The sequence below is a fragment of the Megascapheus bottae genome, chromosome 11 (assembly GCF_031878675.1).
Source record: "Megascapheus bottae isolate mThoBot1 chromosome 11, mThoBot2.hap1, whole genome shotgun sequence".
NCBI classification, from domain to species: Eukaryota; Metazoa; Chordata; class Mammalia; order Rodentia; family Geomyidae; genus Megascapheus; species Megascapheus bottae.
The window spans coordinates 21,473,654-21,545,742 of NC_143519.1; the positions used below are offsets into that span (position 1 = coordinate 21,473,654).

The following is a 72,089-nucleotide window of genomic DNA, read 5'->3' on the forward strand; positions in this document are numbered from 1 at the left end:
AACAAGAACCCGTCAAGCGGTTGGCTCACACCTGAAATCTTAGCCACTCAGGAGGCTGAGATCTGAATATCAAGGTTCAAAGCCAGCTGGGACATAAAAGTCAAGTCCATGAAATTCTTATCTCCAATTAACCACCTGAGTTCAAGCCCCACAATCGACAATAAACTAACAAAGAACAACAAAAACTTGTCATATGAACTGTGCTCCTGATGCTCTCTCCTGCCTCTCTTCTCTCCACCTGCAGAGGGGAAGACATTTTATCCCTGATAAATGAGTCCCTTCCTGCCCTGCTTCAGGCTAGTTCTTCATCAGCATGCTGATTCTACTGTAGTTTCCACGGCTGGAGAGCCAAGACAGCTTTCTGAGGGAACAGCAGCCAGTGGAGGAGCAGAGGCAGCCATGTGCAAAAGCTTATCTGTCTGGGGGAACGACTATTTATTGTCATTGAATCAGGAGTGAAGCACAACAACCATCGGTGGTGGCAATGTTCATCATATAATATTTAATAAGTTTATGTAATTGGACCAAGTTTCATTAGTACTTGTTGCAATAAAGCCACAGACATTTCTCAAAAGACAGGGTATCCAGCTGGAGGATGTAGACTGTTTATTTAACATTGGTGAATACACAGCCACAGGCATCCAGACGCCAGGATGAAAATAAGCATGAGTGGTAAAAAATGTTCAGCAGCCAAAACATGGGGGAGGGGGGGCCGAGTGGGCACCAGCAGGAAGGAAAATTGGAAACGTGCTGAAATTCCTCTTGCATTCTGCCCTTAAGTCCTCAGAGGTCCACGCATAACTGCCATGCTGGCCCCTTTATTGTTTTTTTAATTAATAGCATGTGTCTTCGAGTTGACTACTCTGGTTTTCAGAAAAAAATGTAATAAAATTTGAATGGAAAAAGAATATAGCATCCCACTCTGTGTTCTACTTATCAATATATTTTAGGCTCCTTACTAAATAACAGAATGTAATATGATGATACATTGCCAGTATAGATTATGCCTTCAGCAAAAAAAAATAAAATAAAATGGGTGTGAATCCTAGTTTTCTGCTTCATTTTATAATTTGGGAAAGATGTCTAATCACTTCAATGCAAGAATAAACATGGAAACATAATATCTGCTAAAACTCTTTTGTTAACAAAATAGTTAACAACTAAAGATACTATAGAAAAAAATATAAAATTGTAAAATAATGGTTAGATACTAAGATATAATCCAATTCAAAAACTTTAACATCAGTACTGATAAAAATGAAAAAAAAAATATGAAGGTAGCTGGATGCCAGTAGCTCAAGTCTGTAATGGTAAGCTACTCAGGAGCCTGACATCTGAGAATCATGGTTCAAAGCCAGCCTGAGGAAGGAAAGTCCATGACAGTCTTATCTCAAATTAACTACCATAAAACTGGAAGTAGTGCTGTGGCTGAATGTGGTAGAGCACTAGCCTTGAGCAAAAAAGCTCAAGGACAGTATCTTGGCCCTGAGTTCAAAATCCATGATTGATTATAAAAGAAAACAAAACAAAACAACAAAAAACCTATGCCACTGCTGTACCACTGAGCCAACCCTCAGCCCAGAAACATCTTTTAATCATAATCTTGGCAAAAGGGCAAGAAAATACATTTTCCTATACTGTTTGTGAATACATTAATTAATACACCTTGCTCGGAGGAATTTATTAGCTCCAAGAGCTTTATGCCTTGGCTCCATAGTGATGACTTATTCTAGCAATCCAACTTTTTAAAAAGGGACAGAAATGTATTCAAATATTTATATACAAATATTTTCATAGCAAACATTGTCCAAATGTCTAATGAAATTACTGGCCAGATGCTTAATGTAAAACTAAGCATTGTTTTGAAATCCAAGGGCTAAGGATGTGACACTGTAGTCGAGCACTTGACTAGCACGCACAAGGCCGTTGTTTTCATCCCTAGCACTGCAAAAAAAAATGAAAGTCACACATGTCCATCTTCTGGCAAAGAAAGTCAAGCCTCAACATTTTGTTTAGTAAAAGTATGTGTAGAAATGAAAATACAATATGTTCTCAGCCATACAGAGATAAAGAAAAAATAATCGCATCAAAAATAAACTAAGTGCCAGTGATTGTATATAGAGATTCCCTTCTTTTTTAAAAATAATTTTTATTGTAATTAATAGAAGGGGTACATTATATTCACCAGATAGAAGGTGCATAACTTCACAAACATTGATACCCTTTCTCATGACATGGTCCCCATTTCCCTCCCACCCTCCCCCCGCTTATCTTGATTTCTCCCCTTCCCTATCCAATTTCAAATAACTAATTAAGCACATATAAAATATATCAGATAACAAGGTGAAATATTGTAACAATATGAGATAACCAAGGTACAGTAAAAGAGATGAGAAATAACATAGTACATTAAGGACAACAGTCACTCATTATATGGCTTTTGTTTCCTTATCCTGGAGGTCCTTACATTTAGTGTACTATTTGGCCTACTGTCTCTAGATTCTGTTCTATTGTAAATCTCTGCTAGGAGAGCCCAAGGTTTCTACTGATTAGGACAAATGAGGGAGACTATTGGGCCTATGTTCCTTTGAGTCTGGCTTACTTCACTTAATATGATTTTTTCTAAGTTTTTCCATTTCCTTACAAATGGGGAGATTTCATTCTTTCTGACAGCAGCATAGAATTGCATTGTGTATAAATACCACATCTTGTTGATCCACTCATCAACTGAGGGACATCTGGGTTGGTTCCATATGTTTGCTATGGTAAGTAGTGCTGCAATGAACATCATTGTGCTAGTGGATTTAGTGTGTCCTTGTTTCTGGACGATTGGGTAAATGCCAAGTAGAGGAATTGCTGGGTATAGAGATAAAGAAAAATAGAGATAGAAATAAAGAAAAAATATAGAGATAAAGAAAAAATAATAGCATCAAAAATAAACTAAGTGCCAGTGATTGTACATAGTGATTCCCTTCTTGAACACTTGTTTGTTAAACATGTCATTTGAAATACGATGTAAAAAGCAATGTTAATAAATTCTTTAATAAAAAAATAATTAAACCTTTAAAAAATATCAATAAAAATAAAATAAATATCAAGGGCTGGGAGTTTGGCCTAGTGGTAGAGTGCTTGCCTAGCATGCATGAAGACCTGGGTTGGATTCCTCAGTACCACATACATAGGAAAAAACCAGGAGTGGTGCTGTGGCTCAAGTGGTAGAGCGCTAGCCTTGAGGAAAAAGCCCAAGGACAGTACTCAGGCCCTGAGTTCAAGGTCCAGTACTGGCAAAAGTAAAAAGTAAATAAATAAATAAATAAATATATCAATAGCCTTTATTTCTTGGTTGGCAAGGTTTATAGGTTTAGACCAAGATTCAACTCTACTGAAGCAATTCAAAGTGAATATATGCAGATTTTGGATAATGTCTTGTCAGTCCATGTCCTTTGATGCTTGCTATTATTCTCATGGAGAAAGATGTATATGAGAAGATTTATATAGGCATGAAATGAGAAACTAATGGGAAATTATTAAGAAAATTAAATATAGTTAGTCACATGCATAGCATAGCATAGAAAAGACTAGATTTGAAAAGGAGTATTGTTGAATAACAAAAGCCGCTATTAATGAAAAAATATGAGGCTACTGTTCTCAGTGGTTTTAGAAGGGTAGATGTGTAATCTATCCTTTGGAAACAGAAATCTATCCTCCAGATACAGTTGTTCTGAAAACTATCCATACTCCATTCTTTGGTGAGCATTTGCACTGAACATGGCTCAGGGTCTTAATGGCTTGCTTTGATGATTAGACAATAACTGGATCATTAAATGAAATCAGATTTCCCTGTTCTTGGTAGTGGCCTGGCTCCAAAGAAATAACCTTTGTTCTTAAGTAATGTGCATCTGTATTTAAAAATACTTATAAGGAAATTTGATGGAACTAGATGGAGGACACAGCTCAGTGGTAGGACAAAGTTTGGGGGTTCCCTTCCCAGCATCAGGGAGGAAATGAATGTATCTTTGGGGCTGAGTAAGTAGCTCAAGAGGGGGACCACTGACCTAGCGAGTTGGAGGTATCTAAAACAAAAACAATTACCAGTATCTGAAACAAAACAAAAATAGTTCTCTTTGGTTATTTCACAGATCACCTTGTACTAACAGCAGCTTAACTAGCCCTTTCCCTTTTACCACCTCGAACTAGCTAGTATCCCTTCTAAATAATATATGCTTAAATTTTTGTACCTTATTTCTTATTCAACTCAAAGATCATTTGATATTGAATTTCTAAAATAACTCTCTGCTCCTAGGATACATGCCTTGAATTCAAAAAGGACAAATCAGCATGTTATTTTTCAGAGAAAACAAAATTAGAAGCTTATGTTTTAATATGTAAAGTACAATAAAGCCATTCTTAGATCTTAATATCACAATTGATTTATGGATTAGTTGTTGTAGATAATCAGCCAAAGAGCTTAGAGACCTTCAAATCATTCTACAGGAGGCAAACTGTTGGTTTCGTCAGAATCCACTCGTCCCTGCCCAGCAGGAGACCATGCCCTAAATAGGGACAGAAAGCTGGCTTAATAAACTCAATATTTCAAAGAAGCCAAAGATGGGATTATTTAATTTAACAGGAAATAAATATTACAAGAATACAGGAAAGTAGCACAGCTTCCACAGTGATGGTATCACTACTCACATTACCAAACAGAATTCTGGTCCGCAGCAGTGACAGCCTAAAATACCACAAGTATCATTTTAAAGCTGACTTGCAATCCTAACTACGCAGGAGGCTGAGATCTGAGGATCAAAGTTCAAAGGCAGCCCAGGAACAAAAATGTGAGAGACATGTATATCTAATCAATCAACTTAGAAAACAACAACAATGCTAGAAGTGGATGGTTTAGAGTGACAGCCTTGAGCAAATAAGTTCAGCCCTAGTGCTCAGACCCTGAGGTCAAACTCGCAGGGGGTTTCACTCACACACACGCATACATACACACACACACACACACACACACACACACACACACACACACAAGTAAATAATTCAGTGAAAGAATAATAGTCAAAAAGCTTATGTGAAAGCAAATTTGAATTGATCTAGATAAAAAATATCTTTGAGCTGGTTTCATAATTTCGAATTCTCCTTCTTCCTTCTATTTCTAAGTTAAATAATGTTAATTAATGCCCAAACATACAAGCATAGTTAGCCTAACAATAGATTTCGATATTGACTTGTCAAGAGAACATAAAAAGCAAATCTTAGAGAGCTTTAATAGTTTGTCTAATTATATCATTTGAAATACAATCTTTTTATTATAAAATAAATGTAAAAATCAATATTCTCTCACTGCATTAATATTTGTACACTTCCACTGTAAGATGTGCTCATATTCTTGTAACTACAGCTCCAATCAAAAGTGCACCAAAGAGAGCCTCCTATATTAACTTCATTTAAACCTTCCCTAATATTATTGTTATGTGAACCACATTTGCATATATTAGAATACAGCAGAAAGAATAGCTGCTATGCATGCTAAATAGTTGTTTTTCCTAAACTTAAATATCTCAGGTGTCTCCCTTTTATTCCCCAAACCTCTTAGGAACCATTTTTCTCCGTGAATGATTGTCTCTATCTAGGCAATTACTTGCAAAAACTTGAATCAACAATGGCTTTGCTTATTTATGATACTGTCTCTATTATTTTTCTGGTTTCACGTTGCAAAGCTTCCACGGGAACCAATCCTTACAAGTTCCTATTCTCCTGCTGTTTCTCCCCTCCAGTCGGACTCCCCTGTGGCAAAGGGCATGTGCTAATGTTCTAAGGCATAAGTGAGTATATAAAAGCAAAAAATGAAAAGGCTATAATCCCATTAATGAAATGAACAAGGAAAGTAGTAGGCAGAAAGTCTACAAAGCTTTACCAGGAAAACTTCCATCATTAAAAGTACCTGTTCTATTACCTGACCTATGCCAGTCTGTAGCCTCGTCGATCCAGTACATAAACTTGGAGATACTGCTAAAACTAGATACACAACACACCACAGGCAGACATGGTTATGCATTAAATACACAGTTCTATTTTAAACTATACCTCTGTGTGCAGGCCAGGGTTTGCCTGAAGGTACGTCATTGAGAGTCAATGCAAATGAAAGAATCTCTCTAGTGGTTAAACTTTTTGTTATAGGTCTTCCTCAAAATAGTAACACTGATGTTCCTGGGATGTGGCCTCAATATGGAGAGACTCAGCCAAGCCTTCCAGACTAATTGATTACTAGAGTGGCTTGTCCCAGTGGAAAGGTATTTCTTTCAACTGGCCCTTGGCTGCCATCCCTACCAAAAATGAAAAGAAAAAGTTGATAGTGAAGGACATCAGATATACTCTACAATATACTAACACACAGCTAGTGCGTTGGTAGTGGTCCTCTACCTTGTGTAACGTTCACCAAACTATCAAGTCCAAATCACAGTAAAGGGGAAATAACCCTGTTCTCCTTGAAGTCAGGTAAGTACCTGAGCCTCTGGGAAATCTGGTATCCTCCACATCTAACTTCCTTCCTGTGGAAACATGGTCTCATAGACTTTGCCACCTTGATTGGCCTAGCACCAGGATCCTCTCAATGTCAACCTCCCATGCAGTTTAGAATGACAGGTATCTACAACCTAGCCCAGGTAGGGTTGTAAAAGACTCTGGGAAACTTAATCACCAAACCATGACTTTCCCATTCTCAGCCTCCTAAGAAGCTAGGATTGTACGTATGCGCCACCCATGAGATAGTAAGCTTTGTTTCACCATATTAGTCACAGACAGTATTTGAAAAATATACACTCAATTATTTGGAAAGTATCTATGGGTTTGCATTGGCTCTAGACTGTTTTCAGTATAAATGGAACATTGTAGAACAATGAGGAAAATTTCAGGGTTGGATCATCAATCGGGGAATCCTGGGTCAGCCATGAGCAGCCTGCTTGGTGTACATGGGAGACTTATTCATTAAATACCTCCAAAATAGGCTGGGAGTGCATATTTTGGGTAGCTTTTTTCCTTTACTCTTATTAAAAAGATACTTTTAGAAATGAGCTAATTGTTCCCATGTCATTTGTGGATGATTTTGGTGTTCTCTGTAGCTATTTAAAGTATTAAATAAATGATTTTTTTAAATGTTTGAATCCTGGGCTCAAATACATCTTTCAGGACTCAGATCTCTTTACTTTGGCCCTTTGTGTCAAAATATCTCTTTAAAAAGAGAGAAAACCTCTTTGGGGGCCGGGAGTTTAGCCTAGTGGTTAAGGTGCTTGCCTAGCATGCATGAAGACCGAGGTTCGATTCCTCGGCACCACATACATAGAAAAAAGCCGGAAGTGGTGTTGAGGCTCAAGTGGTAGAGCTCTATCCTTGAGAATGTCCAAGGACAGTGCTCAGGCCCTGAGCTCAAGCCCAGGACTGGTAAAAAAAAAAAAAAGAGAGAGAGAGAGAGAGAAAACTCCTTTGTCTAGAGAAAAATTAGAAGGCATTCTGATCATTCCTCAACACTCTACTTCTTTTGCAGTGAATCTATTCTGTAAATTCCAGAATTCCAGTGGCTCATGCTTTTAGGTTCACGTAGCAATTTTGGACATAATCAAATGGCTTATCTGCAGCCTCACCTATAATCTTCTAATTCCTTTAGGAAACTTCAATTCCAAGTAAAGAGGAATTTACTTGCCCACGGGACTTGTAAAAACAACAGGTGCCAGCCGACCAAGTGGGAGGGATTAGACCAGGTGGGAGGGGTTAGGCCAGGTGGGAGGGGTTAGACAAGAAGGGAGGTGGATGCTGGGGAACTAAAAAACAAGAGGCCATAATGATTGTGAGGATTCCAGATTCCAGGGGAAATCCCTGGAAGTTCTGTCCACACATGGCAAAGAGAAGACGCCTCTGATGATTGGAGATGGTTTTCTCTGGAGTTTGGTGAATGATGCTTTTAGAAAAATATAGATTCTCTAATAACAACAGATGCTGACAGGGATATGGCCAGGAGGGATCACTACTACACTGTTGGTGGGAGTGCAAACTCATTCAACCACTCTGGAAAGCAGTATGGTGATTCCTCAAAAGACTAAACATAGATGTTTCCTATGACCCAGCAATTCCACTACTTGGCATTTACCCAATCGTCCAGAAACAAGGACATACTAAAGCCACTAGCACAATGTTCATTGCAGCACAATTCACCATAGTGAAGATATGGAACCAACCCAGATGCCCCTCAGTTGGCCAGTGGATCAACAAGATGTGGTATTTATACACAATGGAATTCTATGCTGCCATCAGAAAGAACAACATTGCCCCATTTGTAAGGAAATGAAAAGACTTAGAAAAAATCATATTAAGTGAAGTAAGCCAGACTCAAAGGAACATAGGCTCAATGGTTTCCCTCATTTGTCCTAATCAGTAGAAACCTTGGGCTCTCCTAGCAGAGATTTACAATAGGGCAAAACCTAGATACATAAGGCCATATAGGATGAGGCTAAATGAAAGGACCTCCAAGACATAGAAACAAGAGCCATATAATGTGTGACTGTCATTCTTAATGTACTATGTTATTGCTCATCTCTTTTGTTGTGCCTTGGCTATCTCATATTGTTACAGTATCTTACCTTGTTATCTGATATATTGTATAGATGTTTATTTGCTTATTCAAAATAGGATAGGGAAGAGGGAAAACAAGATGAGGGGTGGGGGTGGAGGGAGAGAAATGGGGGTGAAAACATGAGAAGGGATAGCAATGTTTGTTAAATAATAACCTTCTATCTGGTGAATATAATGTAACCCTTCTATTAATTACAATAAAAATATATTTTAAAAAAGAAAAATGTAGATTCTGCAGTTGCTAAAGTCTGGATTGATTTTTGTGATCTTGAGATAACTGCTGAAAAGACAAAAATACCAGAAAAAGACTCCAGGTTAGTGATTGTTGACTGAAAGCATCCTAAGACTTTGGAAGACTCAACTAAATGATTTGATGTTACTTCCCAGCATCTAGGTGTTTAGAATAATCAAGTCAGGAATCAGGGGTAATTTCAATAAGTGATCTGCACATATATATGCATATATGTGTACATATACACATTCATATATATTATATCTACATAATGTATACATTATATATACAGTGTATATTTGCATATATGTATGTAGTTATGTGTAAATTTACATGTTACACATGTACACACTTACATGTAAACATTCTCAAAGTATAAAATTATGAACTAATGATGAAGATCATTCAAAATGATAAAGTACTGAGTCCTTCATAATTAAAGACAATACAAGGCAAAACTAAGAGTTAACTTGTATATATATATCTGTATTGCAAATGAAAGAAATAGGAATGGAGAAAACTGTTCTTTTTTGAAGATGAGAAGATTATCAGAAGAATCTTTTTTTAAAAATCAGTAGAAAAGCAATGAAAACAACAGAGATATCAGTGAACTAATGTTCGATATTTAGATAAATAAATTTAAGATTATACTCTAAATTATAAAATTAAATTACATATTAAGGAAAAACAATAAATAAAGTAAAATCCTCATATCTTAATACATAAAAAGGTTTAGCAGTAACAATTGACCATCTGCAGATCGCTAGTGCTCCAATAAAGACTCCAAAATTTAGCCTCTCAAAAATAAACTTAAGTCGGGTGCAGTGGCTCATACCTAAAATCCTAGATATTAAGGAGACTGAGAATTGAGGTTCTGAGCCAACCTGGGCATATAAGGACCAGAAACTCTTATCTCCAATTAATCTCTAGAAAACAGGAAGTGGGGCTTGGCTCAACGGTAGGGCAGTAGCCTTGAGCTGAAGAGCTCAGGGCAAGCTCCCAGGGACAGCACCCCATGACCCCCCACAAAAAAAGTTTTTGCAACCCAGTAACATAAACACAAATAGCTTTGTAGCATGAACAATATACATAAACATCTATAACACAGTGAGAATTTTCTCCAGGTGTGAGGAGCATTCCTGTAATCTTATCCCAGCACTGAGCAGGGGTCCCCAAAACTGAGGCCATCTTGGGCTATAGAGTGAGATATATCTCAATGAATGAGTGAGCATTTCCTGAATAGAAATGGTATTAAGATGTAAGTTTAAACATAATGTGTATACATTATATATATATACCATGTGCAGTGGAATGTCAATAGTGCTAAAAGGCTCTTCTGAAAAATGAAAGTTATCACCCATCCTAAGTGACTCACACCTGTATTCCTCCAATTGGAAGAATTTGAGTTTGAAATCAGCAGGGACAGAAAAGTACACAAGATTCTAGCAAACAAAATCAGGGCTAGTGGAACAAAGTCAGCTGAGCAAGCTGAATGAGTTTGAAGCCTTGAGTTCAAACCCTAGTACGACTAAAAATGATAAGATAAAAACTGAATGTCAAGGGGGCTGGGAGTTTGGCCTAGTGGTAGAGTGCTTGCCTGGCATGCACAAAGACCCGGGTTCAATTCCTTGGTATCATATACATAGAAAAAAAAGCTGGAAGTGATGCTGTGGCTCAGGGTAGAGCTCTAGCCTTAAGGAAAGCCCAAGGACAGTACTCAGGCCCTGAGCTCAAGCCCTGGACTGGCAAAAAATAAATAAATAAATAAAGTTTAAAAAAAAATTAAATGTCAAGCCGGGCATGGTGGTTCATGCCTGTAATCCTAGCTACTCAGGAGTCTGAGGTCTGAGGATCTCAGTGCCAAAATAAATAAATGTGTTAACACAATAGATTATTGCTATTTAAAATTAATTTGGCACTAAAAATTTTAAAGATACTGATAATTTTCCCTAGCAATAAGTACTAAATAATTTGCAAAATATGTAGTAACAATGTATATCTAAAGATCCTTAGTACTGCTTCATAATAGAAAAAATATATAAACAACAAACAGAACAACATGAAACTTATCTACAAACAGTCCAGACAAAAAGAAATAGAAAAGTGCTGAAGCAAAACATCCCTGGAGTATTAAGTAATTTAAAATGTTTAAGAAAAAAATATTACATAAATAGAATGAAGATGTATATTGCATGTATGTGCTGTTTTCATCCTAAGTACTTCATTGTCTTTGAAATCCATCAACCCCATAACAATATCACTGAATGGCAAGATTTGGGATGATTTTGTATTATCCCTATACTGTGAATGCTCTACAAAAAGCATATATCATGTAAGAATTTATATATAAAATAAGTACAGTTTTTTGTTTGTTTGTTTGTTTGGTGGGACTATTTGTTATATTTTGTGGGTAATGGGACTTGAACTCTGGGGCTGGGCACTGTCCCTGAGCTCTTCGGCTCATGGATACTGCTCTACCCTGGAGTCACAGCACCACTTCCAGTTTTCTGGTGGTTAATTGGAGATAAAGAGTTTCACAGACTTTGGTGTCCAGGCTAGCTTTGAACAGAGATCCTCATATCTCAGTCTCCTGATTACAGGCGTGAGCCACTGGCACCCGGCTCAAAATAAGTACTGTTTTTTTAAGATGATTATTGAAGGTGATCTCAATATTTCAAAAATCAAGTAATTATCATATTAGTATCTTTAAAAGATTTGTTTATATCAGTTAATGAAGAAAAAGTGACAAAATTCCACATTCTGTAGAGTAAAAATTCCCAACAAAGGATGAATAGAACTTCTGGAACTTAATTCAGGAAGGTGGAAATTTAAAACGTTCACCATTGTTAACAAGAGACAATGACCTTGCTACTCAAAATATAGCCCAGGCCAAATCCATAGCTGGCCTTGGAATTATGTGAGAAGTACAAGATTTCAGGCCCTATCCTATGTGGCAATTTTACAACATCCTTAAGTAGGCATATGCATAGTTGAATTGGAGAAGCTCCTACAGATCAAAATAGGATTTGGAATCATATGGCTTTGTGAGTCAAGCTCATCTTCTTAGAATCTCGCTTCCAGCAAGTCATCTAACTTTTCTGGTGCTCATATCCCTCATTTATAATATGGAGAAAATTTTATCTCCCTTACCATTTAGCAAAATATTCAGAAGGTACTAGTATTTGGGAGGTTATCATTCAAGAAGCTTAAGTCATTCATGTTCTCATTCCACGATAAAATTACTATTGGATAACAAGTTAAGTGTAATACAGACAGAAGCCTTGCATTCCAGAATATGACAGATACAGAAAGAAAGTAATAATAGGAACTCGATCTCCTGAGTGCTGCCACACTATCACAGCTGTATTTGACTTTGCTGAGTCCTAATCATAAAGCTCACACACCCTCCCCCCAAGCCATTGCCAGAACTGCTGAGTTACACATTCCTTGATAGGATATGATAGCCATAAAGTAGTATCCCTCTATCTGGCTAAAATGTATGGCATTACTCTCACTTCTGAAGCTCAAATTGAGAACTAAGCAAGGCATCTCACTTTCCAAGATTCCCTATTTGTCTTGCCCAACTTTTACAAAGAATGTTTATCATTTCAATCATGTAGATAGCTTTCCCAAAAGATTTTTTGGTTGGTGGTGGGATTTAAATTCTGGGCCTGGGCGCTATCCCTGAGCTCTTTAATTCTAGGCTACTGTTCCACCCCTTGAGCCACAGTGCCGCTTCAGGTTTTCTGGTGGTTAATTGGAGATGAGTCTCGCAGACTTGAGTGTTCAAGATGGCTTTAAACCTCAGTTCTCAGATCTCAGCCTCTTGGAGAGCTAGGATTACAGGCGCCCGGTCAAAAAAAAAATTTTTTTTAAGTAATTAATCAAAAGACCTGCCCTAGAACTCTGCTTCAGCTCGAAATAGCAATGAGAGGATCAGGGGGAAAAAGAAGAATTCCGGCCATCATTCATATTGGTCAACAGCAAAGAATTAATGAAGCTAAGAAGTCAGAACAGGACATCTTACTCTTAATTCCAATATTTCAAGAGCCTTATACTCATCATGTGCACTTTATGCCTGATTTATTGCCTTCCAGCTGCTATTTTAGCCTGTGTCCCTTTTTTGTCCTTAATGAGGCTGTGGAACATTTTCATGTTCTCATGTCCTTATTTGATCATCCCTCACCTTTTCCCTCATCAGTTTTGCTAAATTTTATCATATGAGCAAATCATTTTTCTTGTTGCCTTTCACTCAAACAAGATAACAAATCCATCCTCTTCATATTTTCCCTAAATCCCTTCCATCCTTTGGTGAGGCTTTTTTTTTTCCTACTCATCTGAAAAGGCTATTTCTAGAAATAGGAGTATAACTCTCATCTGCCATTCCAACCTCATGTCTTCAGGATACAGGAGAATAAGGATCTGTAGGGTCTGATACCAAATCCTAACTCATGCCAACAGATAGTAGGGGCCATCACTCAAGACTGCTGTGTAGTCTGGCTCCAAACTTAGATCCACACTCATGGAACACCACCACAGTAGAAGGTGAAAAATCAGAGATCAGTGTGACAAATTCTCATCAAATTGCATTTAGTTCCAAGCAACACAAGTAGCTACAAGTGCCTTGCTTTCGGACATCAAACCTTTCTTTTTCTTCTTTATTTTTTTTCTGTTTTTAAATTTTCTTTAGTTTTGTTGGGGCAATATGTCAATCTTTCCCCATTTCAAATGGGTTTTTTTATAAATGTAAAAGTATCTGCAGCCCTCATTCCAATCTCTGTCATCGCTTCTGTTCTTTCTGTTCTATTTTTACTGCTCTATTTAAAGAAAACAAATCTCGAAGTCTGGTAGAGAAGATTAGAAAATATACCTGTTAATTTCAAAAACAAAGTTTTGCTTTTTCCTGTTCCACTGATAATCCTAGAAAGAGTCTTGACCAAAATAAAAGTTCCTTGAAATCACCTAAGAAATCACTTACTCTCCCTAGTCCTATCCTCTTTTCTTAGCCATTGAGGATAGCAAAATGGAGCACAGAATTTTAGGGGCTCTGAATTCCTTACGTTTTGATTCATTCTAGACATTGACCAGGGTAACCTGCTGGGAGACCCCAATAAAAAGACTGCCTTTACAAACACTTTGCTTTTCCCTTCATTTATAATTGAGGTTGAGCTTGTCAATAAAGCTTTCCAAAGGCCATTCACCACAATACTCTTAGACAAGTATTTACATTCTTTCCTCCTCCCCTATCAAAAGCAAGACTGTTTTTGTTACCTTAAGGGGAAAAAAAAGAAAAAGAAAAACACGAATAGTAGTGGCAGGGAATTGGAAGCAGACCTTAGCTTTTCTATCCTGAGATGGTTTTAAAAGGTACTCACTGCAACAAAATACAGTATGGACAATAGAACTTATCCCATTTCCTCCTGTTTGAGCTCTTGTCATGTTCTCTGAAGGAATTTCTAAAATAAGGTCCTGAAGTCTTTTTGCTCTCTGCTTCTCCTGCTGTGGCTATTCTGTTGTGTATTGTGTGACTTTTTTTCTTTTTTATTTTTTGTAGCAAATTATATGAGAAATTACTGGACTCCCGCTATTTTTTCCTTTTCTTTTATATTCTCCCTTGTTTTTATTGGTTTTCATGAAAACAATCTTTTGTGGACTGCTATTAAGAAATATAAAGTCCGACGGACACATTACCAGGCTTCTGCCTTTTCTTTGACCTTGCCAGTCATAACCACGCAAATGCAGAATCACCAAATGTTGAAAGTGGCTCTTTTCCTTATTTGTAATGTTAACTTGATTTTACCTCAAAACATATGCAAATATAGATTAATTGTGCCCAGACTACGTAGATCATTTTTTAATTAACAGAGTTCACTGTGCTTAGAGAAGATGATGATTAAATAGGACAGGAAAATGGCTAATCCATCATAAAATTTATACTTTCTTCACCTCAAAAAATTTCAACTTAAGATGCTTTTACTCATTTGAGCAATTTAGCATTGCAGTAAAAGACAGGAAGGCAACTAATGTGAGCTAAGGCTCCATATTTGCATTAGCATCAGTCAAATAAAAGAAAACAACACAACCCATTTTTAATTACATTCAAGGTGTTCATCCTATGAATCTGAAAATTAGCCATGCAAAGATGAATTCCATTGGTGAAATATGACATTCTATATACTAGAAAAAGAAATAAAGCTACCATAGATATAAAGCAATCTATGGTTATCCCTTTGTACAAACTCTTGCATGGTGGTTTCCCAGGAAACCAAAACTCTGCAGGTGTACAAACTAAAATACAGATGTGGGGTATTTCAAATCACTAAATTTAGTTTTCATTCCTAATTAGGCCAATTCATTCCCAGACAGTTATGTAGAATAGCGTGCTCCTTTGAAGTGAAATAAAAATCTATGCATCAGCATTGGTAATATCTGAATATGATCACTTATTCAATCCAATTTAACTTTTCCACTCCTATAATACATGATCTCCATAGACTGATAAGTAGCAAACCTCTGGGTAGCCTTGGTCTTTGGTATCTCCCAAGGGACTCGGCTGAATCACTGCCTTACAAGTTGTGTGCCAACTCTGGAACAAACACAAACATACATTTCCTCTCCAAATGCACCACTTCTGCCAGGAAACTAACAGATGCACCAACAAATGTTGCAAGTCTGCCTATTAAACGTGGAGCTCATTGAATTTCTATTGCATTTCTCCAGCACAAGTGCATTTGGAGCAAAGAAAGAAATTAAAATGAAGTCAGGTGTCATTCAAGAAAATTACAGTCCCACAGAGGATAGTTTTGAGTTGCAGCTTTGAGTTGCCATGCTGTGCCTTTCACAGCTGCCTACAGCTCTTGTCATTAATAATCAGTAAATAAGATCTGCAGGTGGGCTGCAAGGCGCCCGAGCCAAGAAGATGGTAGTTAGGGCTTCTGTCTCTAAGATGGGTGGCCAGACTCATTTGCACAACCCAGCTTATGTTTCCACACAAAAGTGCAACCCTACTTAACATAGCTTCGGGGAAGCTGCCACAATACAGGGAATGCTAATTACTGTAACCAACTGGCTACGATACATCCAAAATTAAATGGCCTGTGACTGAGCAGATGAACAATTTTTATGGCCCAAAGATCAGGGAACAGGGATAGTTTGTTAAATTAACTGACAGCCTCTTTGGTCTAAGTAGGTGAGTTGAAGTCATTTGAAAGCCGTGTTTGCAGGCAGTTACATACCAGAGTCTCTCCTGTGTAAGTACAGTTCCCCCTGCAGCTTTATGTGGGAGTATGGTTACATTGAGTCCATAAAATGCACGAAGTTCCCTGGTTCAATGCATAAATGACCAGGAGAGGCTATTCCAAATCCCTAGAGGATTGATCTTTCACATACGAAGAGCCACTCTGTAAATTCACCTAAAACTAATTCATAGTTGTATGGAAGGGTTTTCAGTAAACCTACACCACCCGGCATGAACAAAAGCTTTTAACTTCTAATTTCCAACATTGATCACACTTAGAAACCAAGCTGTTTCACCAGCAAATCAGAAGTTGCTGCAATAACAAGCTCATTTCCAACTTGCACAAATACCTAAACAACCTCTTGAAAAAAAATGGAACACAAAGATATGGCTTGCAACAAACAACATTTTCTCATACCCCAATTGATGACAGGTTTCTCAGCTGTAGCGCTATGATGTTTGGGGCTGTATGACTATTGCTTTCCCCATGGGTAGAGCAAAGGCTGTTGTGTGCAATGTAAGATGTTTGGCAAAATCCCTGTCCTCTGCCAGATGCCAGCGGTAGCCCAAGCCTCTTCCCATAAGTGACTACCGAAAGTATCTACAGAAATGGACTCTGAGGAATGAAACCACCTACCATGCTTCATTGAAGATCTATGATATTATACCATATAGAAGGTGAATAAGGATGAGATTTAGAGCTAACAGGTGGCCCATGGAACAATTCAGATCTGGGGAAACAGCATTTATTGAGGAAGACAGATTCATGGAGAGGATATTTCCGCATGTGTGACAAGGACTGAAACAGAGATGTATACAGAATACAATGATGCATAGAAAGGCAATATCATCTAAAGGTCCTGACATCTCATAAAGAAGTAACTGAGGTGGTCCCTAAAGAATGAGCTCAAATTAAACCCATAAAAATAAATGAGGGAAATATTACAGGTAGAGGGAACCACAGGGAGAAAAACTTAAGGTGTGTGAAATAGCAGCATACATACCAAGTATTGTATCCATTCATAAGTGCTTCTATCCCTCATATTACAGTTTTTTGAAAACACGGAATTGCTGGGTGCCGGGTGCTGATGCCCAAATTCTAGCTGCTTATAGGAGATCTGAGAACTTGATTCACAGCTAGACCAGGCAGACAAAATAAAGAGACTGTTTATCTCCAATTAGCTGGGAGTATAGTTTACATGACTGAGTAGCAATCATGTTAAAAAAAAAAAACAGCAAGAGTATGAGGCCCTTAGTTCAACCCCAATCAATACTGACACAAAAATTTAAAAATAAATTGATTGAAATATCTACACAAGAAAAGAATGCTATAATTTAGGAGTCAAGTATGTCATGCTTTTTGATGTTACATGAAAGCTCTTCCTGATAATTCATTTCATAAATATTTATAACTAGGAATATAAACAGATATGGGAGTCTTTGTCATCTTGATGGTCACCATTTTGTGAAATGTCAAAAGGACATCACAGATATCAGTATCATTTGTGTATTTGAATACAGAACTCTGTATTACTCTTTTATAGAAAATTTGAGAGCCTGTATTACTCTAGCCTCTACAGTCTTCTGTTTCTACCTTGGATTTTTACCAGGAAACGGACTCCTTAGACTTCTGATAGAAACTGAAATTTTATTTAGAAAGAAAAAAAATCTCATCAAATAGTATAAAGCATATAAATTATTTTTTAATGCCGTAGAAAGCCAGCGCTAGTGGCTCTGGCCTGTAATCCTAGCTACTCAGGAGGCTAAGATCTGAGGACTGCAGTTCAAAGCCAGCCCAGGGCACAAAGTTCCATGAGATTCTTACCTCCAATGAACTACCAGAAATCCAGAAGTGGTGCTGTTGCTCAAATGATAGAGCACTAGCCTTGAGCTGAAGAGTTCAAGAATAGCACCCAGGCCGAGTTTAAGCTTCACAACCGACAAAAAGAAAGAACAGTTACTCTTAGAGTAAGAAAGAGACAGAAATACTGGGGGCTTTCAGGTCAGACAAGAACTTGAGAAAGACATAGGACATATTCTGATCTTAAAATGTGAGTACTGGGGCCAGGAGTGTAGCCTAGTAGTAGCTAGCATGCACAAAGCCCTGGATTTGATTCCTTTGTACCACATATACACAAAAAGCTGAACCTGGTGCTATGGTTCAAGTGGTACATTGATAGCCTAAAGAAAGCTCAAGGACAGTGCCCAGGCCCTGAGTTTAAGCTTCAGGGCTAGCAAAAAAAAATGTGAGTAATGTATGTTGAAATAATAATATGCAGTTTCTTTTTTGTGGGTCATGGGGCTTGAACTCAGCCTGGGCTCAGTCCCTGAGCTCTTTAGCTCAAGACTACTGCCCTACCCTTGAGCCAAGCCCCACTTCTCTTTTTCTAGAGCTTAATGGGAGATAAGAATCTCAGTTCCTGGAACCTGGAGTTTGGCCTAGTGGTAGAGTCCTTGCCTAGCATGCATGAAGACCTGGGTTCGATTCCTCAGTACCACATACATAGAAAAACGCCGGAAGTGGTAGAGCTATAGCTTTGAGAAAATCCAAGGACAGTGCTCAGGCTCTGAGCACAAGCCCAGAACTGGCAAAAAATAATAAATAAGTAAATGAAAGCTCTCCCTTAAAAAAAAAAAAAAAAGAATCTCGGGTCCTTTGTGCCGGTGCTGGCTTTGAACCTTAATCCTCAGATCTCAGCTTCCTGAGTAGCTAGGATTACAGGTGTGAGCCACTGCATCTGGCTAATAATATGCTATTTCTATCATTGTAACAAATACCCGAGACTATTATCTTGGAGGAAAGGTTCATTTTTGATGCATAGTTTCAGAAGTTCTAGACAATGCTCATGGTTTTCAATCCTGTATCACATCAGTCTATCATATTACGAACTTGTGAGGGAATAAAACTGCCTACTTCTCGGCTAGGAAGTGAAGAACAAGGGACCAGAGTCCTACAATCCCACAATTTCGCAATCCCACAAAAGCAACTTCCTGTGGGATAAAAACCCAGCTAGTTCCACTTCTTAAGGTTTCCACAACTTCCCAATAATGCTTTTCTGGGGACAAAGACTCCCGAACCTTTGGTTAACATTTAAGATATCCATGGTAGGTTGGGTGCTTGTAATGTTTGTAATCCTTGATAAAGGATGATCACAACTCCAGGCCAGTGGCAAATCCCCATGTCAACAAAAATGTGCATCTGGTGACATGGGTCTCAGGCCAGCTATGATAGGAAACATGAAGAAGATGATCACTATCCAAGTCAGCTGAGTGAAAATAATAAACAAGGCAGGGCTGAAGGCATGTTTCAAGTGGTAGAAGCTTGGCAAGGGCAAAGCCATTAACTCAAATTCTACTACTACCTCAAAAAAAAAAAAAAGCCACGTAGCAAGCATAGATGGGAAAAGAAGCTTTTCAGACAATGGAAGAATGATAAGTGTAGCGAGATAACTGTTAAAACTATACATGGCTAGGGCCGGGAGTTTGGCCTAGTGGTTAAAGTGCTTGCCTAGCATGCATGAAGACCCAGGTTCGAATCCTAGGTACCACATATAGAAAAAAGCCGGAAGTGGTGCTGAGGCTCAAGTGGTAGAGCTCTAGCCTTGAAAAAGTCCAAGGACAGTGCTCAGGCTCTGAGCTCAAGCCCAGGACTGGCAAAAAAAAAAAAAGACTATACATGGCTGGCATTGGGTGAATAGCCAGGAGATCTACTTGGGCAAAGCTATGAGTTCTAAGAAAGAAAAGAGTAGCAAGAAGTTGAGAACACTTAAGCTAGAGGATGAGTGGAGAGTAGGATGCAATGTTTGCAAAGTCTGATATTTAAGTTAGTTTTGGCATTAAATAGAAAAGTCCTAAGAGTAAGGTGGGATTCATGGAGAATGGTAGAGAGGGGGAAAAGACTGTTAATCCAATATGACTGGAAAGTTCTGTTGACTGGATGGTATTACATTGTGGATGAACAATATATCCTACCTGCAGGTTTTCTTCTCATTATTTAATCATACACACTATTTCTGTTTTGCCATTGTGCATACATTCTAGTTAGTATTATGTTAGAAAAGGAAATTTACAACATTCTCTACTGCAGTGTTGTACTTCTTGCAACCAAATGTCAAACCTCTAAAGAAGAAAAAAAAAACTTCTGCCCTCCTCCTCCACTCCTAACTTCAATAAAGTGACATTCACTTTCCTCAGCCCCACAAAACAGGCAGAAAATAATGCCTCTGACCACAGATGTTTCTGCCCCGTGCCCCTTAGGGATTCTGTTGCCTGCAGCCAATAGACTTAGGTGCATTCCTGCCTGGAGCAGGTAATAATCTAACCCAGATCATTAACACCCTGCCTGTTAACTCCTTCTATCCCAGTGGCAAGCATAGGATCTCTTCAGAAGCATAATATTTTATTATAAAAAGGATGAGATGAAAACTAAACTGCCATTCTATGATTGGTTGGCTCTAGCACATAATGTCAGCATCCATAATACAAAATTGGGGGGGGGGGAACATACAAGGGAAAATATTTCTATCTATAGTGCTCAAAATTGAGTGTACATAAGAATGACATAGCAGGGAACCAGTAGCCCATGCCTGTAAACCTAGTTGCTTAGGAGACCGTCATCTGAGGATCACAGTTCAAAGCCAATCCTTGCAGAAAAGTCTGTGACACACTTATCTTCGATAAACTATCCAGAAAAAGCTGTAAGTGGTGGTATGACTCAAGTGGAGTGCTAGCCTTGAGCATAGAGAGGCTCAGGGACAGTGTCCAGGCCCTGAGTTCACGCCCCAGAACTGGCAAAGAAAAAAAGAAAAGAAGAAAGAAACAGAAAGAGAAAAACAAAAAGAAAACGAAAATAATTACAGAAAATTCTACAACCTAGTTAGAAATATAGTAAATATGTGGTTGGAAACATATTTGTTTTAGTTATTCGGTTCTGCAACCAGAATATACTTTAAGAAACAATTTTAGAGGAACATAAAATATCATATTTTAAGGGATATTTTTGACATCCTGTTAAAAATTAGGCTTGCCTTGTCTAACTTGACGAGGGGATAAGTTAAATCAGTGGCCTCTACCATGTTGGATAATGACTTAATTTGATTAAGAGCACGCAACACTTTAGAAGTCATTTGAGTCCTTTAGAGAAATCAAGTACAATTCACATGGTTCAAATTCAAACTATCTTGGCTCCTCCCACAACTCACATTTTTTTCAAAGGACACCAGGACTCTAAGAAGATACTCATTAAGAAATCTCCTTACATAGAATCATGGAAACTCAAAATCCATTGGTTTGGGTTAAATCCCATTCAAAGGCAACTTAAGACATGAAAATAATAGCCATCTTCCTTCAGTCTGTGCCTCCATCCTTGCTATAGAAACTAATACATAGAAAAGAAAATACCTGGATTAAACAAGGAAAGGACCTGATGTGATTTTTCTTCTAACACCAGCAAAGGTGAAGCAAACTAACATGCCCCTTCCTAGACTTCAAATATCAGAAAAAGAGGAAAGAAAACAAGGACAGAATCTCATTAGACATAATCATTTTTACTCTGAAATAAGTGCTAAGCAAACGAAAAGAAAAACCACGTAACAGGAGAAAATATTTGGAAAAACCATTTCTAAGGAATTACATGTAGAAAATATAACACTCTTAGAACTGATAAAGAAGATTGTCACGTTTCAAAATGGGCAAAAGATTTGAGAAGATCTTTCACAAAATATGATACATAGATGGCAAGTTTGCCATGTAAAGATCCTTTAGGGAAATGTAACTGAGATACCACTAGATACCTTTTGGCTAGACAGAAAAATCTGACTATATTTTGTGGAACAATTGGAATTTCTGCACATTGTTGGTGGAGATATAAACTGATAAATGGCTCTGGACGACACTTGGGCCCATTATTCAAACCCAAGAATATTATTAAGTCAGAGTCTACTAATTATAGGATAGCTGGCATAGCACTAACAGTGAGATATAAGACTCAGAATTGAGCCTCTTTAATCTCCTTTTGGAACTAAGGAAGATAATCTGCTGGTATTTTTCCCTTGTTGGAAGAGTGAATTACAACCAATTAATTAGTAGAAAGAGGCCTGCCGCCTTATGTCTAACTCAGACCCAGCCTGCAAGGCTCAAGTCTCCGTTGGTTAGCCTTGAACATTCCCCATCACTTCGCCAGGTACTGAGCTTGCCTGTGGCTAACAGCAGCATGCCAGCAGGGGCTGTCAGTTGCAGCTGTTCCCCAGCTGTTTACAGGAGAGCTATATTGCTTCAGGCTGAGCTTATGTGGTTTGTCCAGCCACCTGGTCTGATTTTTTTCCCTCTATCCTCTATAATCGATGGCAATAATTTAGGTCTCAGTGCTATTAGAAGTACCACAAAGTCTAGGCTGCTCTGTAGAACTGGGTTATCTTTTGGCAAACCCCAGAGTGGGGACAAGCATTCTCTTTGGCCTGAACTTGCTCTTGGATTCAGTTACCCAAGTAGGAAGTATGGCTGACCATTTTCTCTGCATCCTATGTTGATTTCAGAGTTTTCTGAAGCCTTAGATTCTCTTCTGCTGCTGCTGTCCTCTCTTGTGGCTGCTGCAAATGCATATGTCTTTTTAATTCAAAAAAAAAGAACCGGAACCCTGATGTGAATATGGGATCACTCATCTTTATCCTCATTCTCATCATCTAAGGCTTGTACCTGAGCAAGTCTAACCATTCATCTAATCATAAACCAAATCATTTCTGTTCCAGGTATTCTAGCCTACAAAACTCCATCCTTCTTTTTTTAATATATTTTTATTGTAATTAATAAAAGGGTTACATGATATTTGCCAGATAGAAGGTGCATTAATTCACATACATTGATACCCTTTCACATGTCTTGGTACCCATTACCCTGCCCTCCACCCCCCCCATCTTGGTTTTCCCCCCTTCCCTATCAAATTTCAAATAACCAAATACAAATAAATTCAATATATCAGATAACAAAGTGAGATACTGTAACAATATGAGATACCCAAGGGACAGCAAAGGAGATGAGAGATAACATAGTACATTAAGGACAACAATCATTTGTTATATGGCTTTTGTTTCAATATCCTGGAGGTCCTTTCAATTAGCTTCCAACTAAACTGAACTCTGGTCTGTTCCTCAGTGTTTTGTTATTCCTGTGATTTGGTGTAAGCTGTCACCTCCACCTAGAATATCATTCCCCCTCCTCCATAGGCCTATATAGAACCAGCTCAAATGATGGTTTTATGAAGCTGTCGTTAGGGGAAGGGGCTGTGCTAGAAGGAAGCTGGGAATCAAACTTAGAATTTTTCACATGCTAGGCAAACACTCTACCAAAACCACTTTCCACTTCCTACTTCCTATTGCCATGCATTTTAATCTCTCATGATTCTCAGCCTTCTATTTTAGGACTTACTTGTATATAACTTGCAAGTATCATAAGAGTATGGTGGAGTCCATGCTTGATTTATCTTTTTTCCTAGTGTCATAAACACACTAAAAGCTTAGTGAAGTTCTTTAAATATCAATACTATTCAGTAGAGATATCTGGGCAATTTTAGAGAAGGAAAAATTTGAATCCTTCTCTTGTGGTTTGTAAGTTTACACCCTAGGACAAGTTACTTGGAATGAGGGTTCAGTGTGTTAGAAGTGGTGAGCCTTATTTCCAAGAAAGGCCATTCTGCAACACTCCAGCCAGCTGCTAAATACCATAGCCAAAGGCAGAATGTCTTTGTAGAAGAGATGCCCTTCTACAGAATGCAAATATTCGTAGATCCTTAGTAAGCAGATTAAAAATGGTAGCATTAGTTAAAGGGGTCAGAATGTAGGTTCCTATGGGGAAACATCACTTTGGAACTGTGGCTCACAAGCAAAATGAGGGAAAAGGAACCATAAATGTGCTTTGATGGGGAACTGGAAGACAAAGGGAAAATCTTCTAACCGCTCAACCCTGATGATTTTTGTTACAATAGCCCTGTAGGTGATATTCCCCTCATTTATTTCTCAGTACTCAACAAACATTTGTGAAGCAACACTTAGCTAAAGGTGGAACTAAAATATTCTCTTACAATGACCTAATTTAAAACAATTACCCAATTTGCAACCATTTTAAATATTTAAAATTATAACTTGATATGTCACAATGGCCAGAGGCAAGGCAACGGTAAGATCTAGAAGAGAAATTTCTGTAGAAGTGGGCACTTTAGGATGGAATGAGCTTAGCGGCTCCTTTTATAAAGTGGCTCATGAACGGTTCAGCAGCTAGCCCAGTGGAACCCATATCATATTTGATGAATGAATAAAGAAAGGCAGGAAACTTCTTCATCTGTTTCACATCTATACATCCACCCCATAGACTCGTGAAAATCTTTAAGGAAAATTTAAATAATGGTAAAATGACCAAATAAATAACTAATCATATTGTACTAGCCTATAGCCTGTACGTTTTTGGAATGAAAATTGATACTGCTACTTGAAGACCCTGTAAAACTCCACACTTGCGCAACCTAGCTTTTTTTTCCTGGAATGGAAATTCCAGGACACACAATTTTAAGCAACTTCTTTCTTCATGGTTGTAATAACTATAACTAAATTACATGCAGCTTTGCAATGCAAGTGACAACACATGTCAATCTATTTTCAAATTAAATTAAAAAAATAGAGATGATGTACAAGAGAACCCCAAACTCCCCTATTGAAGACATGTTAGCTCATAATTCTCAGCCTACAAGACCGTGGTACCTAGTACGACGTCCACGCACCTGGGCCAGCACCTCCAATTAATTTTTAATACAGTTTTTATGAGTTTTCTCAGTTTTAACCATAATCCAAGTTGGGAGGGGGATGTACAAATTTAAAACAAACAAAAAATCATCTTTCAAGGAATGAAAAATAAATGTGATCTGAAATCAATATTTATGAAGTTGTGATTAATTGACTGATGACCAAATGATTACAAAACGTCTGTCTGAAACATCTACTCAAATTTATTAGCTTTGACCAAAAAAAAATTAAAAAACAATCTGAACTGGGTCAATGAAAGAATAATGCATTCCTAATCAATTTTTAATAGCACTTAAGATTTTATATTTTTTTAAACTTGCTTTTAAATAATTTATCATTAAAATGAATCTGATTTAAACAAGGGGGAAAAGGTGTTCCATAGCTATTTGATGGTTTTCTTAGCAAAGAAATTCAATTATGACTGACTTTTTATTACTGAACTACTTTATTAATAATAATATATCTTGCACTTACACAAAGGCATTGGGCCAACAATCTCAGAGATCCATTTAGTGTGATTTAGGATTTATCTCTAATCTACTATTATCTGATGATAATAGTAGGCCTCAATTTCCTCCTCTGTGAAAGGCAAGGCCTTCAAAGCAACCCTTGAGAACCTTTTTAGTATATGTTTGTAAAGCTAAGGGTTCATGAAATCCATCTATTCCAGGTGTCATCTGTAATCAAACTCCTCAGGTTACAAAGCTCCTCTTCCAGTTACTAAGAAGAAGAAATGAAGCTGATATTCAATGAGCTATGTAATTTTTCTATTTCTTTTAGAGTAATGACAACATCTTTTAATGAGTTGGGTCCACAATGTCTACTGGGAAAATGGTTTTCATAGAGCAGAGAAGAAATTGTTCTCGACCTTTCTAGTTCTTTCTCTTCAAACCACTTGCGTTACTTAAAGCAAAGGCTAGCAACAGCCCTGGAATCAATCTGTTCACAGAGAAAATTCTTAATGTATCTGCTGTGCTAGCAATATTCTATAGGCATATGTATAGGACTAAGTGTTCGCATGCAGATGTGTTTATCTAAAAGGGGTTAAATAGACAAAATAGGTACATTATATCATGAACCCACATATATATAGTAAGACATGAATCAAAACATTTGTGAGTAGTGATCACCACAGAGGATAGAGAGCAGTAGCAAAGCATAGTGGCACTTTTGCTTCATGTTTCTTGTAAGATTAACTTTCTTAAAACAACTCAGTATCATAAGGCCAAATAGTATGACACTAAATGTAAGGACCTCCAGGATACAGAAACAAAAGCCATATAATGAGTGATTGTTGTCCTTAATGTACTATGTTATCTTTCATCTCTTTTGCTATCCCTTGATTATCTCATATTGTTACAATATTTCACCTTATTATGTGATATATTTTGTATTTGCTTAATTGGTTATATGAAATTGGATAGGGAAGGGGGAAATCAAGATGAGTGGGGGGAGGGAGGGAGGGAAATGGGGACCATATCATGAGAAAGGATATCTATGTTTGTGAAGTAATGTACCTTTTATCTGGTGTATAATGTAACCCTTCTATTAATTACAATAAAAATGATAAAAACAACTCAGTATCTTTATGATAAACCTCCATTTTGAAGCTTAGAAGAAAAACTTATTTAAAATAAAACAGCCCAGGCTTATAGTAACGGTACACTGTAAATGAGGGAAATAATACTATTTACAACTACTTAGGACCTAATACTAGATAATAAATTAGCTGTAAACCCTGACCTCAAGAAACATAGTTTTTTGGGATGGCAAGTACATAATCAAACACAATAGCATTTAATCAAAACAAAAACAGTTATGAGGACAGATCACTACATCAACACGGAGAAGCTGTGACACTGCCAACACAGATGGAAAGAGCTGTTAGAAATAAATTTCAGTATTTTATATAAAATATATGCTTTAATATTACAAACATATCTTGCTTGGAAACCAAATATTGACACATATCTGATGATTTACAAGTAATGAACTTGCCTGTTAAGCAATGAAAGTGGTTTTCTTTCTTTCTTTTTGTTCACAGCATCTTTCACATCTTCTTGCTGTACTGTTTCCAGGGATGGGTGTTACATAAGAAACATTTAGCCCCCTCACAATGATAGCGACCACAAGCCTAGGAAGAAAATAACAAGGTGGGAATGAGCAACACCAGAATGCCAGTGGTTGATGAGCTAAATAAACTTATTCTGCAGTTTGGGTTTCACATCCAGAGGTTTAAAAGGTACATTAGTTAAACATGTTCTCACACAGTGTGACTTAGCCTTCCAATGGAAAACAGATGAGACTTATACTAGGCACTCTGGAAAGAAAAAATCATGGCCTTTAACTTGTACTTTCTCTTTCTTTTTTTGTATCTGCATTCCAACTAAGTGTCTAGCATTTTCTGGGCAGGCGCTCTAACCATTGAGCCATGCCTCCAGCCCAGAAATTCTCATTTTCAACCATGAAGTTGCTTCTTGACATGTTTCTTATTTTTCACATAGGTGAGACTTTTTGTCTTTGTTTTCTAAATTTTCCTTTGGTGCCTTTTCCCCTAAGTTTCCAAACTCACATACTACATTTGTTTGCATAATTTATCACATCCTATCTAATTTATGACATCCTCCCTACTCAAAGCAAATACCAGTTTAATTCCCAATCTGTTATAGTTAAGATTCATTTGGGAATGCTTAAGGGTTTTTACATCTTCCCTTTTAGTAAATGCTCATTTATAAGCTCACAACTTCACTCATGCAGTTCAACAGCCCAAGTGCTATATTTTGTGTTCATCCAACTCACCTGAAATAAAGGCTTTAGAATGTGCCCTGCAGGAGGGTGGTTCACACAACTTGCATCTATCTCACTTGTGAAGGTGAGTCAGGAGTCCTGGCTGGAATCCTTAAATCATCTTTGGGTAAAAAACTACAGTAGGGCTGTGAATGCCTGTCTCTAAGGGGATCTGAGGTTAAATATGTTCAGATACATTTCATTAAATGTATCATTAAGTGTATCAGATACATCTCTTAATCTGAATTAAGAGAAAAGAAGAGGAGGAAGAAGAGAGAATCAATTTTAAAAAAACACCTTTGGTTTAATCGACTTTGTGGGATTTAATCTTCAAGAGAAAACCTCCCCTTCCTTCACGTAACTTCCTCAGAAAAGCTGTAGGGATAAAAATGTATCTTCCTCTCACCTCCTTCCTAAATTTCTCCTAAATTTTTCAAGAGCTTCAATACTTGTGGTCAAACTATCATCCTTCCTGTTCTCAATAATCTTGCAGCTCCTGAACTAGCAGAAAACAAATAATAAAAGTTTCTTTCTTGGCTTTAAAGGTATATATATCTGTTCAATAATGCCACTGGGGAAATGCTCAGGGCTGCCGCGCGCCTGCGCAACGCGTTTTCGTGTCCTCTGGGCGGCGGGCCATGTCCCTGCCGGGCCGCCGTATCCGGCCTCGCGCGCCCCCGGCGGTGGAGAAGGAGCTGCGCTCGAGTCGGCGGGACTTCCGTGTTGGCGGGCTTCTGAACGCTGCCATGGCGGCGCAGACCGTGCAGAACGTTACGTTGTCTCTCACTCTGCCCATCACATGCCACATTTGCTTGGGGAAGGTAAAGGGTGTTGTGGAGACCGGGGTGGCGGTTGCCGGGCCCGCCGAGACGGAGGGTGGGCGCGATGGTGGGCGGGGACGCGGGCGTGCGAGCTGGGCGGACTCGGGTTCTAATCCAGCCACCTCGGGAGGCTGCGATCGGGAGGGCCCGGCAGGTGCGCGGCCGTTAGCGGATCCCGCCGGGCGCCTTTCCGAGCCGGGTGGCCGCTTCCCGGGGCCAGGGCGGCCCCGCCCGCCCCTCCGGCCTGGCCCGGGGGGCGCTCGCCGGCCAGGCCCCGGCCCTGCAGGGCCGCCCGCACGCGGCGTCCGGGGCCCTGGAGCCACCCGCGGGCGCTGTGCAGCCCTGGGAGCCGCGCCAGGGGTCCCTGAGCCCCCGGTGCCGTCGGTGTCCCCGTGCTGCGGCCTACCATGCTGCGCCTTGCAAGAGCCTCGTTCTCTTGAGGCCTTGAGGGTTGCCTTTGCTCTAGGGTGCGAATTCGGGAGAAAAAATAATAATATATTAATCACTCCCCCCACCCTCCCCGCCCCGGGTGTTTAGACCGAGAGATGGGGTTCTTTTAAACTCCTGGCCGGGATCACTTCAAACGTCTGGAGGACCGGCGTCTCTCTCGCTGGGATACGTGTTTGCGAAACCATGTGGTGGAGAAAGTAGTTCTCCATTAGAAATGGAGTTTTTGAATGTCCTCGTGCCGTCCTCTCCCTCGCTTTCATTTCCGTTCCTACCTCCTCCCATCCATGTGTTTTTAAGAGCACATTCCTTTACCCCTGTGGATCAGGAACCTGCGTGGATGGATGCTGGCACAGTCTGGTTATGTTTTTTGTGTGTGTTTTGCTTTGTTTGTTTTTTTGTTTTGTTTTTTTTGTTTTCCGCTCTGAATTGTTGGTTAGGTTTGTGGCATGTCTGGTTGTGTAGGCCACTAGGCCACGGCTGAAAAACTACAGCCTCAGACTTAGCACCGAGAATGGCAACTTCACGGAGCAAAACAAAGATGTGACGGCCAGCCAGGATGATCACCTGCTTTAGGTGGGTTGAGTATGTCACTTTGCTGAGTTCAGGATGTTAGAAAGAAGTCAAGATTGGACTCATATCTATTGCTCTTTTATTTATTTGTTTATTTTGTGCTAGTCCTGGGGCTTGAACTCAGGGCCTGAGCATGGGCTTTTTCCTCAAGGCTAGCACTCTGCCACTTGAGCCACAGCACCATTTCTGTCTTTTTCTATGTATGTGGTACCAAGGAATCAAACCCGGTGCTAGGCAAGCACTGTACCACTAGGCCAAACTCCCAGCCCCACACTTTTAATTCTTGATTCCTATGAGAATCAGATGTAAATCAGATGACTTGATCAGTCTGACTGGAGAGACAGTGGAAGGCTGTCGCAAGGGTGGTACTTGAACTTACGTTGGCCACCATTACCTCCATGTTTGGCTACCAGAAGAGGAAATGGGTATGATTCCCAAAAGTATGTATTAAACCGGAAGTGGATTTCCCCCAACACTAGCCTTAAAGCTGATTCCAAAAAATATCCTGGAATAGATAATTTACTTTTATTGTAGATATCTAGTTTCCATGAGTTCATAAGCTGTCTTTTTTATTGAAAATGTTCTGCCCATTTGATTCAATAAAGCTATATGTATTCTATTTAACAAAAGGAATACTAATGGGGATACAGAGGTCAGAGTGACTCATTAGTTGTTTGTGTGTTCGTTTTTCTTCAAGAGGATTTCTTGTAATGTGTGTGAGTGGATTGAGAAGAGGGAAAATCGCCGATTACAGATCCTTCTATCTTCATTTTAAATATCTTATTCTCCATTCATACTGCCTGGGTTCTGCCATTTGCTACTTATATAATATTGGGCAAAGTATTCAACATCACTGAGACCCCCATGTCCTCACCTCTAAAATGGCAATGGTAATAAACTCTTGTTTGTGGGGAGGATTAGTTGAAACGCACTAGTCAATAAATGTTAAGCTTTTTCTCTGGGCATTGAGAAAGACTTTCTAACTGAGGATACCATATTTTTCCAGTAACCATGCTTTCCACGGTCCACTTGTGGAACGTGCCACAGTAAGAGCAAGCAGTGTTCCATATTACTGTTGACTTTTCTAATCCAATTTGCTCTTGCTATTCATTCACCCCACATACCATATTTGTGGAGTACCAGATAAACTGCTTTTCATTTGGAAAGAGATCAAGTTTTCTGCTTCCTAGTATCAAGGTTTTTGTTTGATATTAATGGCAAGCTTTTTCGCCAGAATAGCGGGAAAATAAACAAATTTCCTGTCGTTCTGGGCTCTTACCCCGTAGTAGTACTGGCTATTTTTCTGCTGGGAATACTATTACTACCTTACCTTACCCCCTTATGATTGATTTAAACTGCTGAAAAGATAGGCAAGGGGTAAAGCCTTATGCCGTGTCAAGTTCTTGCTCTGATTTGACAAAATTTATTAACCAGTATTCCCTGGGACTGTTAGTAAAAGTAAACCCATGTATCAGTCCTCATTACCTCAGAGTCCCAAGAATGGATTGAAAGTTTATCCCCAGCTGTCACTGTATTTGATTTTCGTACCCCGTGTCTTGTATATACACGTTCATCTGAATTGGGGAAGGGAAGAGGAACAACATAATGGTGAGAAAATGGACAAAGGGTAAACCAATGCAACAGTGACACAAGACAATATGTTGGAAATGAACTTTACAACTACAACTTAAGGAGAGTGGGAAGAGTGAAAATGGGAGAAAAATGAGGGAGGGGGTAACAATATTTGACAAGAAATGTACTCATTACCTTACCTATGTAACTAACCCCTCTGTACATCACCTTGACAATAAAAGTAAATTTAAAAATCTTGCACGTAATTATTGCAAGTCATTTGTCATGCGGAATACAAATTGTATATTTTTATTTCTTTTTCTGAATTCAGAATGAAGAATAAAGTCACCTATTTCTCTTATATACCTAATGCGTGATTTAAAAATTAACTCTAAAAAGTGTTGGTTCCTTCACAGTTATCTGGATTGTTATATAATCATTGACATAATTACTTTATAAATAGGATTCCAGTTTATCTAGAGAGGAAGGTGGGGGAGGAGAAATGGGTTTACCTACATAAGAACAAAGAGCCAGATTATTGCAACATCATTATTAGATTACTTGATTCTTACAGTTTTGAAGTTCTAGAATCAAGTCGTTCAAGACATTTATTTCTTAGCTTTTTTAGTTTTTAAATTCTAGCCAGGCATTGTGGCTTAAATGTTATAATCATATAGATTCAGAGAATTGTGATTCAAGGCCAGATGAAACAAAGAGTTATAAAAAGACCTCATTTAATTAGCTAGTTGTGGTGGCACATGAACTCAGCCGAGGTTGTAGATTGGAAAAGTGTATGGTTTCAATCCTAAATCTACATACATCATTGTCTTTTAAAAACTATATGGAAATACATCAGTAACAATACAGTAACAATCTCACAATGTTGAGATTTCAGTGATTTTTATTTACATTTTGTATTTTCCCTATTCTATGACTGTTCTACAAATATGAATTTCAACACAAAATAGGCACTGTTTTGGAGATTATTATTCAAGGTTATCTCAGTATTTCAGAAATCAACTAATTGTCATATTAATGTCTTTAAAAGATGTGCTTATATAACAGTTTCTGAAGAAAAAGTAACAGAATTCAACATCTCTTTGTGGTAAAAATTATGAGTAGAACATCCCTAACCTGCTTAATGGGTAGACTTAACTCTCAAAGTTCAAGAAGGAGGCAATTTAAAACTTCCATGATTGTTAACTACTCAAAATATGACCCAGTGGCCAAATCCCAGTGCCCTTGGATCTAAGTGAGAAGTGCAAGATTTCAGGCCATGTCCTAGGTGACAATTTAACAAGATCTTTAAGTAGGCATAAAGCTCTTGTAGATCAGAATACGATTTGGAACTATATGGCTTTGGGAATCAAGCTTATCTCCTTAGAATCTGGCTTTGAAACTCACCTAACCTTTCTGGTTCCCAGATTCCTCATCCATAATATGGAGAAGATTTTATCTCCTTTACTAGGTGGCCATAAGGATTAAAGTAAGTAGTAAGTGTTGAAGGTTTGAGCTTTATCTAGGTTATCGTCCCAGAAGCTTAAGACATGCAGGTTATCTTATCATACAAAGATAAATTCACTGTAGGATGACAAGTACAAAAACAAAAACCTTCTATTCCAAAACAAAATAGGCAAAAACAGGAGACCTGAAAAAAAAAACAAACAAACACAGTTCCAGTGTAGCTCCAGTGGTAGAGTACTTGCCTAGCAAGAACAAGGTTTCTGAGTTCAAGCCCTAATACCACTGGAAAAAAAAAAAATGCCCAAGGATGAATAGTGTGATCTTTATAGTCATTCCTGTACTACAGTTCTTTTGAGTCTTACTGGGAACACCCATAATGTTTTGGCAAGGTATAAACAAAGAATACTCTTTCAAATATAACATTCCTCCACCAGGTACAGTTGGCTTTTGTCTTTCACAAGAATGCCCAAAGGGCAGGGGAGTTGTTTTGAAAATAATTGCCAGAGCAGTTGTAGTTTCTGTATCCCCATTTTCTCCATCAGTGCCTAGTCTCTTTAGATGTACATTTTCTATTTTTTTTTGATTCCTAAATTATTGTTTGTGAGACTAGCTCCAAGGAAGAAAAGGATGGTGATTTTACCCAGGAATAACATTGAATACACATTTAGGCTCTATCATTTATAAATTATATCATTATTTTATCCTGTGTCATTGTTTTCCACAGCTGAAAATGTATTTAATACAACCAACGTCATTAACTTAGGAAGTTCAGAATGTTGATAGTGCCAAAATGTCAGCATGAAAATAGTAATGCGCAACTTTGAACATGCCCGTTTGCAGGTACATTTGCTATGCTGAGAAAGTGGTTTCGGTCAGCTTCTTTTAAGACTAAGCTATTGGCTGGGTGCCAATGGCTCGTGGTAGCTATTCAGGAGGCTGAGATCTGAAGATCTCAGCTACAGCACAAAATAGTCCGTGAGACTCTCGAACTAAGCACCAAAACACCGGAAGTGGAACTGTGGTTCCACTCAAACAAAAATGCTTAGAAGCATCACCAGACCCTGAGTTTAAGTCCCAAGACTAGGGGAAAAAAAGGTTTTTTTAAAAAATTGAACTGTCTTCAGATAGAAAAAATAAAATGAAGTAATACCAAAGTTTAATATAGAATAATATGAAAATGCACCAAGACTGTCTAGTGAGGAGGGGCTACTTTTAACACACTCTTGTCTTTTCTTCCTCCTTTATCTTGCCTGCCTTAGGGAGGAATTTTACCTTAGAATATCACTTCAGCATGTTTAGTCCAGATGACTTTGGAATCATAATGTCATTTGCTGTTGTGTGCATTTTTAATTTCTTAAGGGTACTGTTTTATTTCTGCAGATTTCATTGAGATTTATATTGAGTAGAAACACTGCTGACATGTCTTGGGATTTATTAAAATTTACTTGATTTGTTTGTGTTTTTTACATTGTAGGTTCTTTACACTTACTGCTGCAGGTTATAGTTAGATAAATGACAAGTGAGTTGTTTAGTAGTTCTTTCTCCTTGGTAAATTTCTAATCTAAGCTAAATTTATGCTACCATCTACAAAACATCTTAACTATTTCAAAACTTGAACAGAGGGATAGTAATAACACCAAGCATCTTAGTGCAACTGATTGACCCGTGAATGACATTGTTAATGGGCCTTAGCAGACAGAACCATCTAGTCTGCCTGTAAATTAGATTTTAAAAAATGTAAAGTTATATGCTTCTAAGACATTCCATGTTACTGGCATTTCTAACTATCTTGTGGTCTCTAATTATAGCTTTGATTTCAGTCTCACAGCTTCCCACAGTCTCTTACCGTAGGGTCTACATGCAGAAAGTCATGCTTGGCCACTGTGCACCACCTGGCCTCAGGGATTGCCTTTGAAATCTCAGTGAAAGCCTCCAGGACTACATGTTTGGCAAATCATCATCATGTGGATAGGCTCAGGGCAAGTTGTCCTGGGTCAAGTTGTAGCCAGTACACGTCGTATCCGGGCCCCTGTGAACCACTGCTATAGTGCCTTAACAGCTGAGCACGGGAAAATTCATCCTGTGAAAGAATTCCTTATGTATCTCTTGTTAGAGCAAGGACTGCTAAACCGAAGGAGGTCTTTCAAACAAATTTATACTTCTACACCTTTGTGCCTGTGATGAGTCAATGTATTGACTCTGCATAACTCAGGGCTGGCTCTGGTTCTCCTCACATTTCCTTGACAGCTTCCCTTCAGCTTTACTGAGACCTGTCCACTGACTTTCTCTGATGCAGTGCCATCATGACCACTTAAGTGCTGGTTTCCTCACTGTTCGTGGTCATGTGTTATCATCACTTTCCTCCCCCTTCCTCCTTGGCAAAACCCCAACTCTGGGTAAACCAAACTACTTATCTACTTCCTTCCTGAAGAAAAATACACACGTATGCTAATTGGGTGTTTTGTTTTATTTTTTTGCATTCAAAACCACAGACCTCAAATAGGAACTGAACCATCTGAGCATTCTTGCTGTGTAGCCCTAATCAACTCAGCTTTGTCACTCTTCAAAATACCTGCTTTCTTCTCAAATTTAGATTCTGCCTAGACTTTGTTCAGCTGATACCCTCACTTCATGTTTGATGACACAAATAAGCAACTGGGATCATTGGAACATACATTCCCTCATCTTTTTCTCCAGTAACTCTTGTAGCCCCTTTATATTTGTTCACACACTCCTATCCCTGTTTCAAAAGAGCACCGATCCTCACCCCTGTATAAGGAAAAACCTTATGCTATGGATCCACTTCTCTGACTTAAGAATTTTACTACATAACCTTATTGCTAATGTCCTTTCTGAATTCGTATCATTGCCTTTCTTTACATCAAAATTAGAAGGAATTATCAGTATTGTATTTTTACTTCATTTTTAGTTGTCTCTTGATATCCAGCCAGTTTCTATTATATCACTGTTGTTAAAGTAGATACTATTCAGAGGTGATAACTTCCTTCGTTAGTCAAGTTTTTTAAATTTGGGGGTATAAAGCAAATGTATTTGGAGGTGGGAGGCTACAGAATACACGTGGCTGTGTTTTGTAATAACATGTAATACAATTTCAGACTCACCTGCCACTTGACTGACCGTGAACTATGCTCACAGATGAGCATTCCTTCCTGGAAAAAGCACTGTGGAAAATGAGTTTAAGACATGATAGTTCATTGCCTTTGGGGGTTTTAAAATTAATTTTGTCAAACTTGTGTGTTCTGGTCTTGGAACTTGAACACAGGGCCTAAGATTCTTTGCTCAATCATTCAAGGACCTACCGCTTGAGCCAAAGATCCGCTTCCAGCTTTTTTTTGGTAGTTAGTTGCAGTTAAGAGTATAAACTCATAAGTAAATATTCTGGGTGTTATGCAGTGTATACAAAGGGATTAACGGAAATAAGGTAGATTCCAGGGAGACTTCAAATAGGGTACTTCCTTAGAAAGTAACATCGAAGTTCTACAAAATAAAACACCAGGAGATGAGTACTGGGAAGGGTTAGGCAATGTGCATCCTACAAAATTAAGAGTGAAGAAAAGTGTGTGTAGGGGAAGGATGGATGGGAATGTTGAAAGGGGTGATGAATCAAGATTGCTTTGTTACATAGAAACTTTTAAAAACTGGTAAAATGGGGCTGGGAGTTTGGCCTAGTGGTTAAAGTGCTTGCCTAGCATGCATGAAGACCCGGGTTCGATTCCTCGGTACCACATACATAGAAAAAAGCCGGAAGTGGTGCTGAGGCTCAAGTGGTAGAGCTCTAGCCTTGAGAAAGTCCAAGGACCGTGCTCAGGCCCTGAGCTCAAGCCCAGGACTGGCAAAAAAAAAAAAAACAAAAAAAAAAACTGGTTAAATACAACATATCCCCCAAAAAAGTGTCATGGGCTACATTATGTTCGCCAGATAGAAGGTGCATTACTTCTCATGCATTGATACCCTTTCTCATGTCTTGGACCCCATTTCCCTTGTCGAACTCTTTTTAACAGAATAAGTTGGAGCTTAAGCTTCCTCAAGAGAAAATTTAAATGTATCTTTAACTACCTTCTCATTTTGGTTTTCTTAGATCAATGTTCATAATCAAGAGGGCGCCAGAATGTTTTGAAAGTCAATCTGAGACTTGAGTGAGAGCTCTTTGCAATGAGACTTCAGTGTTTACCTGTCGTGAACAGATGCATCCATGATTTCATGGAAATTAATGAGTATTCACTGTCTTTTTCTAAGCCAGATATAGAACATTGCATGTGTTTTCTCTCAGGAAAGTAGTCTGTGGTGGAATTGTCTGCTTCTTCATTCCCCTATGTTTACTCTGCTTTCCTTTTGTTTTCTAGGCTAGTCCCTAGCACAGATGGATCCTATTTAGTATTGTCATTAAAATGTATTGTTGATGTCCAATGAAAATCTGAGTATTCCTGTATTGGTTTGTTTCTATTGCTAAATTTTTACCACGTGAAAAAAATCTAATATTAATATTAATATTAGCCTTGATATTTTTCAAATAGCAAATTTAGCAATAAATACTTCTCTGTGGAGAGTTTCCTGAGTAACAGAATGTGGCATTGTATCCTAATAACATCTAATTCCTTCCACAAACTTCTTTGGAGAACCTTATTAAATACTAATTTAATTCCTAGGAACTGGAGTCTTAAGAATGAGAACACTCTTTAAAAGTCTGAGACTGGGGGGATGGGAGTTTGGCCTAGTGGTAGAGTGCTTGCCGAGCGTGCATGAAGACCCGGGTTCAATTCCTCAGTACCGCATACATAGAAAAAAAGCCGGAAGTGGTGCTGAGGCTCAAGTGGTAGAGCTCTAACCTTGAGAAAGCCCAAGGACAGTGCTCAGGCCCTGAGCTCAAGCCCAGGACTGGCAAAAAAAAAAAAGTCTGAGACTGGGGCTTGAACTAATGGGTCTCACTTAGGCAAAGGCTGCTGCCCGGTTTGGCCACACCTTGAGTTCCAATGGTTGCATTCTAAAATCATGAGTGGTTCAGAATACTCCATATCTGCCACATACCCAGGCTACTTAAGTACTATGATTGGCGGCAGTCAGCATTTACCCTGTGCATTTGCCGTTATACATATTATGGTGTGAGGAAATATGATTGGCCAAAAGTTTGACTTCGGGGTTTTGCTATAACTATGTTACAAGAATATTCTTTTCTCTGTTCTTTTTTTCCTCCTATTGAAACACTACAACCAAAGCACTCAGCCTAGCACAATATTTGTAAAGATTTTTTTTCTTGCTATATTTACTTCACAGAGGGGTTGGGTAGGTGGGGAAAGAGACAGAAAGAAAATGTGTTTCTGAAAGCAATTTGTAAAATAGGATGTAAATGTAAGATATTGTTATTTGTTCTTGTTTAATGGAATGCAGGAATATACTGTAAATACAGAAATATAAACAGTGAAATTCTCCCTGTGTAACTAATGTAGAGCTACATAAATAATAATTAACAAATAAAATGGAGTCTAGGATTTGTGTATATCTGTCACCATGGTTTAAGCTTTACATTTTAAAGCATTGAGATTTGAATTTGTGCCTTTTGGATTGTTTTGATTTGTGTAGCTTTGAAGAATTTGTAGTAAGGGGCTCTTAGTACATTTTGTGTTGTAGTAACAAAATACATGACGCAAATAATGAATAAAGATAGTAAGTTGATTTGACTTATGGTTCTGGTGACTGAAAAGTCCAAGCAGCGTGATGCCACAAGACCCCATGATCTGTGTCACATATGTTGGTGTGTGTGCAGGCGTGGTCGAGGAGTTGGTAAGAAAGGAAGCAAGAAAGAATCCGGAGGCCAGGCACACTCACTGTTTTATAACAACCAAGTCTGGTGGGAATGGGCCAGGACCTATGATACTCAAAGCCTGGCAGATGTCAGTACTTAGTAGCTGCTTGCTTTTATTTTGTGATATAGTGGAATAGGTTGAAGAAAGGACCTTAGCATCCAGATAGATGGTTGAGAAATGGTTGTTTTAAAATTTTTCTAGTTTCTGCCATTCTGTCATTCTGATATAAAGTGGTTTGAGGGCTTATGCTGCAGCCTTCATGGAACATACAGCATTTTCTTGCTTGATCATGAATGTTTACAGAATGAAGCTCCATAATATTTTAGTTTCAATTTTCAAGACAAGCTATATTAGCTCTCGTCTCTGTTAAGCATATATAAAAATGTGGTCAACAAAAGCAGCATTTTTAATTTCTAGGTGTTTCCTCCTAAGCAACTACTCTGCTGTACTTCAGAGGAGCAATTTACTCTAAACTGAACCCTTTGGGAAATCTACGTCTGTTGCCCTGTACTAAGAGTAAGTTTCTTTTTTCAAAGGTTCGCCAGCCTGTCATATGCATCAACCACCATGTGTTTTGTTCTATTTGTATTGATTTGTGGTTGAAGAATAATGGCCAGTGTCCAGCTTGCAGAGTCCCCATCACTCCTGAAAATCCTTGCAAAGAAATCATTGGTAAGAGTCTATCTTATATAAGCATGGTAGATTAGAAGCTATCTACAAACCATGAATATCTGGGGGAAAGACCAAGGTAGATAGTTTTCAGTGGTTTTATTTGATCAACATAATATTGGATGAATTGGTAATTTGTGCAGTGTATGTGTGAGGCAACTGAAGGGCCAAAGTAATGTAAGAGATTATGAGAAAGAACACCTAAAGGCGGTGGAACTGACATTCCAGTAGAGGCTGCATGTAAGCAGAAATCAAGTATCAGTGAAAAGAAGAACTGAGGAGGCTCAGAGATCTTATGCAAAAAAGTTGGTAAAAGTTTTTGTTGTGCCAGTACTGGGGCTTGGCCTGGCCTGCCTGGCCTAGTCTGGCACAGTAACTTTTTCTGTCAAGACAGGAGCTCTGCCACTTGAGCCATACCTCTACTTTGGACTTTTTGATTGTTAATTGGTGAAGAGTCTCATGCACTTATTTTTACTTAAACTGCCATCCTTAGAACTAAGCCTCCTGAGTAGCTAGAATTACTGAGTGCCAGCTATAGACAAGATTTTTGTAATGGAAATGGAAAGGAAAATACTTGATAGGAAGCAAAAGAGTATTGTGAACAGTTTCATAAAATAGATGGCTTTCATGTTGGCCATTCAGCTACTAAAATTAAGGAGGGCCATTTATGCAGTGAAATAAAATCATGAACAAGATTTAGACATAGGAAGTAGCATGAATTTGGATGTGACCAGCAGTATAGTATGGATCTGATTACTAAAATATAGGCTGAAAAGGTAAATTGAGGTTTTTGCTTTAAGAACCTTGAATGATAACAAATGAAGTATTTGCTTCATTTGGGAGGAAGAAGGATGAGGAAAGCATGATAGTTTTGTACAAGAGAGTAATGTCTTAAGGTATGATTTATAACTGTTGCTCAGGTAGTGACACACAGATTGGATGGGGAGAGTGACAGAATGAATATATGTAACTCAAATAGGTAAGAGAGTATGTAGAACTGCATTAAGAATTTTTTTAAAAAGTATTCAGGTGCTAGTGGTTCACATCAGCTACTCAGGAAGTTGAGATTTGAGGATTGAGATTTGAAGCCAACCTGGATAGGAAAGATCTGTTTCTCAAGTGGTAAAGTGTGAACTTTGAACAAAAAAAATGACAATACCCAGACCCTGAGTTCAAGTCCCAGTATTGGCACAAAAAAATTAATGTCACACTAATGCAGATAAGAAAGAGTTAAAATTTGAACTAGGTCTCAGGAAAAGAAAACATTTTAATATACTTTTTAATGTTTTATTCTACTCACATACATTATTTCTTTTAGATTACAAAAATTAAAGCAATGTTTGTTTTTGTTTTAGGACACATTCAGATGTTAACACACCAATAATCCAATAAACATTGAATGTGTAATAAGACATGCATAGAAAACACCTCCCAGAAAACTTAAGGCATTATAATAGCCTAGAATTAGGAGAAATTGACTTAAATGGGGTGTTTATAATGAAATGGAAAGGAAAATACATGCTAAGGAGCAAAAGAGGAAGTAGTGAGTTTGAAAACAAAAGATCCGAAGGAGCTATCATAGTTGGCTCTAAGGTTTCTCTCTTGGCTTCAGGGAGAAGTCTGGTAGAGCACTGACTTTCTGCTGGGGTTGCTACAGAGTAGTAACCTCTCTGTCTCCACAGTTTTCCCTACTGACCTTCACCAAAGCATTAATTACACTTATTCTTCTAGAATAAGAGCTTTGATAATTAAAATGATTGGAATGTTTTTCCCCTTCAACTTTTTTTTAACTTTTCATTTGCTCATATCTAATTGATATTTCATAAACTCTCTCAAATAGTTTCACCCATCCTTGCATTTAGGTAAAATATAATGAAAAAGGTCATCTGTAAAATGCTATTCCTATTGTGGCCCTAAGAAATCCAAAGAAGGTAACCACAGCATGTGATGAGTTCTCAGAAAAACTTCAGATTGCATGTATTTCAAGTCACAATTGTCTGAGATGTATATTGTCTTCGCATAGTGCTAGCTAAATACAATATAGTTATTGGGTTTATTATTTAACCATGGTCTAATTTTCAAATTTGCCAATCCAAATGAGGTAATTATATATAGCCCTTTCTTCCAGAGTTTTTCCTGACAAAATGTCCAGCGACGTAATCACAGTATATTTTACTGAAAGTATTTCTTATGTCTATATAAAGCAATAAAAGAAATAGTTATTTATTTTCCTGCCAAAATCAGAATAAAAATTAGGATTTTTTTTTTCCTCCCTGTAGGAGGAACAAGTGAAAGTGAACCTATGCTAAGCCATACAGTCAGAAAGCATCTCCGGAAAACTAGGCTCGAGTTACTCCATAAAGAATATGAGGTAAACAAGAACTAACGTTTAAAATGATGTCAGCAGTGAATTTCAGGTAAAACTGCATTAACCCAGTCCCTAGACATCCAGTGAAACTTTGTGTTGAGTGCCAGTTAAAAAAATACCATAATAAATGCTTTTTCTTATCTTCTATTTTAAATAGAGAAGCAAGCTTTTTTTTTTTTCATTTAATAAGAAATAAATGGAGAATAGAACTCCAGAGAAAAGGAAAAGGTAGATGCATTTCCTTTTTGGTTTCTTTTCTTTGCCCCCTCTCACCCCCCCATCCCCCCACCCCACCCCCGCCTCCTCCAGTCATGGGGTTTTAAATGTAGAGACCTGGGTGCTATCCCTGAGCTCTTGAGCTCAAAGCTAGCACTCCACCACTTGAGCCATAGTGCCACTTCTGGTTTTCTGGTGGTTAATTAATTGGAGATTAGTCTCCCAGAATTTGGAATTTCATTCCCGGGCTGACTTGGAATCCTGATTTGAGTAGCTAGAATTACAGGCCTGAACCACCAGTGCCTGGCACGATTTCTTTTCTTTTTCAGTAATTTACAATGTCTCCCTCTACAGAGATGATGATTTGTATTGACTCCCTTAAAATTAAGAGATAAAAGAAACCCTCTTGTGCAAGTCTCTCTAAACTCAGTTACCATTGTTCCTTTCTGTAATTTCACTGATGATTACAAGCCTTGCTGATTCAATTACAGTAAACATTGCTTATGTCAGCTATCCACACAGATATCATTGTGAAATATGCTGTTTCCAAGTTGTCTAAAGGTAAATGAGCATGTTGATTTGACATGAGGGTGGAATTTTTCCAAATAAATTCATGCTAATGGAATATATATGTATATATAAAATTAAGCCCAGCTACCATTCTCAAGCTAAACAGAAGATATTATTGATCTCCTGTTTTGATACAGAATATCTTTATATTAAACTATGTACTTGCGAGCTACCTCACAATTTTTTGAAAGGCATTGAATCATAAATATTTGATTCATATATGTGTTCTTCATATACATGAATGTACAACTGCATGTGCCTTTTATTTATTGTATAACTAAAAGAAATTTTGTACTGCTATTTAATGCTGCGTATTATTTTAAAGTAGTATATGATACTACAGTAACTCAATAACTTTCTTTCATAATATTTGATGTAACTACTAGTCAGATTAACCCTTTGAGAGAACACTATCGCTGTCTGCTTTCTGTTGCTGTAACAGAACACTCTAGATTGGGCAGATACAGTGAACAGAAATTGATTTGGTTCATGGTTTCAGAGACAGGAAAGCCCAAGAACATTGTGCCAGCATCTGATGAGAGTTGTGCTGGATCATCCCGTGGTGGAAAACAAGTGGGCAAGAAAGAACTAGAGCAACTGAGCCAGTGAAGGAAGTGTGAACTCTCTTAGGAGGCTGCGCCCTGATAACCAGCTCCTTTCTAAGATAGCATCATTAAATTTTGAGGGCCAGGCCTAAACATTCTCTTTTTTTTGCCAGTCCTGGGCTTGAGCTCAGGGCCTGAGCACAGTCCTTGGACTTTCTCAAGGCTAGAACTCTACCATTTGAGCCTCAGTACCACTTCTGTCTTTTTTCTATATATGTGGTATCAAGGAATTGAACCCGGTCTTTGTGCATGCAAGGCAAGCACTCTGCCACTAGGCCAAACTCCTGGCCCTGTTTTGTTTTTTGTTTGTCTGTTTTTCTGCCAGTTCTGGGACTTGAACTCAGAGCCTGGGCATTGTCCTTAGGCTTTCTCAAGGCTAGAACTCTACTACTTGAGCCGCAGTGTGATACTGAGGAATCAAACCTGGGTCTTAGTGAATTCAAGGCAAGCATTCTACCACTAGGCCAAACTTCCAACTTCTGGATTTTTGGTGTTTGATTTGAAATGGTTAATAGACTTTCTCTGCCCATGCTGGCTTTAAATCTCAATCCTCAAATCTCAGCCTCCTGAATAGCTAGGATTACAGTTGTAAACCACCAGTGCCCGACATTTTTATTTTTAAAATTGCAATTATCATTGAGTTAAATTACCGGCACTATAAATGTCAGTTTTTATTAGAGTTGGGATATTTTTTGAAATTTTAAACAGTATTCCCCTTTTCCTTATAAAACTGTTATGAAATGTAAAGATTATATATGTAAAGAAATTTGCATATAAAATTTGAAAACATACTAGCTTTGGTTTTTGTTTAGTGTGTTAATGTGTTTATAGTGTCCTTGTCTCTTTAGTTACTATGTGATAATTTTTCCAGGATGAAATTGATTGTTTGCAGAAAGAAGTAGAAGAACTTAAAAGTAAAAATCTCAGCTTGGAGTCACAGATCAAGTCTATTCTGGATCCTCTGACCTTGATGCAAGGCAATCAAAATGAAGACAAACATCCAGTTGCAGATACCCCAAATAAAACTGACCAAGATACTGCAGAAGAATGGAAGAAGAAACTCAGAACAGCTAAAGAAATCTATGAAAAAGTAAAAGATGATGTGGATAAATTAAAAGAGGTAAGGTGTGATGATTCTTGTTGTTTGTGGGGCTAGTTGTGGTTTTTTTTCTTAAAATCTGTAATTTTAAGTACCTTCAAAAGTATAAATAGCCACATTATCTTGACTCATCCTTAGAAAAATATGTGTGAAAACAACAGAAACCCCTGGATGGTCATTTGTATGCAGTAGGAAAACTTTTTCCCATCAAATATCACTAGCTACCAAGAACTGTCAGGTCATTCCATTTGTGACTAATTGGAAACGCTGTAGTGCTTCTATGTGAGACTGCATCTTCTGGAAGACTAACATCAGTTTAAAGGATATGTTTCTGGTTTCCCTCCCTTTTGTGGTTTGCCTTAATCCTTTTTAAAGCTTATGTGATGGTACTCTATGCATAAAACACATACCCATTTCCTTACCTATTAAGAAAAGGTTTGACCATAACTTTCATATCACTATTATTATCTGATGTTAATAGAGTCTAGATAGTTAAAAGTTAAATGACTAATGCAGAGAGGTTTGACCACCTGCTTTATACTGCTCCACCCAAGAGTATCATGTCTTATAAGACTGGCTCATTTTTTCCAATTCTGTTTCCATCCATGTAAGATAAGAGAACGTAGGTGAATGGTAAAAGATATTCCCATTTTAAGCTCCATGCTGTCTGCCCTACCAATAAGTCAGGTGCAATACTACTTTATTGACTAAAGACCAGCCTTGGCTTGACTTCTGATTTATCTGCCCTGGAAAAAGTTGTATTGAATAAGGTGGTTTGTAATACTCTGCCGCTATTTGCATTCCCTTGGAAAATTAATCTTCTGTTGGATTACTAAATCATTAGTGGTCTCTATATGAGAATTTTTAGAAGCACCATTGTATTTGGTTCTCAGATCTTCATTGAGGTTAAAAGAAAAAAACATTTTCTACATATAAATGAGCCCACAAAGGATTAAAACAAGGGGAAAGAAAACCTCTTTCAGAAAAAAAGGGGGCTATATATACAGTTATGTTCAGTTTGTTACAAGTTTGGGAATGTGCAGTTTCTAATATATTGCTGGCCAACCTTAAGTATTAATGTGTTGATTTGTTAGAAGACAAGAAGAGAAATGTCAACTGAGAAGTAGCAGTATTTATTAATCTTGTATTTTCTCCTTCAATTTCTATGACTCTTAAGCTGTCAGTTTGACATGGGGTCTCCTTCCTAGTAATAGTTTTTTGGAAAGAAAAAAAGTTTAGACTTTTAGAACAAGATGCTCTATGTGAAAATTAACCTGGGCTCATAGATGTAGTATAGCAAATAGAACAGTTTCAAATTCAGTACTCCAGAACAATTTATAATATTTATTAAATCCATTTTGAATGCGTAGTGATGGTATTGGGTAATAGACTGTAAATCAGAGCATAAATGAATGAGAAAATACAGACTACAGAGAAAAAACCCTCAAATGTGGAGTGCAAAATAATGGTATACTATAAATCAAACACAGGAACATAAAAGACAGAATAAAGGTACTACTTAAGAGCAAAATGTTTTCCTGGACAAGGTGAGTTTTTAACTATCATGAGGCTGGTATTTTTACTCAGTCAGAATTGAGATGCAGAATACCTGAAGTCTTTATTACTGTTTTAGGTACAGTAAATAGGCAGAGCTCCACTTTTTTGTACCCTGTACTCACCTAACTCTTGAACTTGAGAATTCGGGGAAGAGGGTTGGAAATCAGATGAGTTTCTAATTTAAGCTTGGTTGTTATCATCAAAAGTCATTCACTAAGTGCCTCCCTTTATGGTGCCATGCTTGAAAGTTTAATTCATTTTCTGTATGTATGAGGAAGTAAATGGCTTTCCTTGGATCTTCAGAGGAGGAGTAATGATATTTATCAGTCACTTAAAGAAAATTAACCCTCCATAGTTCTGGTTGGTATACCACCATGAAGGTAGTAAACAGGTGTTCAGAAACCAAAAGGAACTGAGATGAACCTAAGAGCATTAGACTATATGCCCAAAAGAATGTCACTCTTAATGACCATTGTGATGTATTTGCATGTAGATGGGTAAGTAAAGCAATCCAAAGATCTGGGAGTTAGAAGCATTGTTCACATTTCTAAATTTATGTTTTCGAACCACAATCCTCAGATCTTAACCTCCTAAGTAGCTAGGATTACAGGCGCGAGCCACCAGCACCTAGCTTTAACCCCCCCCCTTTTTTTTTTGACAGTAGTTCTTGTGATTCACTAACTTTGGATGTAATGTTCTAATCAGAGAATTATTTTGGACACTAGTCGCTCTTTCCTATATTCCTAACTACTCAGGTGGCTCAAATCTGAGAACCATCATGTCCATGGAGGCCAGCCTGGACAGAGTAGTCTGTAAGATTCTTAACTTCACTTAGCCAATAAAAGGCCAGAAGAGGGTCTGTGGCTCCAGTGATAGACTGTCAGTATTGAGGGAAAAGCTAAGGGATAACACCCAGGTCCTGAGTTCAAGCTGCAAGACTAGTATGCTCACACACACAGAATTTCCCTTGTAAAGTGAGTGAGCTTGATTTTTTTGTTTTTGTTTTGTAACTCAGTCTGGCCTGGAAGTTGATACTTCTTTCTGGATTGCAGGCATGCACCACTATGTTGAATTGAACCTCTAGATTTTCTAGCTGTTAGTGTCTTGTTAGGTATTTTTAAGTATACTCAGGGGAAAAGCAAAAAGCAAAGGAGACTGCATGGAATTTCTTAGAAAATGCCTGATTTTTAGGGTCCCAGAATTGTGAATCAGAGAAACCAGAGCATTAGGAAGGCTTTTTTTTTTTTTGCTGGTCCCAGGGCTTGAACTCAGGGCCTGAGCACTGTCCTTGAGCGTTCTACAAACACTTGAGCCTCAGCACCACTTCCAGCTTTTTTCTATGTATGTGGTACCAGGGAATCGAACCCAGGGTTTTGGTGCATGCTAGGCAAGCACTCTACCACTAGTCAAACTCCTGGCCCTAGGAAAACTTTCTGAAGAAAGAAAACAAGTATATAGTTATCACTAGAAAAGTATTTTCCAATAAGCAAGTAATAAGTCTGATAGCTTAAGAGATAAAACAAGCATTAGTTTGTAAATATTTGCATTTGGTATATCACCTTGATCAGCATTCTGTTATAAGAAAGTGTGTGGATGTGTGCACGCATGGATAGGAGATTTGGAAAGTGCTTGGGGAATATGGATTTAAATGCTTAATTGTGTTTTGAGTTTCATTTGAGTTACATGTGTTATTCCTAGTGGTGATTTTAAGTTTCTAAAGGCCATGTTCTAGTATTTAGGTTTTATAACTATTGCTCTAAAAACTGCAAATGGCTTGTTATAATTTTTACAAGGCACTTGTATTTTGCTTTGTGCTTAATTATTTCAACTCTTCTTTTAAGGCAAATAAAAAATTGAAATTGGAAAATGGCAGCCTGGTGAGGGAAAATTTGCGACTGAAGGCTGAAGTTGATAACAGATCACCCCAGAAGTATGTATTGATGTATTTTGCTCGAAGAGCAATGTTTCTGATTTGGACTAGACTACTGAGATCGTGTGGGTGGTTTTTTGTTTCTTGTTTTTTAATTTTCTCTTCATTCTTATTTAAGCCAATATACAGTGTCTTGCCTTTAAAAATCCCTGCGTGTTTTTTGTCATTGGTAAAATCTTCCTTTCAGTTGAGGCTAATTTTGAAGACAAGATTTTATTATTCCTTTTCCTTCTCTAACGAGAGGAATGCTTAATGTGATCTAAAAACAGGAGAATTTTTACATCTGTAGTCTCTCTGAGGGATGGTATATCAAAACTCCATTATTCTTATCCAACCGCTAGATTTCATTTCTTTGTATTGGAAACTAAGAAGGGGTGAATAAGCAATGGAAACTGGGCCTAACACAAATAGGTGTCTGCTTATCATTTGGAAAGAAGGTGCCTCCAGTTTAAATATATATATATATAGTATCAGGAAATGGTAATCTAGTATAGCATCAGGAAATGGTAAAAGACAATCATAATTAGAGCAGAATTTACTAACCAATGGAGAAAACATAGGTTTTTGCTTTCCAGTAGTTCCTTCCCCTTTGCTCTTTACCCACATTTTTCCTTCATTTCAGATAATATCCTACTTTGACAAACTAGTGAAATATACTTAGGAAAGGTTGCTGTTATATGGTGGTTTGAATCTCTGTTCCTGTCATTAATTGGCAACTCGCCTTGCCAGTCATAGTAATGCTTGTCCATTAGCCATTTCCCACAGCAGGCTGAATGGAATGAAAGCTATTTTGCTTATAGCTTTTATTTCTTGAAAAGTTGCCCACTGTGCTTCAGAGTTAATGCCAATCACAAGAATGGGTGTTTTTAAATAGCCATGCCTTCCATAGAGAACTTCATCCTAAGTAACCCAGCCTCTGGAGGTCTGCTTGCAAACAAACATCTGAATCTAATATAACTGCATGATTTGCCATGTTCACCTTCCATTCTTTCCCTTCGTGGGAAGGGAACAGTTTCACTTAAAAAGTGATTTGAGCTGACCTGTTGTGTTCCAGATCAATTTGTAATGCATTGAGGTATTAAATGCATTTCATTTGATTTATAGCCTTGTTTACTCTATATCACCAAACCCTAGTGGAATTTAAAGAGAAGCTGACCACAGCTGAAAATAGCCAGATATGGTTCAGTGAAGAACACTTCTGTTTGTACAGAAAAATGTGCGAAATTTCAAGAATTTAAAAGCCATGCTTAGAATCCTAGCTCCTGAAGAGGCTGAGATCTGAGGATCGCAGTTTAAAGTTATCTTGGACAGAAAAGTTTGTGAGACTGAGCTCTAATTAACTGCTAAAAAGACAGAGGTAGAATTTTGGCTCAAGTGGTAGGTGACTAGCTTTAAACACAAAAGCTAAGGGACAGTTGTACCCAGGCTGAGTTCAGACCCTACAATTGATTTTCCATACTTGGAACTTTAACTCTGGGGCCTTGATCTCAAGATTGTGCACCATTTTCTGAATTTAAATTTATCTATTTGGACTTTGTCTTTCGAATTCATTTTTCACCATACTCAAAAGTATTTAATATAAAACAAATTACTTAAATCTTTCCCCAATGTTTTCCTAAAGTGAAATCCAAGCTCTACAAGCTATTGTATGCTCTTCCTCTTCCCTTGCATCTCGTTCTCACTCTGCCAACTCATGGTGCTCTAGTGTTTTCATCCATCCCTTTATGAAATGTGCTGGGCTGTGTCCTCTGCTTAGAAAGTTGTGCTTCTAGCCAAGGATTATGGCTCATGCCTGTAATCTTGGCTACTCAGGAGACTGAGATCTGAGGATCATGGTTCAAAGCCAGCCCGGGCACTAAGACTATGAGACTCTTATCTCCAATTAATCTCTAGAAAACGGGAAGTGGGGCTGTGGCTCAAGGGTAGTGCGGTAGCCTTGAGCTGAAGAGCTCAGGGATAGCGCCCAGGCCTAGAGTTCAAGCCCCATGACCCCCTATCCCTCCCCTCCCAAAAAAGAAAAGAAAAGATGTGCTTCTAGATCTTCATGGCCCATTTACAGGGCCCTATGCTCCTCTAGCTCATCACTTCCAGTTCCCTCATTTTGTCTTAGGATAAAATATTAATGGAATCATGCTGCAGGGAAGCAGTAGAGTACTGATATGATCATAGGCTCTGAATCCACACTCCTTAAGACTAAACACTGCCTCTGTTACCCTACCAGCTCCCTGATAAGGCGAATGATACTTCGCCCATGATACTTCACCCATCTGTCATATAAGACATGAACCCAATAGTACTTGTCTAACAAGTTGTCATCAGAGTTAAACTTGAAACGCACATGTAATAGTCCAGAGTTAGCACTCAGCCAGCATTATAGTATCATTCTTTATAGCCCTTATCATTCTTTGAAGTTATGTGTACATTTAATTGGGTGATCTGTTTGGTATCTCTTACCCTAGGTAAGTTCTTAAACTCCACAGGAGAGAACTTTGCTGCATGTCTGTTTCTCTTCTAAAACTCTAGTGCCTGAGAGGCATCTGATAAATACTTGTTGAATATTTGAATAAGTAAGTAAACAACGTGGGGTAAATTACTTAGCTTCTTGGTGTCATTATTTTCTTTATGTAAAATGTGAATAATGTGTTATCGAAAGGCTTATCAAAATAATCTGCTGTCCTTTGTAGCATCTGCATTAGAAAAGAGGTTGAGGTAAGAAGAATGTTTGTTTTGTGTGTATCTAAATGATCATATCCATTATCCTCATTCATCTCACAAAACACTATTTATCTTCTTTTCTTCTTCCTCTCCTTCCTAATGGCTTTACTATTTATCTGGTTACAAACCTCAGTCTTAGTTTTTTATATCACTTCTCACATGTTGTTCAGAATGTTTTTCTGAATCTTCTTTTAAATGTCCTGTGATGGTTTTCTATTCATTTCATTAGATTAGGTCCACATTATTCTCATGGTAATAACCTTTTTATTGCTTACCTTGTTTTTCCCCCCATGACAAACTGTTGAATTCCTGCTGTATTTCTGCCTGAATTCTATAACAATACATTCAGATCACTCCCCTGTTTAATAACTTTTGGTGTATCCCCACTACGTCCATATTAACTCCAGAATTTTGTATGGTATGCAGTGTTTTTGGCTATAGAACTTTCGGCTTAACCCTCTGACTTCTTTGCTGTGACTTTCTCCCCACATCCCTGCCCCTTGCTTTGTACATGCTGAATTTCACCACTCTGACACTGCATTATACCATACTTTATACCTCATTCTTATTCGTGTTTCTTCCTTACTTTCTCAGGCAGTCTCCAGTGGCCTCTTTTTTTGGGGGGGAGGGGGAGTCATGGGGCTGTCCAGGCTGGCTTTGAACCTTGATCCTCAGATCTCAGCTTCCTGAGTAGCTAGGATTACAGGCGTGTGTCACTGAGCCCGGCTGGCCTCTCTTTTTATTCTTCCTAATTTATACCTGTGTTCCTTGTTTGAAGTCACACCCAGATGTCACTTTTCACTCGGGAGGCATTCCATAATTTCCACAGACAGTGGGAACCTACCCTCTGTCTTATAATTATACTCATACCCATTGTTTGAATAATTTAATTGTATACCTGTCAGTTCTATGAGGGTCACATCCAGTTAATCTTCCAGCTATTGGCACTAGTATTTTTAAATGTCCATGTATCTATTTTTATAGAATACATACATACATATACAGATATAGATGTGTCTGTAGGTAGATATTTGTATATATGTACACACATATGCATGCTTATGTGTATATATACATATATATACATATATGCATATATATAAGTACATATGTGTTCCTTCTCTAGGCCCCTGCTAAGGAAAGGTATCCTTGTACTACAATATTTCATACTACTACTTCAAATGAACTAATCAGGGTGTTGAGATTTTGAGCTTCAATCAGGTTCTGGTGGCTCACACTTGTAAGCCTCCCATTCAGGAGACTAAGACCTCTTCTTCCTCATCAATGAGCTGGTCTGGCTTTGACTGTTGACCTCTGTTAACCTATTCTGGCTTCTGTTTTTCTCCATTCTTCTGTGGCACACTTGATGGTTCCTGGTATTTTATCTCAGCCCGGATCTGTTGACTGATTCTCCTGTGCCCTTTGGTTTTCCCAGAAGGGGAATTTGTAGACTCTCAGGGAAGGTTGATGATACCCTACGGCCAGACTGTGACATCTTGGGCTCCTTGGCTGCCTGCAGGGTCCCTACTCTGGATATTCAGCTAATTGGTGATAGACACAGTTGCTGCCGTTTTCTGTCACCTTGTCTTTATTGTTTTGGTAAGGTATTATAGAAGCCTACAATACATGCTCATAACCCAATGATCTGATGGTTAGAGGTATTACAGACTGGTGATCATTCCATATCATTTTTTGTGCAGCCTTTTTGTTTGCTTATTTGTTTGTTGTTGTCCAGCCACCTGTCATTTCTTCTACATTTCTTCATTCTTTTCACCAAAGCATCTGCTGTTCTCATCTGTGCCAGTAGGTTTGCCTGTAAGTTTCCCTGGCAAACCCAGTCTCTTAAATGGAATTTCTTTGTAATATTTTAGTAGCTCGTTTTCTCACAACTACATTTTCATAGGATTCTTAATTTCGCGTCTAGCATTAGCACCTTTAATTTCTGTGCTACACACCTTCATCCTATGTATTAGCATTTCTGTCTTTTGCATGTCTACTTTTTAAAATGTCTTGTGGTTTTTTGTTTTTTTTCTGCTGAGAAACCAGGAATCAGCTGAGCTGAAACAGTTGGCTGTCTTTGTGTTAATGGCATAGTACATGAGGAGTAATCCATCCACCCCTGACTGTGAAAGAGGTGATGGGTTAATAGTCACCTGTTATCGATGAACCTCTGTGTGAGCTGAAAAAGCTAAATGTAGAAGCTTGAGCTTCAGTTAATGTAGTTAACTGGAATTTGAGCCGTTTTTGGGGGGGTGGGTAACTAGTGCTTTTGCACATTGAAACTATGTTAAACGAGGATATCAATCCTGGAGATCTGTCTCATAGGCAAAATCTAAAAGCTGGTCCAGATCCAAAGCTTGCTTTCACATTGTTTTATGGTTAAATCAGTTAGCAAATAAGGTATAGGTATAAAATCAAAGGTTTATGGCCTAGAAATGGGTAGGCTCTCTTCTTGTTCTTCAGTAAAGCCTTTCTCGAGTTTGGAAATCTTGCAATCCCCTGGGCTTAGCAGTAAGTAATCTGACTGCTTGCTTAGCAGAGCAGCTAAGGATCCACAGCTAGTTTAACAGCATAGTACTAGAGCCTAGTTCTTTTGATACTTGTTTCTGATATGTGTTCTTTCTATTTTGTTTACTTTCTTCTGACCCTCTTCAGCCATATATGATTCTTTCTGTGTGATGTACTATGAAAAAAATATGGTCTTGAGATGCTCTTTCTTACTGTAGGTGTAGGGGCTGAAAGGTTTTATCTGTAGGACTTTCATTTTTCTTCTAGTAGAGACATGAACAGTTTTGTACTTTCATAGCTGTTTCGACAAGGAGAGCCATATCTTTTCCCTTACCCAGAATATATACTTCTGTTTACATTTACAAAGTGAAAAATCCTTTAAGCTTCTGTGAGTGAGATTCTGGCAGAGTCCACTTCCAGTATCAATTGCAAATGCTCCCAAACTGCTCTACAGCGTTTCTCTGCATAATGAAGCTTTGGCCATCACTGCTGCTTTGAAAATCAAAGCCTTCTGGTCTCTAATGGAATGTTTACAAAAATACCCCATTTTGAAATTTGCAGGAAAAGGAAGTATGGTAAATGGTTTTAGAAATCCCTCTGGCTTGCTGTGGCATTGCTTCATCTAATACTATGTGCTCTGGAAATATCTAGACTTAGTATAAGAAAGTATTAAAACCCAAAGCTAAAGAAACTATTACATTGTCATATCACATAGAAATATTTTTCTGTATTTTAATTTTTTCTATATTTTAAATTGCCTTTTGCTACCTTGGGTAAGCTGAAAATTCCCTAATGTCATTGTCAAAATTCTCGTTTCAGCACTTTTGACTAAAACAGGAATTTTTTTTGTGGGATGAATCTGTAATTGTTAAGCTTGTATTGTAAAAGCTGTACTTCATTATATATCTTGATTTTTTCTTTCAAGCAAAAATAGTGCAATGCATTTAGTTTAGTAAGATATTGATTGTCATAATAATTATATGTAAATGAGATTGAGAACCTATAGCTTATTTACCCTGTGGTGGAATAGCTTTGTCTTAATACAAGACTGGTATACCTTTGTTTCTTTGGGTTTGGCTTACTCCACTTAATACAATTTTTTCAAGTCTTTCCATTTCCTTATGAATAGTGCAATATTATTCTTTCTAATGGATTAGTAAAATTCTATTTTGTATATATACACCACATTTTCTTGATCTAGTCGTCCATTGGGTGGCACCTGGATGGATTCCAAACCTTGGCTACAGTAAATAATGCTGCAATAAACATGGTTGTGCCGGTGGCTTTACTGTAGTCTTGTTTGGTTTCCCTAATTTGTGGTACCAAGAATGTGCACATAAATTTACATGCTAAGTAGTATGCTAACATTTACAAATGAAAGAATTGAAGTATAACAGTCTTTGCAGAGCTCAAATAGTATGATTCTTTAGAATGACTAAGTCAAGCCCAACAAAATAAGTACCAGGAAATTGGTACTTGCAAGAGCTAGGGTGGTCCCAAAAGGAGAAGGATAGTCAAATGAAGGTGGGGGGAGGAAAAGAGAATGCAGTCAAGAATCCATTGCATAAATTTAAGAAAAATAAAGCAGAGGTGTGTCAAAGGGGGATGAAAATGTTGGAGATAACACAGATCAAGATGCATTGTATATATAAACTGTTTTGTTAGATGACAGAATAACCCAAAAGTTAAGAAAAAAAGGATTGGGTGAAAGAATGTTCAAAGGGGAGATGTTGATCAAGACATTATTCATAAACTGTTTTGTTGAATGGTCACTCCTTTATACAACTGCTTAAAAATAATGAAAATATTTTTAATAAGACTTATGCACTTTTAGGTACTCAAGAAATACTTAGTACAGGACTGCTGACTACCTGAAGTTATTCTAAGGGTCTGGCAGTGAACATAGGACACACTTAAACTTCCTGATCTCCTGGAGCTTCTTCTCTAATAGAGGAACCAAAGAGAGATAAATTGCTCAGACTGATTAATTAATTGGTTGGTTCCCATGGCTTTTACTATACATTTCTGTTGGCTTTCCCATCACATGGATCCCTTATTAGCATGGTAAAAAGGTCTGAGCATTCAGAGCATTATAATCTTGTGAAGTATTGAAATGGAGCTTTGGTGTCCTAGGGGCAGTGACCTTTTAGAAAATGGAAAAGCTCTATCAGTGACTTCTGCCTGTTTTTTTGTCTGCCTTTGTTGTAAGGTTTTGTGGCACTTCAGCTTTCTTTCTGAAGTAACAGGAACTATGGCTAAGGGTATCATTTGATTTCAACTCAGAATCCTTTGTTACTTCTTTAGAAAACACACTTAAGAGCTGAGGATGTGGTAGATACTTGTCTGGCATGTGGGAGGTTCTGGAGCCAGTCAGCAATAGATAGTACAATACAAAACAAAGTAATCTAGAGACAAATTGTGTCCTTAAATGACAGTATTTCCAAGGTAAAACTCAGTAGAGGACGCTGGCTAGTATTTGGAAGGCATTCCTGTGGGCATTGCTCTTCTCTTACATAGGCCTCTGGAGTCCTCAGTGATATCCTTTGGTAACATCTGATCCACTTTCTAGTAGCATTATTTGATTTTTAAATCATTTGAAATTTTCTTTTTAATATGAGAATACCTTTGCACTTGTAAAAAAAAAAAAAAGAACATGTTTATTGGTAGGCAGATGGAAAAGTCTTTTGCTATTTGAATTAAACATGTTTATACAGTTTTTTTGTTTTTGTTTTTTGTCAGTCCTGGCCTTGAGCTCAGGGCCTGAGCACTGTCCTTGGACTTTCTCAAGGCTAGAGCTCTACCACTTGAGCCTCAGCACCACTTTCAGCTTTTTTCTATGTATGTGGTACCGAGGAATCAAACCCGGGTCTTCTTGCATGCTAGGCAAGCACTCTACCTCTGGGCCAAACTCCAGCCCCTTGAAATAATTTTGTTTTTGTTTTTGTTTTTTTGCCAGTCCTGGGCTTGAGCTCAGGGCCTGAGCACTGTCCTTGGACTTTCTCAAGGCTAGAGCTCTTGTGGTCCCAAGGAATCGACTCTGGGTCTTTGTGCATGCTAGGCAAGCACTCTACCACTAGGCTACACTCCCAGCTCTCAAAACAATTTTTAACTTAGTTTACTTTTGTAAATATTTTTCCTGCTCAAATACTTTTTTTTTTTTTTTCCCAGTCCTGGGCTTAAGCTCAGGGCCTGAGCACTGTCCTTGGATTTTTCTCAAGGCTAGAGCTCTACCACTTGAGCCTCAGCACCACTTCCGGCTTTTTCTAAGTATGTGGTACCAAAGAATCGAACCCGGGTCTTTGTGCATGCTAGGCAAGCACTCTACCACTAGGCCAAACTCCCGGCCCCTCAAATACTTTTAACAAAGTAAAACTGTCATTTTCTCAGCTTAATATTCGTGATAGTAAATAAGATGGGGAGGCTTGACTGCAATGGTGTGGCCCTTGACTAGCAAGCAAGGTGGGGGGATCGTACATTCAGTCTCCAGGAGCATCAAAAAAAGGTGGAGGGTTTGTGGGTACCATAGTGACCTTTTGTCCTTGTGGTACCTGTGTAGTATTTTAGAAGCTGATGGGAGTGTGCCCTCACTCTGGGACTCTAGTTCATTACAGTGAGCAGATCAATATTCAGCAAAGCCCTTTCTAATCCAGAGATTTTATGATTCTATATTTACCTTTGCCTCTGATATTTTTGTTTTCTCCTCAGTGACAAAGCGAGCAGAGATCATGCTGCTGAGCTGGGGAGGAGATTGGGCCAGGGCTTTAGAGGTGATGGCGCTGAGTGACTCTAGAAACCATTGTGATTCATTGGTTCTAAGAGGCACATTATGGTTGACTCCTTGTGTTCCATTGTAGGTTTTTTCCTTTTATTTTTAATACTAGTACTTTTTCTTATTTTTATAATTCGAAGAAAAAGAAGAAAAAAGCCCCCAAATTCAAATTTCCCTTAGTGATGAGTTAGAATTTATCTTCCATATGTTCCTAAGATCTGGATAGTCTTATGCATGTTTGTATCCCCAGGCCCAGATAAACCACCTCATATATATTGTAGGTGCTCAAATACTGCTTTCTGTGCTGAATCCTGTGCCCATTCTTTACGAAACAATGGAGGGAGAGAAAAGCGAATACCAAGTACAAAGGGTGAATTTTTACGTGTCATCTGCAGGAACCACCAGGCCTGACTTTGTATTTCAAAGTTGGAAAAAAATGAGATTGATGTCCTACACAGTTGTAAAATGCCAAGAATAAGTAGCACTGAAATGAATTAAAGCCCAGTGCTCAGAAATGCCAGGGAAAGCTTCATATCAAGGGTGACTATAATTGAAAGGGTCCAAATAAGTATTTAAAACCACCCCTCCTGGGACTTCTAAGATTTCTGAATTTCAAATTGGTGCTTTATGTTTGACAAGGTGACATTGTAGAAGAAATGTATTGTAAAACACTGCTGTACGAAAGGAAAATGATTGAATGTAAATATTTCAAGATGTGGACCACTGTTCAAATGTTATCATAAATCTTTCCCATTGTTTTAGGGGATAACTTCATGAATATTGTGCTGCATTGATAGGTAGCTCTTGGAAGGCACAATCATCTGAGTTTGTGCTTCCCTGTTACCACTAGTGTGATTCTGCCACCAAGATGTCCTATTAGAACTTTGCTATTACTATAATTTGCTTTTTACCACACAAGTAGGAGAACAGTATTACAATTGGCAGTATTTTTTGTCCTATTCATCCAAAGATCTGCGCTGTAATATAATGAGAACATAGAACAGGCTAAGAAATTTGGTACTGCTGAACTTTGAGAAGAAAATGGCTGGAGCTATAAGATTAACCATCCTTCTATCCTTTCTAGGTTTGGAAGATTTACAGTTGCTGCTCTTCAGTCCAAAGTGGAACAGTACGAACGTGAAACCAATCGGCTCAAGAAAGCCTTGGAGCGAAGTGATAAATATATAGAGGAACTAGAATCTCAAGTTGCACAACTGAAAAATTCAAGTGAAGAGAAGGAGGCTATGGATTCCGTTTGCCCAAGAGTCCTTTCCACTGACAGCAAGGGGAGCAAAAGCAGTGAGGAGGATGTGGCATCAAAGACTCAAGGTGATGGTGCCAGAAAGCAGCCTGGCACAAGCACAGCTAATTCTCACCTGGCACAGCCTTCCAGCAGCAGGCTGTTGGACGCCAGCTCTACCAGACAAGAAAACACTAGCAAAATAGAGGCAAGCTGTCCTAAAAACAAAGACCTCTATCACAAACAGGTGGAAATAATGTTAGATGTGACAGATACAAGTATGGACACTTACTTAGAAGGAGAGTGGGGGAATAAGCCAAGTGACTGCGTCCCCTACAAAGATGACCAACTGTATGATCTCCCAGCTCCTTGCACTCCCTTGTCTCTCAGTTGCCTTCAGTTGAACACTCCAGAAAACAGAGACGGCACCGTGATCAAATCGGGAGGTACCAAGAAGCACTCAAACCATCTCAGAAAACTAGTGTTTGATGATTTTTGTGATTCTCCAAATGTTTGTGACAAAGATTCTGCAGATGGTACCAGTAGAAATGAAAATGAAAAGAAAGCGGAATGCTTTACTTCTACAAAGACAAGATTCTGGGATTGTTGCTCTACAAGCTATGCCCAGAGCTTGGATTTTGAAAGTTCCGAGGGGCACACAGTAGCTAATTCCGTTGGAGAAATGTCTTCAAAGCTGAGTGAGAAATCAGGCTCCTGCTTATCCAAAAGGTTAAACTGCATTCGTTCTTCAGAAATGAACCGGACAAGGACATCCAGTGAAGCCTCCATGGACGCTGCTTACCTTGACAAAATCTCCGAATTGGATTCCATGATGTCAGAGTCCGACAACAGCAAGAGCCCCTGTAATAATAACGGTTTCAAGTCAGTCGATTTGGATAGCTTGTCTAAGTCCTCTCAAGGCAGTGACTTTCTAGAGGAGCCTGATAAGTTGGAAGAAGGACCTAAATTAGATCCTCTAACTGCTAGTGATCAATTAGAAAATGGAAATGACTGGAAACCCACTTCATTTTTTCTCCTCTCCCCACCTGACCAGGAAATGAATGAAGATTTTTCACTCCACCCCACTTCTAACCCAACAGTGAATGAAATCAAACCTCCACGCTGTTTATTTCAGACGGAGTTCTCCCAGGATGTTTTGTTGAGCAGTTCACGTAGTCTATTTGAAGATCAAAGGTTTGGGTCATCTCTGTTTAAGATGTCCTCGGACATGCACAGCCTTCATAACCACCTTCAGTCTCCTTGGTCTACTTCCTTTGTGCCTGAAAAGAGGAATAAAAATGTGAATCAGTCAACAAAAAGAAAAATACAGAGCAGCCTTTCCAATGCCAGTCCATCAAAAGCAACCAAAAGTTAACTTATTGGGGAATGCCATTTGTTTATGTCCTGAAGGGAGTGGAAACGTTTTTCAAGTAATTTCTTTTTCCCTTTCATAAATGTTCTAAACAACCTTGAATTGATAATCTTTAGTTAAGTCAGAATAGTGGGTTGATCTGTACCCATAGTACTTAATTCATATTAAAAACACTGCTGGGTTTTTTATTTTCTTTGTTTTTGTTTTTTGCAGGGGGTTGGTTTTGTTTTGTTTTGTTTTGGTGGAAGGGGAATCTTTTTGAATAGAGAAATGAGTGAGCGAGAGATTGGAATTTGTTTTTTTAATGGATATTACATGAATCCAAGTTGGAAGTATTTAACTGTTAGATACAGTAGCCTGCTAATGAGGCTCAGTTGTCTTCAAAACATGGTTTCTGTAATAAATCTTTTAACACTTAAAAGACATGGGTTTCTTCAAAGCTTTTCCTTGGGTGGAAATTTCTTTACCCCTCCCCGCCTTTTAATGTTTAGTCATGACCTAACTTATTTATATAGGCCATGATGGAAAGACAGCACTCTTTACTTTTTTTTTTATCATTATGTTGTGTCAAGTTTTTTGTGAAAATATTCTGCTAGTATCAGAGAGTATGTTTTCAGAATTTTGTTTGTTTGTTCATGTTAGTCCTGAGGCTTTGACTCGGGCCTGGGCACTATTGAGCTTTTTTACTCAAGATTAGCCACCTACTGTTTGAACCACAGCACCATCCTGGCTTCTTGGAAGTTAATTGGAGATAAAGACTCATAGACTATCTTGCGTTGGTTTCTTCAAACCATGATCCTATCTCAGCCTCCTGAGTAGTTTAGAATTATAGACATGAGTTACCGCCTCCAGCAAGAATCTGTTTTTCTATGAAAATATCCACTTTGTGGCAGACTTATATTTGCTCATCTTTTTCTGCGTGTGTAAAGTCAGAAATTGAGTGGGTGCATGGAGCAGTTGGGTTTAGAGGAATGTAAATGTCATATCTTCACTTTCCAGATGTATATTGCTGGGAAGGTACTCTTTGCTACATTCTTGATCTATCTGTATCCCAGAAAAGGTTTGCATGTTACTATTCTTTGTGGAAACTATGCATGGTAGCATTTTTGCTTGCTGTATTTCCATCATTAAGAAAAGGAAGTTTTAATTGGCTAATAGAATATATTTTATGTAGTACTTTTTTTTTAATAAAAAATATTGAGAGGATAAGAAGAGATAAGAACTAAGCACAATTTTTTTTTTTAATTTTAGGTCCTAAAGAAGTGTATTATTCTAAATGTGTTGAGGATGCCTATGTAGGCCTTTACAAATGCGTTTGTATGCTAATGACTTGTTTATCTAATGTGCACTGAACATTTTACATTAATACTGTATTGTTTTACATTAATACTGCATGCTTTTCTATGTGAATTGAATAAAGGATGTCATAAGCACTTTATGTCTTGATACTATCTAAGATATTGAATTAACCTATAAAGACCAAAGAAACTTATTTTAAATTGATTTTTATAACACACCAGTTGACCAACTATAGCCCATGGACTTAAATCTGGTTTGTACTTGTTTTTTTGGTAGGTCTGTTAGCAAAAAAAAAAAAAGAGTTGTTTTTTTTTTATTTGCTTGTTTTGTTTTTTGTCAGTTGTGGGACTTGAACTCTGGGCCTGAGCATTGTCTCTGAGCTCCTCAGCTCAAGGCTACCACCCTACCCTGTAAGCCACAGCACCACTTCTGGTTTTCTAGTGATTATTTGGAGATAATAGTCTCCTCAAGTTTAGTGCCCGGGCTGGCTTTGAACCGTGATTCTCAGATCTCAGCCTCCTTAGTAGTTAGGATGATAGGTGTGAGTGACCATGCCTGGCTAAAAGTTTTTTAAATCTTAAAAGTTTTTTAAATCTTAAAATTATCTTTAAAAATCTGGAGACTCACAGGAAGAACTCAAAGTCCTATTGGAGTCCAACTACATTTATTTGTTTGCATTCTACACATGGCTGATTCACACTTTAGGGCAGAGTTAGTTTCAGCAAAGACCATATGGCCAAAGTATTTACCATCTGACCTTATAGAGATTTGCTGACCCTTGCTAAAATAGACTCATAAAAATATCTCACTTTAGTGGCTCTAGTGGTAGAGTGCTAGCCTTGAACAAAAAAAGCACAGGGACAATGCCCAGGCCCTGAGTTCAAGCCTCAGGACAGAAATAACATATATATGTAGTATAGTTTAAAGAAAAGTATTGAAAATCTAAGAGAAAAATGCTAAATGCAAGTTTTTATTTAGGCTCAAAAAATGTGTATCGTGTGCACAAGAGCTGGTGGTTCATGTGGGTACTCCTGGCTTCTCAGGAGACTGAGTTCTGAAGATCATGGTTCAAAGCCAACCTCTGGGCAGCAAAGTCCATGAGACAATTATATCCAGCAATTACTAAAAAACCCAAAGTGGAGCTGTGGCTCAAGTATTAGAGCACCAGCATTGAGTTAAAAAGCTCAGGGACAGTGTCTGAGTTTAAGCCCCAGTACTTAACACATCCACATATTCTGAACATGTTAGAAATGCAGCGTAGCCTATACATTATAAATATGCATTATTTTGTCTTTCTGTTAAGTTAAAGATAATGGACAGTTTAATGTTCAGGTTAAATATAAGATGATCATAATGACTCAAATATGAAAATCTAAAATCTGTCAGTAATATAAATTTATATTGTATGAGTTTTCCTCAAATGCATATGCTGAAATCTAGCCCCTTAAGGAAGTGGTATTAAGAGGCAGGTTTTTGAGTAAGTGGCTTTATTCCCTTATAAAACAAGACCTGAAGGAGCGTCTTTGCCCCTTCGGGCATTTGGGCAGCATCTCTTTGAAGGTGAGAATAACTCCCGTCAGACACCAAATCTGCTGGTCTCTTGATTTCCAACTCCCCCATCTCTAGACCTGTGAAAACTAAATTTTTATGTAAATTAACTGATCCAAGGTATTTTGTTGATAACAACCCAAAGGGACTAAGGCAGGAGGTAAACCTTAGAAATTATATAACCAACCATGTGCCCCTCTTTAAACCACACACATGCTGATGTGCTGTGAAAACGAGTATGTGCACCAATTTGCCAGATACCAATTTGGATGAAAGATTTGTGTCTTCCATCAGAATATCAGAAAATTATTTCAGAAAATATCAGGAAAGATCAATATTTCCCAGCTGCTTTCAAAAGCATCCTTGCATCTTCCCTAAATCATCTTACACTAAATTCATACCATCTCTTTAAGAGAACAATCATTTTGATTTTTACACATATTTTCTTTACCATAACCTCTTTTCAGATTTTCACATATACCCATTGTATATCTGCAGGACAAAACACTACTGAGGCCAAATATTTTGCCTTTTAAATAACCCCTTTCAAACCCTGAGACACTATCATCCATCCCCAATGACAAGAAAACATACCATGGACTTGTGACCAACCAGTGGGAATGGCTAAAACCATATCTCAGATAAATCTAAGACTCTTATGATCTCCCTTCTCCATGTGAGTTCTAAACTACCCAAAGGAAAAATGGATATAAAATTCCCAAGGATTCTAAGTATCAGGCAGTGTTAGCATACTTTTTTAAATAGCATTCAATCCCTGCCTAGTTTCTGGATCAAAACAAAAGGTCAGGGATAGGATTTCTGTGTATACCACTTGGAAGTTTAAAGATTTACACTGACATTTTTGTGAATTTAATCTTCCCCTCCTAATTGGTCCATTTCACTAAAGCTGATTTTTTTAAGGTACTAGTACTAAGTTAAGCAGCCATTTAGTTCATGTTTGTATATAGGCCCTAGTTCATTATTGGTTAATCTTCCTAAAAATGCCTTGACTATCTATGTGAATGTCACAAGATGCTGGGAGCTGGGGGGTTTTGTCACGACCAACAAAATGGTTTCCTCTTCATTTGAAAAACTTTCAGCCCATCAAAAAGTTACAAGTCATTTTTTTTTTGTTTTACTGCATCACCTGAGAGGAAAAACTGATTCTTTTTTAAAGAACTGGAAATAGTACACTAAGATTTACAGTCCCTGAATTTCAAATATGCCTTCCAGTCACCTGTTTGCTTTCCTGTTTGAAGTAAAGGTACCACTGAACAAGAGGACTTGGCCTCGGATAATATGGTTCAGTTAACTGTGTATACATGAGTGTTTAATTATTCAGAGTATACACCAATGGGGTTACCTCATTTCTGTACCTGTGATATTGTAAAATATCACACTGAAATTAACTGTTAATGGTGTATGGTCTGTGAGATTAGACATTTCCTAAACTCCTCATAGGTTTTCCATTCCTATTTGTGGGCATTCTACAATACAGTCTTTGCCTATCGTGATGTAACTCGATCCCTTTAATAATACTTGGCAGAGAGAAAACCTTTTAAGCAATGATCTCAGAGTGCATAGTGAACATTTATTGCCTAATTCTCGGAACCCCACTCATGGCAAGGAAGCATCTATTAAGATATAGAGTTAAGAATCCATCTTAAGCCCAGACGAAGATGGTCTTCAGTTTTATGTGACCAAGATGGTCTAGAATGCCTTGAGTTGCAGCTCCACACAGTAGTAGATTCCTGTCTGATGTGTCTAAATAGGTATCTGACCCCCTAATAGAGGTGCATGGTAGTAAACAAGTGTGTAAAAGTTTGAGTTGTATGTGCTTATCATGTGGAGGGTGTAAAGATCTCTCCCCACCCCATGTGTCAACTGTCTGATTTTACTATGACTTATTCTAAGGAAAGATACCATTCTGATTATGACATTGGTGAGTAGCAAACTTTTCATTTTGGAGGGAGTCTGGACACCAAGAAAAATTGGCAGCGTTTTCGTAGTGGGTCTTGAAGGATGAATAAGAGTTTTCCCTCTGCAGGATACAGAAACAAAAGCCATATAATGAGTGATTGTTGTCCTTAATGTACTATGTTATCTCTCATCTCTTTTGCTGTCCCTTGGTTATCTCATATTGTTACAGTATTTCACCTGGTTGTCTGATATCTTGTATATATGCGTATTTGGTTATTTGAAGTTGGATAGGGAAGGGGGGAAAACAAGAGGCGGGGTTGGGGGGAGGGAAACGGAGACCAAGACATGAGAAAGGGTATCAATGTATGTGAAGTCATGCACCTTCTATCTGGTGAATACAATGTAACTCTTCTATTAATTACAATAAAAATATGTGAGAAAAAAAAAAAGTTTTCCCCCTAGGAGGACAGGACTTCTGCGCGTCTGGATATGCTGGAAGAGGCGCCTGTTTAGCAATTGTCCCAGCAGCGGAAAAGGGAAACACAGACTCAAGTCAGAGCTCCTCCTGACTGAAAAAGATTTCCCGTAGAGCTTCAGCCTGAGATTTGCAAGTTGGCCTTTTCTCCACCTCTTGTTAAGTCCCAGGCGGCTCTGGGTCCTGCCCCAGCCTCCTGAACCGGCGGCTTCTTGGCGAGACGGTGCCTCCCTGGGCGCTGGAAGGCTCGGGAGGTGGCTGGGGCTGGTCCATCAACCGTCCATTAAGTCCAGCCTTGGCCCTCGGAGGGCTGGAGGGGAGAACCTCGCCTCACCCACGGGGTCACCTCAATGTTCATGGGGAGGAAATCGGGCTGGCTCCCCAGCCAGGCCACAGAATTCTGCTCCCTCCGAGGGAACTCTGCTCCCCGTCAGATGAATCACCGTGGTGGGGGGCGAGGGGACAAACCCGCCCGGACCCTCCTCGCCAGAGTCCCGCGCTCCTGTGCGCGCTCCCGTGCGCGCCCCAGTGCGCGCGCTCTGACCTCGTCCCACCGCCAGTTCTGCGGCTTCTCTCCCTTTTTTACGATCATTCCAGAAACCTGGCGGTGAAGACGCGAAACCAACAAAAAGAGTTTTTCTTTCCACCTTAACCTTGCACACAATCCTTTAACAAATTAATTAATCCTAATGAATTAACACTTCATTTATTTAAACGCGCTACAGTCCATGAATTAAATTTTCATGCAGTGATTAAAGGCTGTTAAAATATGCATGATTTCGTTAAAATTTTATAATAAATCAGGGCAATGTGTTACATGACAAGGCAAACTATTTCCCAGTACCCTCGCAAGGGGCTTTGATTTGCGCGGGCGGCGGGGAGGCGGGGAGGCGGGCGGCGGCACCAGCGAGTGGCGGGGCCGGGCGACGGGACCCACACAGCTCGGCTCTCTCGGGTTTGCATTCGCCGTGGCTTCGGGACCCTCTTGGGGGACCCGGCTCCCCGCGGAGGGCGATCGGAGTCCGGGGCCGCGCAGCCGTGGGGGCCTCTGCGGTCCCGGCTCCCGCGCGGAGCTCCGGCGTGGGGGCCGGAGGTGGGTGGGGGGTCCGCGCAGGCCACCCCACTGGTCTGCTGTGGAGTTGTGCTTGCTGTTTGGGAAACGAAGTCACAGGCGCACGTGGTTCCCTCGGTTTGTGCGAGTGGCTCCGGCCACTTCCAGGCCCGGGAGGCCGCTCCCCGCGGGGACAGGTCGCCGTCCGCGGCCCGGCCTGGCGGCTGGGGCTTCCTCTAGGTAGGTGCGCTTGGTCCCCGGAGAGGAGAAGCGGGCGCCCTGCAGTCCAGCCCGCCCTCCCGGACGCACCGCCCCGGCCTCCGGGGCTCGGGGGGCCAGGGGGGTGGATTTCGGAATGGCGTGCCCCCCGGCGGGGAGCCTGTCCCCCCACTCGGAAGTTACATCGGAATGCCACGTCCGGAAGAAAGAAAACAATGGGGATTTTCCATTCGTTGACTTTCCCACTTCCTCAGCCAGTCCCTGCCAAAGCCGGGGTGTGCACGGTCCAGCCTGGAACCCCGCTCAACACAGCCACTCCGGACCTCGGGGACAGAAGGAGACGGGGTGCACGGGGACTTAAACGGGGTCCTGATCCGATCCCTCCCTGAGGGTCTGCTTCTCCCCTGCCGGAACCTTAACCCGAGGCAGTGTGGGGGGCGGGGGCGGGGGTGGGGAGAGGGCTGGGGGTCCCCGCTTGCCCACTAATTTTCAACTGGGCAAGGTGTGCCCCACAAAGGATGGCTGCCTGGAGTCTGTGGAAGAAGAGAGCGCTGGCTTTGGCCTTCTGGCCCTCCGTAGCCTGGCCTGCAGGAGGGACCAAACCCCTGGATCCAGGAGAGCAGGGATCCTGACTCCCCTCTTCGGTTTTACACTCAACCTCCAGACACCTTCGTCCTCTTTTGCCAAAGTGTATCTCCAGTCTCTGAGCTGGGCTGAGTCAGATTCAACCTGAGAGGTTTGGAAGGACGGTGTCGACTCACAACCTAACTTTCTCCTTCCTCCCCACTGACTGGCGCGAAGGCCTAAGGCTTGCAGGGTTCACCAGGTTTAGCAAGGAGTGCTCACTCAAACCAACCAGTCTAATCTCCGAGCTCAGGGAGAAAAAAAAGAAAAAAAAAGGTTCAACCAAAGGAAATGCGAAGGAAAGCTTGCCAAAGGAGGAGGAGAAAATTAATTAATGAGGGAAAGAAACGTGTCTCTGATCCAGATGATAGACTTCCTGTCCCTGGGGACCGAAATTCCTGGGAAATCAATAGCCATGCATTCATCATCCCTCCAGGTCAAAGCTATGAAATGGAGGGAGTGATGGGGGGTGTGCGGGGGGGGGGGGGGGGAAGAGGACACTCTATGGTGGTCATTAAATACGAAAACAGTGAGGGGAAAATTGTTCAGGAATCCATGCCAAGGCTCAGACCCCATGTGGGAGTCATTAGCACAGGCCGGGGGCCAAGGTGATACAAGAGTTGCCAAGGCTGGGAAACAAAGCAGTGCCATATGGGAAAACTGAGTCCAGACCCACTTCCCTTCCCTTCCCCTACCCACCCTCGATAGGGCACGAGGACGGGGCTTGATGTGGCCTCTGAATTGCAGGCAGAGGTGCCAGTGTTTCTATTCTGTAGCCTGGACCTGGGTCCCAGCCCATTGAGAATGTGTCTAATAATCCTCAAGCATCGCCTCCTTCCTCTGCTGAATTCCTTCCATCACAGCTGCTATACCTGTACCATAAGTGCCGTTCTTCTGGGGCCTTCTGACCTCCTGGAGGACAGAATCCCAGAAGTTATACCTATTTTTTTTCTTGTGGGTGCTAGTCCCAGGGCTTGAACTTAGAACCTGGATGCTGTCCCTGAGCTTTTGTGCTCAAGGCCAACACTTGCCACAATTCTCAGATCTCAGCTTCCTGACTAGCTAGAATTACAGGCATGAGCCCACAGCACCTGGAATTTATATCTCATTTTAATTCCAGTGTCTTACACTGGTCCAGACTAGAGCTCAGCAAGCATTTGAGTAAAGAAATAGAGTAGTAACTGAATGAGGAAGGGGTGAAATAACTCTTTGTGAAAAATAATAACAATTAACACCTCTGCCAGGGGCAAGCATACTCAGACTCCACATCCACATCCACTGCAAAGATCGTATTGCAATCCTGAGACTTAATAAACCAGGGTCTTGCTCTTGGCCTTCCCCAACTTGGCCAGTCTTCCTTCCTAAACACATATATTGTTCCACAATGATTTACACGTGTCACAATGGGGGGGGGGGGAATGTGGTCCATGAGTGGAAGAAAAGGGAAAATTGTGCCTATGACCTTTCATTTCTCCTTGCAAAGAAGGAGGCATTTGGGGCAGAGGTCTGATCTCACTTAGAAATGGAAAGGCACTTTTGTTGTTCAAAGAGAGGTGAGCTAGTAGGAAGGCGGTCTTGGTAGAAAGGTAAACTGATTTCAGGACCCTGTATCACCTCTGAGCTTTACTGGAGGTCATGGGTTTATAGGTTTGCTTGGAATGGTTAGGATCTCTCTGTCTCTCTGTCTCTCTGTCTCTCTCTGTCTCTCTCTCTGTCTCTCTCTGTCTCTCTCTGTCTCTCTCTGTCTCTCTCTCTCTCTCTGTCTCTCTCTCTCTCTCTCTCTCTCTCTCTCTCTCTCTCTCTCACACACACACACACACACACACACACACACACACAACCTACCTACCTAGTTACAAAACTATGCTGTCCACTTTTCTGTCTGTTTTGCTTCTGCACCCTTTAAGCTTTCTAAAGACAAGCATTTCCCTCTGCGGGGTGGGGGGGTGGAGTGGGGGGGGAGGTACTGTGTGTACTTCAGACACTTGCCCTGTGTGGCAGGAAGGGGCTGTTTCTTACACCCCTGCAGGAGGGCATTGGGATCTTCCGTGGGTGTCAGGATGGATTAGGTTAAACCCGGACACCCAGTGAGACGACCACCACAGGACCCACTCTTTCCCTCCAGCGACGTCCCGCTCTGGGTCTATTCCCCGTGGAGATAAAGTTGCATTTAGCACTCCCAGGGGACTGCATAATGGATGGAAACACAGCTCTATCTTACACCAGCAAGTGAACATCCTTCTCACTTCCCTCTAGGAGAAAGGGAAGGAAGATGAGAGGACAGAAAAGAGAGGGGAAAAGAAAACAGAAAAGAAAAGAAAGAAAGAAAAGCCATTGTGACGCCTGTGGGCTATTCTTGGAATCCTAATGGGTGAATGGATACACAACACAACACACACACACAGAGAGAGAGAGAGAGAGAGAGAGAGAGAGAGAGAGAGAGAGAGAGAGAGAGAGAGAGAGAGAGAGAGAGAGAGAGAGAGAGAGAGAGGTACAGGAGAAATAAAATCTACCCAAACGCAGATTTACATTTACAGAATTGAGATCTGCCCTTTGACAGAAATGAAAACCTCCTTAGTGTGGGAGAGACCTGAAAGATTATTTATCTGATCTCTGCTTCCCAGAAGCAGCCCCTAGCCGCTGGCGGCAGATGTGATAACATCTGGATGGTTATTATCACCCCAGGCTAGCACTGCATCCCTTGAGACCTAAGCACCTGAACTGCGGTTCCCCAGGGAGCCCCTTGATCTGCATGCCACAAGAGGACCATTTAACAGGTTGGCTAATTGATTCGTTCTTCTGAAGTCTTCATTTCACAGTAATTAAAAAAAGTGTAAAGGCTCTTGCCTGGCTTGTGCCTATTCTTTCAAATTGATTAGAATTAATATTTCACATCACACCTTACTATAGGTTCGCTTCCTCCTGTCTCTAATTACAGAAAACAAGGACGCAAGTAAGCAGAGACAAGAGGGGAGGGGTGGGAGAGTAAATAACCAGAGGAAAGAAAGTTCCCTTTTCAATTCTATAATCCCCTTTCCCCCCCCTCCACTGAAGTGATTTGCTTTTCCTGAAGTTTCCAGGAAAAACTCTATGCGTGCGTGTGTGTGTGTGTGCGTGTGTGTGTGTGTGTGTGTGTGTGTAAACGGAGGAAAAGGAAAGATCCCAACTACTACACCCTGTTAACTATTTTTCCCTTTTGATTACTAGATGCCTCAGATCAGCCGGAGCTCCTTTGAAAGGTGGGTTTGTACACCGTTAAAGAAGACAAACAATAAGAGAAACGCACAATTTCATTGCAACAGCCTTTCCCGAGTAGAAAGCACCTGCTGCTTGTGGCTCTTAAGTGGCTGTCACTGCTGGTGCCCGACACAGTGATAGTCACAACAACAACAAAGTATGCGGAGAAATTAAATTATGTGCAAATCAATAGCGTCTGACTGCCTCAAACAAATGTCTGTCACCACGATTATTCTCCGGGAACCTATTTATAAACCTTGAAAGGAACAGGTTCTTGCAGCCAAAGACAGCGTCTTCCATGTCGTTGTTCTCTCTCTCTCTCTCTCTCTCTCTCTCTCTCTCTCTCTCTCTCTCTCTCTCTCTCTCTCTCTCTCTCTCTCTCTCTCTCTCTCTCTCTCTCTCTCGCTCAGTTGACAGAGGAATGCCTAGGCATAATTTAACATACAAATGTCCGGCTGTATACATTATATAACAGCTCGTTAGGACTCCAGAAGAGGAGGTGTGCCTAAGTAATGCGCACAGATTCAGGAATCGCTAGGGGAGGAGGAACATGCGCGCGCACCCACGAAGGGGCGCGCTGACATCCCCGTCTTCCTCCCTCCAAAAGCCGCCTAGTCTTAAGACAATAGCCGGCGCTTCTGATCTTGGCAGACCGGCGGTGGCAAGGTGGGGTGTGCAGTGCGCATGCCTGGACAGCTACAGGTGCATCACCTGCGTTGTCCTGACCGGTGGTCACTAGCAGAGCTTCTCCCAAGCGCCCGTCCCGATTTGACGAGTGCGCGCGCGCGCGGTCGCGCGCCGAGACGCACAGCGCCGCCGAAAAGTAGAGCGCGCGCCAGACCGACAGAGCCAGCAGATGCCTGTCAGCGCGGCGGGGGCCGCGCGAGAGCTCTCGCGAGAGCTCCCCGGGCCGGCCGCGAGAAGTGGGGCTCAGGTGTAAGAGGAGTGCATCCCGTCGGCGCGCCGGGCTAGAGCTCCAGGAGAAGCGGGACCGGCGAGGCCGGCGCGCGCGGCGCTCTGCGCGGTCAAAGGGATCATCGGGCGGCGGTCAGATCAGCAGCAGCAGCAGCAGCCCGCGGAGCAGCCACCTTCACCCGCAGCAGCACCCAGCGCGGCCGCAGCCTCGGAGGGGAGGTCGGCGGTGGGGGAGCCGGGGCGCACACTTTCCCGGGGACTTTCGGAGTGTTTGTGGATTTACATGCCAAGCCGCCAAGATGATGTCCATGAACAGCAAGCAGCCTCACTTTGCCATGCATCCCACCCTCCCTGAGCACAAGTACCCGTCGCTGCACTCCAGCTCCGAGGCCATCCGGCGGGCCTGCCTGCCCACGCCGCCGGTAAGCGCCCCGCGCCCGCGGCGCCGGCCCGCGCCCTCCCCCCCCACCTCCGGGACGCGGCGGGTCGGGTGCTGGGGTGTGCGGGTCCCGGCGCGGGCGGGCGGGCGGATCGGGCACGGGTGGGTGGAGGAAGCCCCGCCGGGAAGCACTTGGTGTCCGGCGGAGCCTGAGGTCGTGATTCCGTCCGACTGCGACCCGAGCGGGGAGTTCTCGGTGGGGAGGGGCCGCGATGGTGCTCGACTTCCCTTCACTTTCTCCGCTAATTTCACGCCTGGAAAACGGGCGATCTCTTGTGCGTGGTGGGGTGCGCGACGCGGGTCCCCCAGCTGCGAGTTACATCTCCATTTCTTCTTCTTCTCCTCCTGCTCCTCCTTTTCGCCCCTCTCTTTTCGTCTTCCACATTTCGTTCCCTGTCCCCTGCTCGTTCCCCCCCTCCCCCGTGTGTCCCGTCTGTCCCGTCCGTCCCGCTCCCCACTCTCCTCACCCCCCCTTCCCCGACCCCTCCACGTTGTTCTTTTTGGTTGCTTTGTGCTTCCCGGCTCGTGTGTGCCTGTTTTCGTTTGTGTTGTTTTGGTTTTTGTGGGGGGGTTTTGGTGTGTGTGTGTTTGGTTTGGTTTGTGTCGCCTGCAGCTGCAGAGCAACCTCTTCGCCAGCCTGGACGAGACGCTGCTGGCGCGGGCCGAGGCGCTGGCGGCCGTGGACATCGCCGTGTCCCAGGGCAAGAGCCACCCGTTCAAGCCGGACGCCACGTACCACACGATGAACAGCGTGCCGTGCACGTCCACGTCCACCGTGCCGCTGGCCCACCACCACCACCACCACCACCACCACCAGGCGCTTGAGCCGGGGGACCTGCTGGACCACATCTCGTCGCCGTCGCTCGCGCTCATGGCCGGCGCCGGCGGCGCGGGCGCGGCGGGCGGCGGCGGCGGCGCCCACGACGGCCCCGGGGGCGGCGGCGGCGGCGGCCCGGGGGGCGGCGGCGGCCCGGGGGCGGCGGCGGCCCCGGAGGCGGCGGCCCCGGGGGCGGCCCGGGGGGCGGCGGCGGAGGCCCCGGCGGCGGGCTACTGGGCGGCTCGGCGCACCCGCACCCGCACATGCACGGCCTGGGCCACCTGTCGCACCCGGCGGCGGCGGCCGCCATGAACATGCCGTCCGGGCTGCCGCACCCGGGGCTGGTGGCGGCGGCGGCGCACCACGGCGCGGCGGCGGCGGCGGCGGCGGCGGCGGCCGGGCAGGTGGCGGCGGCGTCGGCGGCGGCGGCGGTGGTGGGCGCGGCGGGCCTGGCGTCCATCTGCGACTCGGACACGGACCCGCGCGAGCTCGAGGCGTTCGCCGAGCGCTTCAAGCAGCGGCGCATCAAGCTGGGCGTGACGCAGGCCGACG

The 72,089-nt window shown here is 40.3% G+C and overlaps 2 protein-coding genes across 2 annotated transcripts in view; both read left to right on the forward strand.

Annotated features, from left to right (window-relative positions):
- The first annotated feature begins 28,369 nt into the window (after window positions 1–28,369).
- Obi1 (ORC ubiquitin ligase 1) lies at window positions 28,370–59,208 on the forward strand. The gene is made up of 6 exons (XM_090341993.1): window positions 28,370–28,497; window positions 38,912–39,047; window positions 41,324–41,415; window positions 43,675–43,923; window positions 47,301–47,389; window positions 57,466–59,208. The coding sequence occupies exons 1-6, from the start codon at window positions 28,423–28,425 to the stop codon at window positions 58,994–58,996; spliced, it is 2,172 nt and encodes a 723-aa protein (XP_090198119.1). The 5' UTR covers window positions 28,370–28,422; the 3' UTR covers window positions 58,997–59,208.
- Window positions 59,209–70,580: 11,372 nt separating this feature from the next.
- The window catches only part of Pou4f1 (POU class 4 homeobox 1), a 1,904-nt gene continuing 395 nt past the window's right edge, over window positions 70,581–72,089 (forward strand). The window contains 3 exon segments of the mRNA XM_090341709.1: window positions 70,581–70,703; window positions 71,334–71,693; window positions 71,696–72,089. The exon segment at window positions 71,696–72,089 is cut by the window's right edge and continues 395 nt beyond it. Coding sequence (XP_090197835.1) covers window positions 70,581–70,703; window positions 71,334–71,693; window positions 71,696–72,089 — 877 coding nt within the window.

Coding starts and splice junctions, on each gene's coding strand:
- Obi1 (XM_090341993.1), top strand. CDS start 28,423: ATGGCGGCGCAGACCGTGCAGAACGTTACGTTGTCTCTCACTCTGCCC. Junction 41,416..43,674: donor TACTCCATAAAGAATATGAG/GTAAACAAGAAC, acceptor TAATTTTTCCAG/GATGAAATTGATTGTTTGCA. Junction 47,390..57,465: donor GATAACAGATCACCCCAGAA/GTATGTATTGAT, acceptor TATCCTTTCTAG/GTTTGGAAGATTTACAGTTG.